Source organism: Gossypium arboreum, chromosome 2 (genome assembly GCF_025698485.1).
Source record: "Gossypium arboreum isolate Shixiya-1 chromosome 2, ASM2569848v2, whole genome shotgun sequence".
Lineage (NCBI taxonomy): Eukaryota > Viridiplantae > Streptophyta > Magnoliopsida > Malvales > Malvaceae > Gossypium > Gossypium arboreum.
In genome coordinates this window covers 68,347,872-68,419,960 of record NC_069071.1, presented here as the reverse complement: position 1 = coordinate 68,419,960, position 72,089 = coordinate 68,347,872, and positions in this window count along the sequence as shown.

Sequence of the window (72,089 nt, the reverse complement as noted above, 5' to 3'; positions counted from 1 at the left end):
GTCGAGAAGAGGCCAGAGCTGCGTTCTTTAACATGATGGACGAGTGGTTTGGGGATTATTTGAGAAATCGCCCCAACATACCACGACCTCCCCCACCCCCTAACCAACCTGATGAGGAATTGCCACGAGGTATGACACCTGTAAGAATTGGTAAAGCCCTTGTAGACAAGCTTAGAAAGTATGAGGCTGAGGAATTTAGAGCTAAGATTGATGATGATGTTGAACGAGTCGAGTTCTAGCTCGAGAATACTACACGAGTATTGGATGAATTATCGTGCACACCTGATGAGTGTATAAAGTGTGTTGTATCTCTTATAAAGGATACTTCATACCATTGGTGGAAAACTGTATCTTCAGTGGTACCAAAGGAAAACCTCACCTGGAAATTTTTTCAGGCAGAGTTTAAGAAAAAATACATCAGTCAAAGGTTCTTGGATTTGAAGAGGAAAGAGTTCCTGGAACTCAAACAAGGAAATAAGACGGTATCGGAATATGAAAGGGAATTCGTGAGACTAAGTCAGTATGCAACTGAATGGGTCCAAACAAAGTCAGAAATGTGTAAACGCTTTGAGGATAGTCTGAATGAGGAAATTAAGTTATTGATTGGGATCCTTGAGAACGAGAGTTCGCTGCATTAGCTGATCGGGCCAAGAAGGTCGATGAGCTCAATAATGAAAGGAAACAAGTAAAGATAGAAGTTCAGGTTTTGAGCAAGAGATCCAGCGATAAGACGCTCTCATTTCCCACAAAGAAATCAAAGAGTCAACATGAACGCTCCACTTCATCGGTAGGATATTCAGGTAGAGCGAGAAGCTCTAAATGACATAACCAAAAGTCTTCCTCCCCGATGGTAACTAGTGTAGGGAGTGTAGATGATCAAAATTCGAAGTGTAAAAGCTGCAACAAATTTCACTTCGGATAGTGCTAAATGAAGAGCGGTGCATGCTACATATGTGGTTCTTTTGACCACTTCCTCAGAGACTGCCCTGAGCGAACCGATAAAGAGGTGGAAGTAGCCCCAAAGTCGAGTGCTGTTATTCCACGAGGTAGACCTCTGAGGTATCCTGGAAGTGCTAGTGGTAGTCAAGTTGTGGCCAAAGACACTGTAAAATCAAAGGCTCGAGCCTCGGCAAGAACATATGCAATACGTGCTCGAGAGGGAGCCTTTGCTCCTGACGTCATCACAGATACTTTTTTCTCTTTTTAATACTTGTGTTGTTGCCTTAATTGATCAGGGGTTGACGCACTCATACATTTGCATGAGATTGATGTCTAGTATGAATATATTCATTGAACCTACAGAATTTATTATCAGAGTGTCGAACCCATTAGGCAAGTCAGTTCTAGTCAACAAAGTCTGTAAGAATTGCCTTTTGACGATTCAGGGTCATTGATTTCTGGCTAACCTAATGTTATTGCCATTTCATGAGTTTGATGTTATACTTGATATGGATTGGTTAGCCCTACATAATGCAATTCTAAACTGTGGTAGTAAGTATATTGTATTGAAGTGCCCAGATGGTGAGATTCTATGAGTTGATTCAAGAGAATTGGGTACACTGCCGGTTGTAATTACCTCAATGATGGCTCGGAGATATATGAGAAAAGGGTACAAGATTACCTTGCTTTTGTTCTAAACACTAAGGAAACTGAGTTGAAGGTTGAGTCCGTGCCAATAGTATGTGAATATCCAGACGTGTTCCCAGAGGAATTACCTAGATTACCTCCTAAAAGAGAGATAGAGTTTAGTATTGAGCTATGCCAGGAACAACTCTTATTTCTATTACTCCGTATAGGATAGCAACAACTGAACTGAAAGAGTTAAAAGCACAGTTACAAGAGCTGACAGATAAAGGTTTTGCAAGGCCAAGTTTTTTGCCTTGGGGTGCTCCAGTATTATTTGTAAAGAAGAAAGATGGTTTAGAGGCTATGTATAGATTATCGGCAACTGAATAAGGTAACTATCAAGAATAAGTATCCTTTCCCAAGGATTGATGATTTGTTCAACTAGTTGAGGGGAGCCACTATATTCTCTAAGATAGACTTGAGATCAGACTACTATCAGTTGCGAGTCAAGGAATCAGACATTCCTAAGACAACTTTCAGAACGAGGTATGGCCACTATGAATTTCTTGTCATGCCGTTTGGGTTAATGAATGCACCAGCCGTATTCATGGACCTAATGAATAGGATATTTCGGCCATACTTGGACAAGGTCGTCGTTGTGTTCATTGACGACATTTTGGTTTACTCCAAGGATGAGAAAGAGCATGCAAAGCATCTGAGAACTGTGTCGCAGACCTTACAGGAAAAGCAATTGTATGCTAAGTTTAGCAAAAGTGAGTTTTGGATCCGAGAGGTTGGGTTTTTGGGTCATATTGTTTCGGGTGAAGGCATCCATGTTGATCCAAGTAAGATCTCTACTATCATTGAATAGAAACCACCTAAATGTGTAACCGAGGTTAGAAGCTTTTTAGGCTTAGCTAGTTACTACCGAAGATTTTTGAAAGAATTCTCCATGATAGCGGCTCCAATAATGAGGTTGCTACAGAAAGACGTTAAGTTTGAATGGATAAAAAAGTGTCAGCAGAGTTTCGAGAAGTTGAAGACATTGCTGACTGAAGCCCCTGTTCAAGTATTGCCCGAATCGGGAAAAGAATTTGTGGTATACAGTGATACATCCTTAAATAGATTGGGTTGAGCACTTATGCAAGATGGCAAGGTGATAGCATATGCTTCACAGCAGTTGAAGGCACACGAGAAGAATTATCCGACGCATGACTTAGAGCTTGCAACCATTATTTTTGCCTTGAGAATCTGGAGGCATTACTTATATGGTGAGACTTGTCGTATATTCATAGACCATAAGAGTTTGAAGTATTTGCTGACTTAAAAAGAATTGAATCTGAGACAGCGGAGATGGTTAGAATTAATTAAAGACTATGAGCTGATCATCGATTACCACCCTGGAAAGGCAAATATGGTTGCCGACGCATTAAGCAGAAAATCCTTGTTTGCACTGATGGCCATGGGCACTCGATTGGCATTGTTTGATGATGGTTCTATCTTGGCAGAGCTAAGGGCTAGGCTGACAGGTCTTCAGGAAATTTATGATGCTCAGACTAATGATAATGATCTGCAAGGTAAAAGAACTCAATGTGAGTCGGGCATTGAATCAGACTTTTAGATTGGTCCTGATGCATGTTTAATGTTCAGAGACAGAGTTTGTGCACCGAGGAATAATGAAATTATTCAGAGAATTTTGCAAGAAACATATGATAGACTTTTGTCTATTCATCCGGGAAGTACCAAGATGTACAATGATTTGAAGAAAATGTACTGGTGGGATACATGAAAAGAGATATCTCTGAATTTGTATCGAAATGCTTAATATGTCAACAAGTCAAAGTTGAACATCAAGTATCTTCAGGTTTGTTACAACCAGTAATGGTCCCCGAATGCAAGTAGGACAGAGTTACTATGGACTTTGTGACAGGATTACCATTGACCCCGAAAAAGAAAGATGCTATATGGGTTGTGGTGCATAATTTGACAAAGTCAGCTCATTTTATTCCGGTAAGGACAGATTATTCACTTGATAAGTTGGTTGACTTGTATATATCTGAGATTGTGAGATTACACGGGGTACCGTTATCGATTATTTCAGACGGAGACCCGAGATTCACTTCGAGATTTTGGAAAAAGTTACAAGAAGCCTTGGGTACAAAGTTAAGCTTTAGTACCAATTTTCACCCCCAGACCGATGGCCAGTCTGAATGGATGATTCAGATTCTTGAGGATATGTTGTGATGTTGCATCCTTGAATTTTAGGGTAGCTGGGAAAAATACCTGCCATTGGTAGAATTTGCCTACAGCAACAGTTTTCAAACGAGTTTGAAGATGGTGCCTTATGAGGCCTTGTATGGAAGGAAGTGTCGAATTCCATTGTATTGAATAGAAGTCAAGGAGATTCAAATTCATGGAGTTGATCTAATTAAGGAAATTGAAGAAAAGGTTAAAGTGATACGTGATTGTCTAAAAGCGGCATCAGGTAGGTAAAAGTCATATGCTGATCTGAAAAGAAAAGAGATTGAGTTCCAAGTTAGAGATAGAGTATTCTTGAAAGCATCTCCATGGAAAAAGGTGTTGAGATTTGGCCGGAAGGGCAAACTAAGTTCGCGATTTATCGGACCGTATGAGATCACTGAAAGAGTTGGACCATTAGCCTATCGTTTGGCATTGCCACCTGAACTGGACAAGATTCACGACGTGTTTCATGTATCTATGTTAAGATGATATCGATCATACTCCTCTCATGTGATTTCACTGATAGAGATTGAAATTAGACAGGACATGACTTATGATGAAGAACCAGTCAAGAGTTTGGCTCGTGAGGTTACACAGTTGAAAAATAAAGATGTGACTTTGGTAAAAGTCTTATGGCATCGACATGGTGTGGAAAAGGCTACATGGGAGTTGGAAGAAACCGTGAGAAGCCAATATCCGAACCTGTTTACTGGTAAGACTTTCGAGGACGAAAGTCTCTAAAGGGGAGAAATGTAACATCCTGAAATAGGGTCTAGTCAGAACAGTGGTTTCGGGACTATAAACCTGACGTTGAAATATTTATTTTATGATTATTATGAGGTCTAGAATATGAGAATATACATGTGTTAAAGTTTCATGAAGAAATTTTATCAGTAAGGTGTCCAATTGGAAAATAAGGACCAAATAGAATAAATTGTAAAACATGGAGTCTAGGTATGAAATTGCTTTATATTATTAATTAGAAGGTCTTAAAGAGCAATTTTCCCAATTTCTAAGTTTTTGAACAAAAATGGGCATGTATGGATAAAATTTTAAAGAAAGGGCTTAAGGGCAGTTTGGTCATTTGGCTAATTAATGAAATAAAATGGGAAAATGAAGGCAAAAATCAGCCATTCTTCTCCCTCATCCAGCTGAAATTCTCAAGCCCTCCATAGCTAGGGTTTCAACATTTTCAAGTTCAAAAGTAAGTGCCCCCAAGCCCCGTTTTTAATGTTATTTGTATTTTTAAAATCTAGTAGCTTACTCTCTCAATTTCTACCCATATTTTAAGTTAGGGTTCATGTTTGCAAAGTGACCCATGTGTGACATGTTTATTCTTTGATGTTTTATGGAGGAATATGAAAGTTGGATGTGTGTTAAACATCTTTTTCTAGGTAATTTTCATGAAAAACCCCTAAAAGGACCTTTTTGCAAAATGTGTAAAATATGTGGTAGAAATGTGAAATAATGAAAAAATGTGGGCTGCCATAAGAGGAAAAAACATTCTTCTAGGCTTGGGTAAGGGGGAAATTGCATGCATTTCATTATACGAGCCTGGAGACTAAATCGTAAAAATGTGAAATATTAGGGGCAAAAGAGTCATTTTGTCCGGGGTGAAATTTAGACTCAAAAGGAATAATGTGAGATATTAATGATTCATTTTTATTATTATAGACCCCGAGGAATAAATTTCGAAGGTCAATCAAGGAAAACGAAAGGTTTCGAAATAACCGAAACGCGAAACTGAGACGAATACCAAGTTCGAATAACTTAAAGTAAACTCATAATATACCTAATTGCATGTTTTATGAATGTATGACTATTGTATTTGATGATGGCATGAAAATCCATAAAATGTGTTACTAATAATGACTTTATGATAAATGTCCCGATTGAGGTTAAAAAGGAAGTCTGATGGGTAAACCATGATTTACATGTGACTTGAGATCCTGCATGTGTTGCAGAAAGGATTTAGCCTGGACGGGTAATCCGTTGATCTCAAATATAGAAAGGATCTAGCCCGGACGGGTGTTCCTTGAGTGATCGAGGCTCCCGAAGAATATATGTGCGTTATGGATTTAGCCCGGACGGGTAATCCGATTAGGGTCTGAATTTAGCCTGGACTGGTAATTCAGATCCGAGCTCATTAAGGGTATTTGTCACTATAAGGGATTTAGCCTGGACTGGTAATCCCGACATCACCTTATGAGTTGATATTATGGGGGATTTAGCCTGGACTGGTAATCTCGCAATAAGATGCGAGGTTCGCAGGAGCACGTACATGAGATGATCGCTCTTATGACTTGAGGGTAAATGGGTAATCCATCGAGATTTCCAGGAAACTCAACGGGATTAACATGAGATATAAAAATGAAAACGTTGAATGATGAGCTCATCTTAGACAAGTTACATGGTGCATTGTTATGTGACTATCTTGTTGATTGAGTGCATGTGCTAGGGATACCATTCCGTGCTTGTTGGTCTTATTGCAAAATATGGTTGCACACTAATTAATCGGTAAGTTTACTTTCCAATTATTCGGGCTTACTAAGCATGTAAATGCTTACCCCTCTCTTTTCTCTATCTTACAGAGCTCGAGGACTCATAAAGATTGAAAATGGTCGGAGATTCAACACACTATCATCTTGTCCAGCTTTGGTATATAGATACATTTATTTTGATCAATGGCATGTATAGGGCTTTTGTTTATTTTGTTATATGTGTCATTTTGATTTGTCAATATGAAGGCTTGTAAAGGTATACATGTTCACTTGTATATGGCCATGGGAATTAGCTCATTTTAATGTAAGTTATGACCTACAAAGTTGTGCATGTTTATGTTCAATTGTGCTTGTGAGGATGAAATATGGCCTACCACATTTCCATACATGTAATGTGACCAAATCACATGGGATGACTAGGTCATAAGTGGTAATAAGTAATAATAATGAGTCAATCTTAAAAGTATTTTAAGGCACATAAATCCTTAATACAAAGGGAATAACCTAGCATGTGTAAAACCGATGAGATGAGGTTTACATGCAATGAGGTTTATCAAGGTCAATCAAGATGTATAATTAGGTTTTGTTATGTATTATGGGAACCTATAAGAGTATGGGGTTGATAGAAGATGACCAAAGGCTTGGAAAATAGCCTAACAAGGTCCACACGGGTAGACACACTGGCGTGTGTCTAGGCCATGTGTGACACACGGATCTCCCCATGGGCGTGCGGTATGGCTATGTGTCCCCTGCACCTAAAAATTTTAAGTCAGAAGGCATGGTAGTAAACACACGGGTAGAGACATGGCCTTGTTTCTCAACCGTGTGAAAACTCCTATAGGTTTGAAATGGAAAATAATTTTTAGAACTTCAACACGGGTGTAGGACATGGACATGTCCCAAAGCACACGGACATGGGCATTGCCTCCACACTGGCGTGTGAGGCTTATCCTAGAAAATTTTCTAAGAACTTTCTCAAGTTCTCGGTCTAGTCCCGGACCCTTTTCAATGTATGATTTGGGCCTTGTAGGCCCATAATAGGGACACTAAGATGTTGTTTGAATGGTTTCGAATTGGAACAAAATTTTTATAACCTATATTACCCGAAAATGTTTGAGTACATGTCTAGTAATGCCTCGTACTTGGTTCTGGTCTCAGGTACAGGTAAAGGGTGTTACATCAATTCAACTCATCATTTCATTCAAGGAATACGTAACCAATATACCTATCAAAGGTATCCCAACCACAACAATTCCTTAACACATTTCATTTATACTAACATAGAAACTATACCTCATTTTTATGTACTATATAAGTTGACCATTTACACAAAAGATCATCCATAATGTTTACATAAACCAAAACATTTACAATAATCATACATAAGCCAATACATGCCATATAATCTGAATTAAATGTTCTAACAACTACTGAAATGAGCTGGATAGTGTGACTTGAGTACCGATCCGATCGTCTAACCTTCCAAGTATCTACAATGACATTAAACAACACAAGTAAGCTTAATGAATCTTAGTAAGTTCAACGTATTAAATAATAAATCTTACCGACGTAAAATAAAACAGTTTAAACAATAATAATCAACCATGAAAATTTCTTGTCATCACAATCTCAACCAATGAATTCATCTATGTTCAGATCAATAACCAGTAATTAACAAATCTTTCAATTTTATTAAACAAATTACCTTACCAAGATTTTCCATTCGAAGAACAACATACGGATAAGAGTACATCGTTAGATCTACCGAACACACTAGACAGAAGCTCATAAGAGTTGATGCACCCGAAGCACACCAGACAGAAGCTCATAAGAGCTAATCCAACTGTAACATACCAAACAGAAGCTCATAAGAGGTAATTCACCCGAAGCACACCAGTCAGAAGCTCATAAGAGCTGATCCACCTGAAGCACACCAAATAGAAGCTTATAAGAGCTGATCCACCTGAAGGACACCAGACAAAAGCTCATAAGAGCTGATCCACCTGAAGCGCACTAGGCAAAAGCTCACAAGAGTTGATCCAATCGTAACACACCAAACAGAAGCTCATAAGAGCTGATCCAATCGAAACATGCCAAACAGAAGCTCATAAGAGTAAATCCAATCGAAGCACGCCAAACAGAAAGTATAACACGAGAGTTAGCAACAAATGCTGAACCTTGGTTTTACTTGGGTAATATATAGATATCTCCTTCCAATACCATCTCCACTTCAAACCCCCATAACACACCAAATCTCGATAGTACTCTATCCCGTGTTCAATCCAAACCGAGCATCAAATGTAATATTATATCTCAGATAATGATTCATATTCAATAGTGGAATATATATTATATCATGTAATACCAGCCATCAATTTATATAAATGTTAAAATTTTAACCATACAAACTTACTTGGACTGAATTGTAGTAGTTGCAGAAGTTTAGAGACTATTTCACTATTTTTTCCTTTTTCACGAGTATCTACGGGATCTTTATCTAAAATGTAAAAATCCTCATTTCTTAGCATAAAATTCATTTCCAATTTATTTTACAATTAATATCCTTTTATTTTTTAAATTTACACAATTACCCTAAACTTTTACAATTTTTTCAATTTAGTCCCTTAACCCAAAATTCATCAAATTAACCATTTTTCTCAAGTCAATATTTTATCCAAATATACTAAACCCTTAAACAGCCCCCAATGAACCTTAAATTCACTATCAAACCCTAAAATTTTGACATTTTCACAATTTAATCCTAAAATCAAGATCTAACAAAAATCACTTTACAAATTCATCAATAACATAATCAAAGCTACAAATACATGGTATTCATCAAAAAAAATTGATATTCATCAATGGAAACTTCTAATTTTTTAACAGAATAAAAAACAAAGGTACAGCCTAGCTAGACCTAGTTGCAACGATCTTAAAAACATAAAAATTACAAGAAACGGAATCAAATTGGACTTACATGCAAAGAAATAAGAAAACCAAAGCTCTTTCCTTCCCTAACTATGGCTTTTGGCCATTTTAAGAAGAAAATGAAATTGATTTTTGCTTTTTCATTCATTAATTTTGTTTAACTTTAATTAAACTTTCATTAATTTACAAATTTGCCATCCATTTCACATTATTTTATTATTTTCCATTAATATGCCGTCCAACACTAACCATTAGGGACTAATTATTATATTGGTCCCTCCTCACGTAATTCATAAGCTATTTAGTCATTTTATTAAACTAGTTACTAACTTTTGCACCTTTTTCAGTTTAGTTCTTTTTCCTAAATTAACTATCTAAGAGTTAAAATTTTCGAACCAAATTTTAATACGACTTTAATAACTCTATAAATATTCTAAAAATAATATTTATGAGTTGACACAAAGAAAATTTGTGGTCCCGAACCACTATTCTGTCACCACTAAAAATCGGGCTGATGCAACTATACCGTCACAAAACATGCCATTTGAGCCATTCACAACAAACAACATAAGGTACCTCAATGACATAAAATATCAAAGCATTAAAGGTACCAAATCAAGATAACATTCACAATTTATACTAGCCAATCCACCAACTAAAAATTCATCATAATGACATTACAATTCAACCTATACATGCCATTATAACATTGGCCAAAACATACAAAAACTAGCGATATTTATGCTGGATAGTGTGATAGATCTCCAACGAGCTTCCAAATCGATTGAACTTCCGATGATCTATAAAACATAAGAAAGAAACAAGGTAAGCACATAATGCTTAGTAAATTCATAGAACAGAAAACATAACTTACCATTTCATTTATATAACATTAAATGTGTAACACCCCTTACCCGTATCCGAGACCGGGATAGGATACGAGGTATTACCGAACACATACATAGTCATTCATGCAAAAATTGGGCCATAAAATTTTCATCCAAAATAAAAATTTTCAAGCACATGTATATTGTCCCTTATACGGGCCTTCGGGGCATAAAACATACATCGGGGTGGTTTGGGACTAAACCGAGAACTTTCGATAAACATTGGACAACTTAGCAAATTTCTTGCTTTTGAGAGTCACATGCCCGTGTGTGTTGAACCATGTGGTCACACACGCCCATGTGGCTTGGGACACGCCCGTATCCTCAGCCCGTGTAACTCTCTGTTTGTGACATCAGCAAAAAATTTTGAACCACACTTCTAGGCCACACACCCTTGTGCTAGGCTATGTCCTCCACACAGCTAAGACACATGGTCGTGTCTCTGCCCGTGTAGCTAACACTTAGGCTATTTTCCAAGCCTTCATGTTTTCCATAAACCCTTACAACCTTATACACATCAAACTCATAACTCATGGCATCATTTTAGTGATTAAGCACCCTTTATTAAGACACATTCAACATTAGCTCTTCATTATACATATGTTCCACCTGCTCATGATAAACTAGTCTAGCCACATTATTACACATTTATTTGACCTTGTTATCTCATTAATCACTTATACCATTAAACTATTGTTACTAACTTATACATCAAACATCCATGTTCAAGGCACTATCATCTCATTACCATATTACACGTTTAATTCATGGTCATGACCACCTCGATTGGTCATAAAATATGCATTCAACACACATGACATATTACCAACCATGCATGGCAAACAAACATATTCATATCATCACATCATATGCATTAAAACGTAACATGATTAGCTAGACTTACAAACCATAATCAATATGAGCCACCTCTCATGGCCATATACAATAGCTCGAAATAGGCCAATACATTTAGCCAAATCATAATAACACATGTCATAGAAATAGGTCCCTATACATGCCACTCACTTGATATTTCTAACATATGTATCAATACTCCAAAGGTATTGGCTTGATAGTGTGATGTTGCCTCCGACGATCTCCAACCCCAAGCCGACCTGACAACACTAAAAGAAATGGAAAGGAAGGAGTAAGCTTTGCGCTTAGTAAGCTCGCATGAAAAATAATAAGCAATGTATTAACATGCTATTTTTCAATTCCCCTCTATTTATTCAAAGTCTAGTTAAGCTATTTTCTCGAGTCACGATCACTAAATTATTTGTATCTGGAGCTACGGGACTCCAAATTGAGAACCGCTAATTTTCACAGAAACTAGACTCACATATATTCTTGCCATAAAATTTTTAGAAATTTTGGTCTAGCCAATAAGTACAGTTTATTCTTTAAAGTCACCCCTATTTTGCTATTTGACAGTTCCAACCCCTCTACACTAAAAATTAATTATCTCTTCGTACAAGATTTGGATAATGTTCCCGTTTGTTACGTTCAAAAATAGAATCATTAAGGATTTTAAGCATATGAATTATAACCCATATTTATTTTTAAAAATTTTTTAATGATTTTCCCAAATCAGAATAGGGGATTCTGATCTCATTCTGACTCTGTCTCACAAAAATTCAAATATCTCATAATATGAAATTATTTTTCTTTCACTGTTTCCTTTATATGAAGATAGACTCAATAAGCTTTTATTTTATATCTTATTCAACTTCTAATTTGATTTCCCCCATTTTTGGTGATTTTTCAAAGATACACAACTGCTGCTGTCCAAACCTATTTTATTACTAAATTTCACTCTTTCATGTATTCTTTGTAGTAACTTTCATTGTAACACTTACTCTATATCAATCTTACCAAAGTTCAATCACATATCGAACACGTTTCTCAGAAGTTCACACATACGAACCTTCACTTATTCATCACATAGTCAAATTCAATTGCACCTTATGACAGCCCTAATTTGACCCTAGTCGGAAAGTGGTTTCGGGACCACAAAACCGAGCTATAAAGATAATTATAAGTTATATTTCATGTTTATGAAGTGAGTAAATACAAGTGTGAAAGTTTCAAGCTTTGATTTGGTCATTTGCATGTGAATTTATTCAATAGGACTTATATGTGATACTTTTGAAATGTGATTGGTTAATTTTTAATGGTTTAATAATGCATGTGTTTAAAGGAATGGTTTTGCATGTTAATTTACCCATTTCTAGTTAGTGGCCGGCCATGTTACTATTATATTATAAAATATGATAATTTTATAAGCTTTATTTAGTTAAATGCCATATTATCATGAATGAATGTAATAAAATAAAGAAATAAAATAGTAGGTGGGTGAAAACAACAAAGTATTCACCTTGTTTCTTTCCAAAAACCGAAAGAGAAGAAGAGTTGGGGAGAAAGGAGCCATTCGGTCATTTAGGTCTTCATTGAGGTATGAAATTCATGTAAATTTTTGAAATGTTAGATAAATTTGAACTAATCACCAAGTTCTTTAGGTAACCCATGTTAGAAATTTCGGTATTGAGATGTCTAGAACTTTCGGCCATAGTAGCTATTGAGAAATAAGGTTTTTGTTTCTTGTTAAATTGGATGAATCTTGTTGTATGAGTGCTTGAACAAACTATGATCAAATAGATGCATAGATTCAAAGTGGGAAGAATTGGCTATTATGTTTGATGCTAATGCCGAATATGAAAATGTTGTACTTGAGTAATGTATGTGGTTTGAGTTAATAAAATGAAAAGAATGCTTAAATGTGTTATAATCGATTAGGTGTTAAATTAAAAAAATTGCTAAAAATTTCCATGGTTCTAGCCAAATATGCGTTTGATTAAGAAGAAATTGTTGAAAAATGTAGGTGAATGTGACAAGTGTATTCGACTTAGGGCATAAAGGATATGAAAATTTTGGTATTTATTTTTGATTGTGTGTGTGTATGACCATGGATAATTGGCCGCATAAATATTATAAATACATGATGTATATTATAATTATTAAGCTACAAAACATTGTACATGTTCGGCCAAGGTAAATTATTTGAGTAAAGTATATCTTGATGGTACATTTCAGCTAGTATAAAATGTATTAAAGCTATATGTATAATTGTTTAATGTGACTTACCAAATATACAAATTTGAAAATGAAATGATGAGAGACTTAAGTGGGCAATTAATTCAAGTGAATTGGTTCTAAAATGTATATGGATGCCGTATGACTATGTTTGATTTGGGAAGTAAATTGTTTGATTTAGCTCAAGAGCTTATAGGATCAAAGTTGGATAGGGGAAAGGAAAAAGTGATCGAATAGCCGTTGAAATCGTTCGACAACATCCGAGGTAAGTCTTTGAGTAATGGAACTTAGTTTATGATTTGATTAAATCACGACATATAAGCATAACAAATAAACGGTGATATAATGATTCTACTTGAATTATGTATCGAGGTAATTAGTTTATACTTATGACTGGTAGCCGAATGTGTATAGAGATCATGTTATAAAGAAAATCAAATCATGCTCTTTGTATGTGGCTATTGAGCGAAAATGGGAATGGTTGATAAGTGTCTTGTGCTTGAGTTCTAGTAATGAAAATGAAATACAGATGTGTTATGATATATTGATATATGTGCATGATTATTCAGATGATATCCAGACTAAGATCCGAAGGCATTTGTGCTAGTTACTATATCCGGACTAAGATCCGAAGGCAATTGTGCCAGTTATTATAACCGGGTTAAGTCCCGAAAGCATTCGTGCGGGTTATTATAACCGGGTTAAGTCCCGAAGGCATTCGTGCTGGTTGTTACATCCGAGCCAAATTCCGAAAGTAATTATGTTTGGAAAGGCGCGATTCTGTCGTAATAATTCCGATTAATGTGCTCATAATCCCTAATATGACCAGGTATGGATCGTATATACATTGGAAAAATGTGGTATAGTATAAGTTGTGATTATGTAATCGAATAATGCTCTCCCGGCCATTCCTTAGGGTTATATGAAGTCTATAGCTCACTCGAGTTACATGAAATAGATTCAAATGAAATTTAGTTAAGTTTGACTTCGAATGTGCAAACATTAATGATAGAAGTGTAAATTAAAATGAATATGTGATCTTGTGCATAGACAATTATTTATCCTTATGAATGCTATTTCTTTTATGTTTTTGTTTCAAATGATTTCCTTACTTATAAGCTTACTAAGCATCAAACGCTTACTCATTGCTTAAATTCTCGTATTATAGATTTTGTTCGTCACCTATCGTACTCGGAAGTGTCAAAGTCGAAGTCATCCACACTATCTAAGCCCCTTTTTGGTACTCTTTTAGTTGAACTTTGATAATGGCATGTATAGGACCGACCTTTGTTGTTAATTAAGTATCTTTTGGTAATGTATATATATTCGTATAGCCATGCGAAAATGGCATATATATTTTGAGTATAGCATTATAATCATTTTGTATATATGGTCTTATGATATGGTTATTGAGAGGTATGGAAATGCTTGGTAATGATTAGCCGTTGGAATGGCTAATCATGATCATATTTGGTGCTATGTATGTCAAATTGCTAGCTAATCCATGGAAACCATGAAATAGGTAAAATTTATCACAAAATAGATTCAGACAACAGTAGTGACATGAATTTGAAAAATCACTAAAAATAGTAGAAATGGAATTAAATAATGAATAAGTTATGGAATCAAAGCTTGATGAGTCTATTTTCATATGGAAGAAACAAAACAGGTATATGAGCTATATTTTATGAGATGTTTAAATTTTTTTGAAATAGGGCCAGAGCGATTTCTGGATCCCCTGTTATGAATTTGGAAATTCACCATAAATTTTAAAAAGATATTTAAAAGTCATGATTTATATGTACAGATTCATTGTTGAGTCTAGTTTTATTAGAGACAAACGACATAGTCATTGAAGCTTTATACAGGGAGATATCTGATTTGAAATACACAGAGGTCAGAGTAGTTAAACCCTGAAATGGGGGAGAATTTAACTAATAAACTGTACTAATTGGCCCAACCAAAAATTCTAGAAAAAAGTTAGTAGATAGATTTATGAGTCTAGTTTCAGGAAAAATTTACGGAATTGGATTTTGAGTTTTGGAACTCGAGATATGATTTTTAAAGCGACTGTGATGCAGTTAGCCAGCTTGTCTGGAAAATTTTAAAACGAATTGTATGAGCTGTTTAAGTAATGAATTAAGTCCGTTAACACCTCGTGTTCGATTCCGGCAACGGTCTCGGGTACGGGGTGTTACAAACCTAGTCATTTCCCATTGAACATATCGGAATAATAACGGATGCCCGATGGCCTACAATAGTACCACCCTTGTAGTCAACGCTAACTTCTTCACAAAGTAGCCTTCACATAGTACCACACTTGTGACCAAAGCTATCTTTTACACATAGTGGCTTGCACTTAGTGCCACACATGTGATCGAAGCTATCGGGTATGCATAGTAGCCTGCACTTAGTACTACACATGTGACCTAACCATCTGGTACACGTAGTAGCCTGCACATAGTACTACACATGTGTTCTCACAACGGATCATTCGTATCTTTTCTATTCCAAAGGTCCAACTGGGAAATTCCTCACTTTTCAACATTTTACCAATTCATCCATAATCAATTTCAATTCATAATTTACATCAAGTGATCATTCAATATGCAACCACATCTCATATAATAACAAGATATTGTAACATAAATAAAAACGATAAATTATTTACATACAAACTTACCTTCCTGTTCACTCTTTCACAAGCTATCCAACTTAATAAAATATCATGTTATATCAAATTCTCAATATGTTCAGCTATTATATAGCAAGCCATCAATGATTGAACCATCAAACATTTCTTGTGCTATTAGTCATAGATCATTATTCTCACAAATTTTATATACCATTCTTTCATCACTTTTCAATATGTTAAATCATGCCATTCGTGCAATAATAATATAGAATTTTCAATTCAAATATAGCATTTCAATATTATTGACACACAAACTTACCTCGGGACCAAAATAGCAAAAAGGAACCTAACCGTCTATTTTTAATTTTTCACCCGATCTAGGTCCAATTCTCATTTTCCTTGATATATAATATCAAATTTAGTCCAATTATTTGTCTCATTATTTAATGTGATCCAAAAATCACAATTTTAAAAAATTACATTTTTGCCCCTAAACTTTGTCAAAATTACACTTTTGCCCGTAGGCTCGTAAAGTGATTTTTATTCAGTTTTCTCACTCTATAGGCCTAGCCGAACCATTTTCATAACTATATAAAACTAAAATTCTCATCAAAACACCCTTTTATACCATTTTTACAACTTTTACAAAATGGTCTTTTTGGACGTTTTCATCTAAAATCACTTAGTAAAAGTCATTTATTTAACACCCAACAGTCATTTTCTACCATTAGACATCAAAATGTATGCATGTCACACATGGGTCAATTTTTAAACATGAACCCTAGCTCAAATTAATGGTAGAAATAGATAGATCTTGTTACGGGAATTGCAAAAACGTAAAAATCATTAAAAACGAGGCTAGAACGGACTTACAGTTAAGCTTGAAAGCTTGAAAAACCCTAGACATGGTTTCTCCATGCAAGTTTCAGCCAAGAGGTTGAAGCTAGACAAAAATTGGCTTTTAAATTTTTTTTTAATTCATTTTAATAACTAAATGACTTAAATACCCTTAATGAAAAACTTTGGAAACATGCCTAACCATATTCATTTTTGTCCACCAGCTTAAACAATGGTCTAATTACCATATAAGGACTTCCAATTTAAAATTTCATAACAATTGGACACCTCTAGCATGTAGAACTCAACTTTTGCACTTTTTACGATTTCGTCCTTTTGACTAAATTGAGTGCCCAAAAATCAAAATTTTCGAACGAAATTTTCATGAAATCATTCCGTGAAATTGTAGACCATAAAAATATAATAAAAACAAATTTTTTCTCATCAGATTTGTGGTCCCGAAACCACTTTTCCTACTAGGCCCAAAATTGGGATGTTACATTTCTCCCCCCTTTAGGGATTTTCGTCCCCGAAAATTTTACCAGAAAATTTTGGTTTTTCACTTATTTTCCTCAATCCTATAATCGATGTCAAAGAACTTTCACTCAAGCTGAGCTTTTACTACCTATCTCTTAAATTCCACATACAAGAATCATGAGTGGTTTTCGCTTTACATCACTTTCACTGAAACTTAATCTCTATCAGAAAGTTAATGCGCTCAAAATTCTGATACTATCATGTTACATATACATTCATACCTGAATCTTTTTCAAATTCGAATAGTGAAACTAGCCAGTTCATATTGACCTTATACTCTTTATAATTCCACACAGTCTGATTATTTGCCAATTCGACTCTCAGTTACCTTTCATTTCAAAGCCTCCTCTAGCTTTCCCAAGAAATCATGATATGAAACCCAGATCTCAATCCGATTACTGGAGACTAGAATCTCAAGATGTCCAACATTCATAAAGACACGAAATTCCTTGAACCTGATGAGCGAAAATTCAGTACATACCAGTATGATTTACATATCTCGTCAAATATTTAACAATAAGCTACATGACATTTTTCTCTTTCAAAGACAAGGATGATCCTGATAAGGCCTTGAGGATAATCCTTTCTCATTTTCTATCCTAATATCAATACTAGTAGAGATAACTCTGGTAGAACCTAATGCTCGACTTTAACGCTATTAACATTTCAAATATTCTTACACAAGGATCATACAATAACCATCTCATCATCTTTTAATACTCAAGTCATTTACACTATAGCAAACTCAGGTCTTTTTATGACATCGGATACTTTAAACTATCACTTGTCTTGATGTCTTAAAGCACATCACCATTCAAAAAATAATACATCATTGAAAATCAGAAAGTCTTTGCTCAACCCAGACTAGACCAGTTCAAAGGCTTCGGTTAACAATGTTCTCATCTGTCCAAGCTTTGCCAATCATGAATTAAGCCATTAATTTTACAAGACGAAAATTTTACCACTTAAGCCTTTGCCAATGTTAAATCCTTATACGAAAATTTAGAGACATCCAAATACTAAGATCACCAGATCACCATGATCAAATCAGAAGCATAATCATACTTGATATATATATATATATATATATATATATCGCAAGCTAAAAGTCATACTTTAACTATAAGCTATGTTAAACAAGTTGTGAGATAAAGAAGACCAAGAATTCAAGATAAGGAAATCCATAATAGAGAAATCCAGAATATAAAAATCCAACATAAAGAAATCCAAAACAAGAAAATCCAATCAGACTGATAATGCCTTTGTCTATCATTAAGATAAGGGAACATTTCCATATTACAAAAATTCATCAAAGAATATACAACCACTACAACAAATTTCCAGAAATAAATGGACTCCTAGAGTGCCTTGCGAGAGACAACCATCATCTACTCACTGTAATTACCATACCCAAACGTCTCACATTCGAACATTATTCCTTTAACTATTTTCTGCATCAAAATTTCCATATTATTCTTTTCACTAAAGGAGATCAGCTCATGAGGGAATTTCAATCAATACATTTCTTGACGTCATACTAGGATAGGTCATTTTTACCAAAATTAACCCTTTTCACTAACTGCAATGTTGCAAAAATTAAACAATCTTTCAGTCAATCCGATATCTTTCCAGCTTATATCTGTACTTATCAACCTATTCTCAATCTCTAATCATGTTTGAAACCACTCTATCACTAACCTATTTGGTTTCTCACCTGAGAACTCATTCAACACAAATCTCAGGAATTTCCATTATAAAACACCACTTTGGTAAGGGGGAGGGAGTCGTAGGGCCTCTGACTCGGCTCTCATATACATATACATGTAACACAATTTTCATCATCATAGCAACATCATCATAATCATGTCATTCATTTTGGGTAAACTAAATTTTATATTGATTTTACGCCCACTTTCTAGTTATCTCATTTTAACAAGTATACTTATGCATGTATTCCATGTTTTCTTGATAACTTTACTTATCTATTCATTTAATCATACAAGTCATGCACATGATATCATACAAGGGCCAACAAACATAGATAAGTTTATCACAATCTATACTTTTACCTCGTACATCATCATTTAGACATATCATTACAATCATATAAATCAGTCCAAGCAATTTAACACATTTACTCAAATTATAAGAGCTTGCTAATCATGATCATCCAAACAGATATACATGAATATTCATCCCATTAATATTTTTGATAAGTTATCTAAACACATGCATTTACTCGAGCAATTTAGTCACATATATCATGGAATTATCAGTCAATCATAAGTAAGTTCATTATGCCATATAATCCTTTATCTCATTTCAATAATTCATTTCAATCCATCAAATTTTAATATCCAAACAGGACAATGACATTTTATCCGTAATAAGATATTATAAATCTCATTTGTACCTTTCCAAGTTTTAACTCATCATGGCTGTACTTTAATCAAATACCTTATTACCACAATCAATATGGTTGGATATAGCTCGGTTGGAGGGTACCTTTGTCTAAACAAAGTGGCTATTATACGCGTCAGGAAACATCATACTATCTCAGATCGGAGACATGTATAGCTAGACTCTCATACATATGCTAGGTTAGTCTAAGAACCGACTAAACCATAGCTATGATACCACTAATGTAACACCCCTTACCCGCACCCGAGATCGGGATAGGATACGAGGCATTACCGAACACATACATAGTCATTCATGCAAAAACCGGGCCATAAATTTTTTGTCCAAATTAAAAATTCTCAAACACATGTATATCGTCCCTTATACTATCCTTCGAGGCCTAAAACATACATCGGGGTGGTTCGAGACTAAACCGAGAACTTTCGATAAACTTTGGAGTACTTAGCAAATTTCTTGCTTTGGAGAGTCACATGCCCGTGTGTGTTGAACCGTGTGGTCACACAACCCCATGTGGCTTGGGACACGCCCGTGTCCTCAGCCCTTGTAAGTCTCTGTTTGTGACATCAGCAAAACAATTTGAACCACATGGCCAGACCACACGCCCATGTGCTAAGCCATGTATCTCTGCCCATGTGGCTAACACTTAGGCTATTTTCCAAGCCTTCATGTTTCCCATAATTCCTTACAACCTTATACACATCAAACTCACAACTCATGGCATCATTTTAGTGATTAAACACCCTTTATTAAGACACATTCAATAGTAGCTCGTCATTAAACATATATTCCAGCTACTCATGATAAACTAGTCTAGCCACATTATTACACATTCATTTGACCTTGTCATCTCATTAATTACTTATACCATTAAACTATGGTTACTAACTTATACATTAAACATCCATTTTCAAGACTATCATTTTATTACCATATTACACATTTAATTCATGGTCATGACCACCTCGATTGGTCATAAAACATGCATTCAACACACATGACATATTACCAACCATGCATGGCAAACAAACATATTCATATCATCACATCATATACATTAAAACGTAACATCATTAGCTAGACTTACAAACCATAATCAATATGAGCAAGCTCTCATGGCCATATACAATAGCTCGATATAGGCCAATACATTTAGCCAAATCATAATAACACATGTCATAGAACTAGGTCCCTATACATGCCACTCACTTGATATTTCTAAAATATGTATCAATGCTCCAAAGGTATTGGCTTGATAGTGTGATGCTGCCTTCGACGATCTCCAACCCCAAGCCAACCTGACAACACTAAAAGAAATGGAAATGAGGGAGTAAGCTTTACGCTTAGTAAGCTCGCATGAAAAATAAAAATCAATGTATTAACATGCTGTTTTTCAATTCATCACTATTTATTTAAAGTCTAGTTAAGCTGTTTTCTCGAGTCACGGTCACTAAATTATTTATATCCAGAGCTATGGGACTCCAAATTGAGAACTTCTAATTTTCCCAGAAACGAGACTTACATATCTTCTTACCATAAAATTTTCAGAATTTTTTATACAGCAAATATGTACAGTTTATTCTTTAAAGTCACCCCTGTTTTGCTGTCCCACAGTTTCGACCCCTCTACACTAAAAATTAATTATCTCTTCGTACAAGATTTGGATAATGTTTCTGTTTGTTTCTTTCGAAAATAAACTCATTAAGGATTTTAAAAATATAAATTATAACCCATTATTTTTGTACAATTTTTAATGATTTTCCCAAATTAGAACAGGGGATTACGAAATCATTCTAACTCTGTCTCACAAAAATTCAAATATCTCATAATATGAAATTATTTTTCTTACACTGTTTCCTTTATATGAAAATAGACTAAATAAGCTTTTATTTCATATCTTATTCAACTTCTAGTTTGATTTTCACCATTTTTGGTGATTTTTCAAAGTCACACAACTACTGCTGTCCAAAACCATTTTAATACTAAATTCCACTCTTTCATGGTTTCTTTGTAATAACGTTCATTGTAACACTTACTCCATATCAATCTTACCAAAGTTCGATCACATATCGAGTACGTTGCTTATAAGTTTACACATAAGAACCTTCACTTATTCATCACATAGTCATATTCAATTACACCTAGTCATTTCTCGTTGAACACATCGAAATAATAACGGATGCCCGATGGCCTGCACATAGTACCACCCTTGTAGTCAAAGATACCTTCTTCACAAAGTGGCCATCACATAGTACCACACTTGTGACCAAAGCTATATTTTACACATAGTGGCTTGCACTTAGTACCACACATGTGATCGAAGCTATCGGGTATGCATAATAGCCTGCACTTAGTACTACACATGCGGCCTAACCATCTGGTACACGTAGTAGCTTGCACTTAGTACTACACACGTGACCTAAAACCATTTTAAACACATAGTAGCCTGCACATAGTACTACACATGTGTTCTCACAACGGATCATTCGTATCTTTTCTATTCCAAAGGTCCAACCGGGAAATTCCTCACTTTTTAACATTTTACCAATTCATCCATAATCTATTTCAATTAATAATTTACATCAAGTGATCATTCAATATGCAACCACATCTCATATAATAACAAGATATTGTAACATAAATAAAAACGATAAATTATTTACATACAAACTTACCTTCCTGTTCACTCTTTCACAAGTTATCCAACTTAATAAAATATCATGTTATATCAAATTCTCAATATGTTCAGCTATTATATAGCAAGCCATCAATGATTGAACCATCAAACATTTCTTGTGCTATTAGTCATAGATCATTGTTCTCACAAATTTTATATACCATTCTTTCATCACTTTTCAATATGTTAAATCATGCCATTCGTGCAATAATAATATAGAATTTTCAATTCAAATATAGCATTTCAATATTATTGACACACAAACTTACCTCGACACCAAATAGCAAAAAGGAACCTAACCGTCGATTTTCCATTTTTCACCCAATCTAGGTCCAATTCTCATTTTTCTTGATCTATAATATCACATTTAGTGCAATTATTAGTCATTTTATTTAATGTGATCCAAAAATAACATTTTAGAAAAATTATGTTTTTGCCCCTAAACTTTGTCAAAATTATATTTTAGCCCCTAGGCTCGTAAAGTGATTTTTATTCAATTTTATCAATCTATAGGCCTAGACGAACCATTTTTATAACTATATAAAACTAAAATTCTCATCAAAACACCCTTTTATACCATTTTTACAACTTTTACAAAATGGTCCTTTCGGACGTTTTCATCAAAAATCGCTTAGTAAAAGTCATTTATTTAACACCCAACACTCATTTTATACCATTAGACATCAAAATGCATGCATGTCACACATGGGTAAATTTTTAAACGTAATCCCTAACTCAAATTAATGGTAGAAATACATAGATCTTGTTACGGGGATTGCAAAAATGTAAAAATTATTAAAAACGGGGCTAGAACAAGCTTGGAAGCTTGAAAAACCCTATCCATGGTTTCTCCATGCAATTTTCAGCCAAGAGGTTAAATATGGACAAAATTGGCTTTTAAACTTGTTTTTAATTCATTTTAATAACTAAATGACCAAAATGTCCTTAACTTTAGAAACATGCCTAACCATGTCCATTTTTATCCACCAGCTTAACCAATGGTCTAATTACCATATAAGGACCTCCAATTTAAAATTTCATAACAATTGGACACCTCTAGCATGTAGAGCTCAACTTTTACACTTTTTTACGATTTAGTCCTTTTAACTAAATTGAGTGTCCAAACATCAAAATTTTCGAACGAAATTTTCATGAAATCATTCTGTGAAATTGTAGACCATAAAAATATAATAAAAATAAAATTTTTCTCATCGAATTTGTGGTCCCGAAACCATTGTTTCGACTTGGCCTAAAATTGGGATGTTACAAAGTGTAAGCATGATATAACCCAAACCACAATCTTGGCACAAACCTATGCATCATCATCAATACACAAGTTAGTGCCTTTATACAGAAGTCACTTAGAATAAACATATGATATGTCATTTCCATATAAACATACATCATTTGATTCATTCATTCATTCTTGAGCATATGCATAATTCCATTTGGAAACTTACCATTTCAATCCCTTTTCTTACCTGTTGAATCATCTAGAATATCATCGGATACTCAGGAAAGCTCACACGAAGTGTGCTTAAACATATAATTGTAACATTTCCTTTACAGCATTGCTCACATGAGTTGTAAAATGGGCCTGCTCATACGAGCTATGGAGTATCCACAACAAATGCAGGACCTCAGTCATTGGTAGGACATTCATTACCAACACCCGTAACATGAAATCCCTAATGACATGTCATTTGTATCCTACGAATTTCTAAAGCTCAACCGGGACTCAACAACCATCATTATATTGATTTATTTAAACATCGATCAGTTTACATGATAAATAACACATATTAACATACAATTTAAAATAGCATTAAAATGATAACTATTCACACGAACTTACCTCGACAACTAGGGGCGTGAAGGTTAAATCGAGCTATTTTGAAGCATTAGCTTTGCCTCGATCTAAGTTCGTACGTGGTCTATCTTAATCTAAATAGATAGTTTCAATCCATTTAATACTTATAATATTCAATTTAATCCCCATTTCATATTTATGCAAATTTATTATTTTGCCCCTAACATTTTAATTTTTTCACAATTTAGTCCTTAAACTGACAACTTAAAATCTAACCATTTTAATCAAAATCCATGTTAAATAAACATGCAAGGGACCTTGAAACAACCTATATTTGTCATCATTTCACAATAAAACCCTAGAATTCATACCTTTAACAAATTAGTCCCTAATTTCCAAAATTCATCAATAATCACTTTACAAAACTTTTTTATTTCTCAAAAAAGATTCATAATCTACCATTAAAGACAAAAAATAATTCAAGAACATTCATGGAAAATCCATCAACCTTTAACAGTTTTAAAAATTGACCCTCGGGCTAGCTAGATTAAGTTAAAACGATTATGAAAACATAAAAAATTATTAAAAATAGGCCTAAAAACACTTACATACACTAAAAGAAGCTTGGCCTAACCTAGCCCTATCTTCAATGGTGAAATTCGGTTGAGAGATGTGAAAACAAAGAAGATGAATGCATTTTCCTTCGGTTATTTTAGCTTTAATTACTCAATTACCTTTTGCCCTTTAAAAATTATCAAAATTTCACTAAAACCAAGTCCATGCACATCCAGTAATCCATTTATTGGGATAATTACCATCCAAGGCCCTTAGTTTAAAAATTCATAACTATGTGACTCTTTTAACTAAGAGAACTCTACTTTTACACTTTATACGATTTAGTCCTTTTTACTTAATTAATCATGCAAACATTAAAATTTATTAACAAAATTTTAATACGACTTTACTAACATCCTTAAGAAATTAAAATAAAAAAAATTACTCGTCAGATTTTTGGTCCTGAAACCACTATTTTGACATCACTGAAAACGGGCTATTTCACTAGCAATATGCATCGACCTTTGAAAACTGTTAGTCTCGATGGTTTGGAATGATGAGTATATTCAATGAATAGAATATGAAGCTCCACCAAATTTATGTTTCCTTAGTGGGAGATATGGTCATATGAAAGAATGTTACCCGGGTAAGGAAGGTTCTAATGTAGAGAATGAGAATATACCTTTCGAGAAAGATGGGGGATCGATGGTGGACAAGATGGTGGTCAATAAGGTTATTAATAGAGGAAAGGAAGATAATTTAGGAAATAAAGAGTGAACCATATTTCTCGTCAATAATGGATTTGAAATATTGCAAGAGGGATGGAAAAAGTGGGTAGGTGCCTGGTAGTATTGTTGGTCCAAGCAAGGGCCTGTCGCATATGTTTTTTTGCTAATTCTCACGGTCGAAAATGCCTGTTAAAGGAAAGGGTAAATATATTAGTGTTGGGCCTTTATCTAATAGGGTTGATAAGTGCACGGGCGAAGCAAGATTGCAAATGTCGCGCAGATTTGGCCTAGGGCTCTAGACAAATAAAGGAAAACTCAGAGTTTGACACAACTTAAACACAAACAAATCCAAGTCAGATTTAAGAATTAAAAAAGGCAACAATTAAAACAAGTAATAAAAGATAGAAAAAGAACTCTTTATCATTTGGCATCAGTTTCTTGGACATTTAGAATGTTCATTATATTTTTATAAACTGATTTCCAGTAAAACATCTCAAAGTAGTTTTTTACCCAGAAATTTTTTGGAAAATATATATTTTTTAGTAGGAAAATGTTTTTCGAATGATCTAAAATTTTACATATTGATTCTTAGTACTCTCTTAGAATATTAAAAATATTTTCCATAAAAAAGTGATTGATAAAGAGAAAAAAAGAAAAATATGAAAAAGAACAAAAAATTTAAAAAATCCATGGGTTGAATTTTGTGCCAAAACTTTCTAGATTAGATCTACATTATTTGAGAAGGCTCTATTATAAATTTCGTGATTTTTGGAAATCAGGAACACCTCAAACGAAGTTTGTCAAATTGCTCTACAGTTTTTAGGTTTTCAAGTTTCAACGATTTTCATTGACTCTTAGCTTAGGTTTTTGTGTTAGTATGTTAAAGCTCGTTGCACATTCCTTCCTCCGTGCAACACAATTTTTTGGTCTCTAGTTGATTTTGGACTCCTAGTGCCATTAGGTTTGATTTGCTAATTTGATTCTCACACATTCTTATTGGTTGATATAAACACTTTTAAAATACTCAGAAGATTAATTCTTACCTCATTGAGAAATTATTTTGATTTCTAAAAGCATAACGGTAATGTTTGTATTTCACAATTTGACATATGTCAAAGCATATGTTAAGTAAAGTTTGAAATCACAGAAGTAATCGCCAAGTTTTGAATCCACTAATTGGAGTAGACTGTTGACATTCTCGCCATGGAAGAAAAAGATATCTATGTTCATCAAGGATGAAGGTGGAAGTTTTTGGGTGTTTGGAAGGGTTTGAGTTTGAGGAAGTCTTTACCCATCTTCGCATATTTTATTTATTTAAAGTATGTACTTTTACATCCTATCAACTCTTTTTTTTTTGTGGGAAATCTTGTGTGTTACATGGTTATTAGTTAAAGAGAGTGGTGACTCTTCTAAAGCTAAGGGTAAAGGCAAAGTGGCGAAGACCTAGACAAGAAACTTTGTTGGTGTTCTTTCGTCAAGGTGGTACCCTCTAACTCTCCTATCGTTCTTGATAAGTTATAAATATGATGCTTGTGTGATAATGCATGCATGTTATATGTCTTTGGGTGGAAATCATGTTTGGATGATTTAAAATGAAGCTAAAAACTTAGTTGTGAAATCTACCATAAACAAATTATTACATGAATAGTAAGTTTAAAAAATCACTATAAATTATATAAAAATAATTAAAAAGTGATCTATACATTGTTGTAACTGTGAGCCAGCCTAGTTTCATTTAAAACAAACAAAGATCAAATTCAATTTGTATTTTAAAAGAAAGAATTTTTTAGTGTTGAAAGATCATAAAAATCTGGCTGCAGAATTTTTATAAAATAGATTTAGCAGTGACTGAAAATTCACGAAAATTTTCACAAGATAAAATAGGAAGTGAGCCTTATATCTCTATAACCGTACAAAAGTCTAGTTTTGTTTAAAACAAACGGTGCTCAATTTAGAATTATATATTAAGAGTTATTAATTTTTGAATGAGGAAAGGTCAGAATGTCAAGGTAGCAGACAGTCACATCTCATTAGTTAATATTTTAGCTGGAGAGTATGAGACTCGAATGTCATGGTTGTATTTTTGTGATTATATGTTTGATGCTTGGTTTACGCTCAGCCTTCGGGCTCTAACGTAACTAGCGGCCATGAGTGGCACGGGACTATTCAGATACCCAATTATTTGAGTAGTATGCACAATCTAACAAGTTTGATAAGTTTGATATGCAAGCAATTTGGTTATGTAGATTTAATGACTCATGATTTAATTATTTTATACTCATGTCATGTTTCTATGGATACATTTGATTTGCATACTTATATTTATGAATTGCTTGAAGTATGGTAGATTTGTTGTGTACCACTGAGCCTATAAATCTCAGCCTTCAAATTTGTCTTAATGTTCATATTTGTATACGTGTCCGAGGAACATCATCGACGAGAGACTCCTAGCATCACGTATTCAGACTACAGTACCTTATCTATTAGTGGGCATTGTATTCCTAAAGCCTTACTTGTATTTTTTTTTTGTAGGTCTGTAACTCATTTATTATTTTTTTTATTTTGACTGTTTTAATATACGATGATATTGGAGCTCCACATATTTTGTATAACTACTTTTATTACTATTTTCAATATAACTATGTATGGTATTTGCTCTTATATAAAATGTATTTCAATGTTTTAAAATTATTTAAAAATTTTGCTGGGTTACTCCGGTGACCTGATGTAGTGCCTTAGTATTCGAGTACTCAGTATTCAGGATTAGGGTGTTACAACGAAAGAGTACGTATCAATCAAGTGTGTGACCAAATCTGGGTAAGTGATTTTTGAGTAAAACACTGGCCATTTGTGATTCCTCTAGTAGGGCAGTTATAATGCTAATCAAACTGACAGATCACGACACGAAAATAAGTGCAAGACCATGTGTTTGAGACCTGTAACACCTCTTACCTATATTCGACGTCGGAACAGGGTACGAGGCATTACCAGATATAAACACAAGCAAACGTACATTTAACAAGCCATGAATTTTCGTCCAAATTAAAACTTTTTGCATTTAATCATAAAGTCCCTAATATGAGCCTACGAGGCCCAAAATATGCATAGGAAGTGTTTAGGACTAAACCAAGAACTTTAGAAAATTTTACAAAAACATAGAAAATTTTTCACTGAACAGGGGTCACACGCCCGTGTGGGCAGTGTAATAACCCGATTTAGGGCCTAGTCAGAACAGTGGTCTCGGGACCACAAATCCGAAGATATAAAAATTATTTTTATTATAATTATGATATTGTAGCATGATTATATTAGTGCATGAAAAATTTAGTGAGTTAATTTTAATGTTTTCAAGCCCGATTGCAATAAGGGACTAAATCGCATAAAAGGCAAAAGTTACCTTTTAGTACCCAAATGTGTTAAATAGCTAGAAAATCAAAATTTGGAGTATTTAAAGGGAAATTAGGCCCTTTTTAGAGTGCTTGGACGGCCATGGGAGACAAATTGGTCAAAAAGTCCAAGTTTGGTTGGGCTTGGTGGCTAATTTGACTAATATAGTAATAAAATAAGAAAAGATGATATCACCTTCTCATCTTCTTCTCTACCACCGAAAATATCAGCCAAAATGGGGGTTTGAAAGCTCAAAAATCTGTGGCAACTTAAAGCACTCATAAGTAAGTGATTTTAATAAGTTTTCTTCAAGATTTTTATATTTTTGAGACCTTTGAAGCATGAGCTTTCAAATGAGGGTGATATCTTTACAAAATAGTCAAGAGTTTAGGATTTTTCCAAGGATTTATTTGTGTTATATGCTGAGTTTTTATGGAAAATATGAGTCCTAGTTGTGCTATAAACAACTTTTGTGAAAGGTGCTAGCATGAAAACACCTAAAGGGGATAGTTTGCATAAGTTGCAAATTAAGTAATAAGTGTGTGATATAGTGAGAATTTGGGATTGCTCTAGTAGTAAAAAGAGTTTAACTAGGCTAAAAATACGAAGAAATTCGATAAAAATTGATTTTCAAGCATAGGGGTAAAATGGTCATTTTGCCAAGGCCTAAGGGCAAAATGGTCATTTTACCAAAGTTGTGAATTTATGAATGCTTAATTGTGTTTAGTGACTAAAAGGATGTATATTGTTAATATAGATCAAGATTTGCCAAGACCGAGCCTAGATCGAGGCAAAGCCAAGCAATCCAAGTAAGCCGTTTAGTTAAGCACTTTTTGTAATCCAAGGTAAGTTGTATGTAACTAGTACAACTACATTGTTAATACTCGTATTCATATTGTCACTAAATTGATATTGTACAAATTGTTAAGTTATAAACCGAGAATGCTTTGTAATATTTGAGATAGTAGAAATATCCCATTGAACCTTAGGATATGAATTGGATATTCGTGCTAAGAAATTGGGTGATTTGTGTGCCAGTATAAGACCATGTCTGGGACATGGCATCAGCATCCAGACGACAGCTAGTGTAAGACATGTCTAGGACATGCTTCAGCCATATTATGAGTGCCAGAGTAAGACATGTCTAGGACATGCATCGGCCTCGACAGAGATAGCTAGTGTAAGACGTGTCTGGGACATGCATCGGCACACATATATGAGATCCAGTATAAGACCATGTCTAGGACACGGCATCAGAAATTTATCCCATGTCGAAGGTTCATAGAATATCCAGTAATATCCCAAAACAGTTAAATGGTGAAAGTTGTAGTTCAATTTTGATAAAGAAAGGATGATCATGTTACGAGTGTTACACGTACCTATATTATAAGCATGAGAAACGAGTTTAATTTAGAAATTGATACTTGAGTGAGTTAAGTTATGTATACCTTTGAGCTATAAGCATGATGGCAAATGCTGAGAATGTTGTTGTATACTTATTAAATGCAACTTACTAAGCTTTATGCTTACTCTCTTTCTTTTCCCTTTTCTTTCAGTACTGCCAAGTTACTCAAGGATCCCTTGAAGTCAGAGATATCGATCACACTTTCATCCGTTATACTCGGTATAGTTGGATTCATACTTTTGATTGTGGCATGTATAAGGCTAGGCTAGTAAGTTGTATTATTGAGAAATTGTTAATGTATTTTGGTTTAAGATAAAAGCCCTTCATTTTATATTAGGCCTGGAATAATGGCTATTATTCATTTTGATAAATGCATATAATGTTCTTTCTTTGAATGAATTGGAGACTTTTGGGGTGAAAAATGTAAATCGACATGATCTTGTGTAGGTTGTACAAAATGGGTGACAAAATGGCTTGGAAAATAGCCTAGTTTATCCATACGGGTAAGACACACGGGCGTGTGTCTAGGCCCTGTGTGACACACGGCTCACACCCATGAGTGTGTGTTATGGCCGTGCGTTCCCTGTACTTAAAACTTTCAAGTCATTTTAGTACATGGGCAGGCCACACGGGCGTGTGCCCAGGCCGTGTCATAAAGTCAGTATGCATGCTTGTAGTACACGGACAAGAAACATGGTCGTGTGTCTCGATCATATGAAGGACAAGGTTATAGGAAACGAGTGTGTGCTTGGGCCGTGTAGATTTGGCAGAATGCCCAGGTTTTTAGACACGGGCTAGGGACATGGGCGTGTCCCTAGCACACGGTCGTGTGTTCTATACCCACACAGGCGTGTGGAGCCTTGATGCATGAAATTTCTTAAGCTTTTCATAAGGTCCCGGTTGGGTTTAAAATCACCCCGGATCTATGTTTTGGGCCTCATAAGCCCGTACACGAGATAGATTGCTTGTGAAATGAAAAGTTTTAAATTGATTGAAATTTACGGCCCAGTTTTTGTGAGATTGATTGAGTTTAAGTCAGGTAACACCTCGAACCCTGTCCTGATGTTGGGCATGGGCGAGGGGTGTTAAATTTAGTGGTATCAGAGTATGGTTTAGTCAATTCTAAGACTGAACTAGCTAGAGTGCGAGTCTAGCTATACATGCCACTTATATGCATATTGATAGTGTGACGATTCCTGATGATTATAAATTTTTTTTATTATAGTAATGGATCCTGATAGAACCACGACAGATGATGTGGAAAGTAATGCACTGGTTCCTACAGAAGGGACCGCGCCGATAGAGAGTGAGCCCGTAAGTATGGGCCAAGGCGGAGGGGCTAGGGAAGCCTACCTCCGAATGATGGATGCTTGGTATACAGAATTCATTCGTGCGAACCCGAACACTCCACCTTCCCCACCTCCTTTGATTCCTTAGTATGCGCCGGTGGCTCCACAAGGTGCGGATGTGTTCAAAAGAGAAAAGCCTCCAGTAGACAAGATCCGGAAGCAAGGGGCCAAGGAATTTCGGGCTAGTGTAGATAATGACCCAGAGAGAGCAGAGTTTTGACTAGAGAATACCGTGAAGGCATTTGATGAGCTATCATGCACACCCAATGAGTGCGTGAAGTGTGCCGTGTCGCTTCTACGAGACTCAGCTTATCAGTAGTGGAAGACTCTCGTGTCTGTAGTACCGAGATAAAGAGTAACTTGGGAATTCTTCCAAGGGGAGTTCCGAAAGAAGTACATTAGCCAAAGATTTATAGACCAAAAAAGGAAGGAATTCCTAGAGTTGAAGCAAGGTAGTAAGACTGTGACGGAGTATGAGCGGGAGTTTGTGAAACTTAGCAAGTATGCGCAAGAATGCATATCCACTGAAGATACCATATGTAAGAGGTTTGAGGATGGCCTCAACGAAGACATTCGAGTGTTTGTGGGTATCCTAGAGCTAAGAGAATTTGTGGAGCTCGTTGAGAGAGCATGTAAAGTAGAAGGGCTGGTGAAGGAGAAGAGGAAGGCGGCCATTAAGTCGCGAGATTTATAGAGAAGATAGATGGGGAAGACACATCAGTCCTCATCCAAGAGGTCAAAAGAGTTTACTACCCAATCGAATACTTCGGTTGGACATTCGAAGAGAAACAAAAATTGTCAGAATATAACATCTAAAGCCCAAACTACCTCAGTGGCAAGTGTTGGTAGTGCTCGGCCAAGTAGGCCGGAGTGTTCGCAATGTGGAAGACGTCACTTGGGCGAATGCTGAGTAAGCAAGAGGGGCTGTTTCAAGTGTGGGTCACTTAACCACTTTATTCGCGAGTGCCCTAAAACGGACGAGAGAGAGAGAAAACAAGAGGTGAAAGTAAGCAGTGCTCCTTTGAGGGGTAGGCCTCAAAGGAACCCCGGGAGTGGGAATAGTAGTAGAGGTGCACCAAGAGAGGTCATGATAAGGTCTGAAAGCAAAGCGCCAGCAAGGACTTATGCTATATGAGCCCGTGAAGAAGCAGAGTCTCTAGATGTGATCACGGGTACATTTTCTATTCACGATATAACTATTGTCGCTTTAATTGACCCGGGATCTACCCACTCTTACATATGTATGGAATTAGTACCTCATATAAACATGTTAGTAGAGTCCACTAAGTTTGTAATAAAAGTTTCTAACCCGTTAGGCAAGCATGTATTAGTGGACCAAGTATGTAGAAATTGTCATTTGATGATTAGAGGCCATTGTTTTCTGGCCAACTTGATGTTGTTGCCGTTTAATAAATTTGATGTAATTCTTAGGATGGACTGGTTGACCTCCCATGGCATTGTAGTAGACTGTGAGAGAAAAGTAATTCAGCTAAGATGTGAGGATGGAAATGTTCTTCGTGTTGGGCTAGATAAGTCAGATAATTTGTCTGTGGTAATATCGTCGTTGGCAGCCGAAAGATATTTGAGAAAAGGGTATGAAGCTTATCTAGCTTTTATGTTGATTACCCAAGTATCCGAGTCGAAGATTGAGTCTGTACCAGTAGTTTGTGAGTTTATAGACGTCTTTTCGAAGGAGTTACCAGGGTTACCCCCTGAGAGAGAGGTTGAGTTTGGTATCGAGTTAGCTCCTAGTACGATGCCAATCTCGATTACACCTTATAGGATGGCCCCCACCGAGTTAAAGGAGTTGAAAGTGCAGTTGCAAGAGTTAACAGATAAAGGTTTTGCAAGACCGAGATATTCACCATGGGGTGCTCCAGTACTTTTTGTGAAAAAGAAGGACGGATCGATGAGGTTATGTATCGACTACAGACAGCTTAACAAGGTGACAGTGAAGAACAAGTATCCCTTGCTGAGGATTGATGATCTCTTCAATCAATTGAGAGGGGCCACTGTGTTCTCTAAGATAGACCTAAGATCGGGCTATTACCAGTTAAGAGTCAAGGAACATGATGTACCGAAGACTGCTTTTCGGACAAGATATAGGCATTATGAGTTTCTTGTTATGCCTTTTGGATTAACAAATGCCCCGGCAGTATTTATGGACTTGATGAACCGTATCTTCCGGCCGTACTTGGATAAGTTCGTTGTCATTTTTATCGACGACATATTGATTTATTCACGTGATGAGAGTGAGCATGTGGAACATTTGAGAACTTTGTTACAGACTTTGAGGGATAAACAGCTCTATGCTAAGTTTAGTAAGAGCGAGTTTTGGCTTAAGGAAGTTGGATTCCTAGGACACATTGTGTCGGGAGACGGGATCAGAGTTGATCCGAATAAGATCTCAGCTATTGTAGAATGGAAACCGCCAAGGAATGTAACAAAGGCCTGCAGTTTTCTGGGGCTAGTAGGATACTATAAACGATTTGTAAACGGATTCTCCATGATAGCTACACCGATAACAAGGCTAATGCAGAAAGATGTCAAGTTTGAATAGACAGAAGAGTGCCAACAGAGCTTCGAGAGATTAAAGGCTTTGTTGACCGAAGCCCTAATTTTAGTGCAACCTGAGTCGAGCAAGGAATTTGTAGTTTTTAGTGACGCCTCCCTAAACGGTTTAGGATGTGTGCTTATGCAAGAAGGCAAGGTTATAGCCTATGCCTCAAGGCAGCTAAAACTTCATGAGAAGAATTATCCGACCCATGATTTAGAGCATGCAGCTGTGGTGTTCGCATTAAAGATTTGCCAACATCATTTATATGGTGAGAGATGCCGAGTATTTACCAATCACAAGAGTTTAAAGTATCTAATGACTCAGGAAGAGTTGAATTTGAGGCAACGACGATGGTTAGAGCTAATAAAAGATTATGAGTTGATTATCGACTATCATTCGGGAAAGGCGAATGTAGTCGCCGAAGCTTTGAGCAGAAAGTTGTTGTTTGCTTTGAGAGCTTTGAACGCTCAGTTGACCGTATCTAATGATGGTTTGATCCTAGCAGAGTTGAGAGCCAGATCAACTTTTCTTCATGAAATTTGTAAAGCTCAGAAAGATGACGAGAAACTACAAGTTAAGAGAACTCAGTGTGAATTAGAGATTGAGTCAGATTTTCATATTAGTACTGATGGGTGTATAATGTTCAAATATAGAATTTGTGTACCCAAAGATAGTGAGCTCATTCAGAAGATTTTGCGAGAGGCACACAGTGGTTGTTTGTCAGTTCACCCGGGTAGCGTGAAGATGTACAACGATCTTAAGAAAATGTATTGGTGGTCCGGTATGAAGAGAGACATTTCAGAGTTCGTTTCCAAGTGTCTGGTGCGTCAACAAGTAAAGGCTGAACATCAAGTGTCTTCTGGTTTACTTCAGCCTATTATGATTCCCAAGTGGAAATGGGATCGTATCACCATGGATTTCGTGACCAATTTACCTCTATCCCCGAGAAAGAAAGATGCAGTATGGGTTACTGTCGATAGACTCACTAAGTCAAAACACTTCATACCAGTGCGTGTCAACTATTCCCTTGAAAAATTGGCCGACTTGTATGATTCTGAGATTGTGAGGCTTCATGATGTGTTGTTATCAATTGTATCTGATCGAGACCCGAGGTTCACCTTGAGGTTTTGGAAAAAGTTACAAGAAGCTTTAGAAACCAAGTTGAGTTTCAGCACGGCATTTCATCCGCAAGCTGACGGACAGTCGGAAAGAGTAATATAGATCTTAGAAGACATGTTGAGGTGTTGTGTTCTTGAATTCCAAGGAAGTTGGGAAAAATACTTACCATTGGTTGAATTCGCCTACAACAACAGCTATCAATTGAGTCTAAAAATGACGCCTTATGAGGCTTTGTACGAGCGAAAGTGTCAAACGCCCTTATTCTGGACTGAGATGAAAGAGAGTCAGATTCACGGGGTTGATTTGATCAAAGAGGCTGAGGAAAAGGTTAAGGTGATTCGCGACTATTTGAAAACCACCTCGAATAGACAAAAATCCTACGCGGATTTGAAACGAAGGGAGATTGAGTTTGAAGTCGGGGATAAGGTATTTTTGAAAGTTTCCCCATGGAGGAAAATCCTCAGATTTGGTAGAAAAGGCAAGTTGAGTCCTCGAGGTTACCGAGAGAGTAGGGCCTGTTGCCTACCATTTGAATTTGCCACCAGAGTTAGAAAAGATTCACGACGTATTTCACTTATCCATGCTACACCGATACAGATCAGACCCTTCGAATATAATTGCACCAACAGAAGTTGAGATTCTCCCAGATATGACCTATAGTGAGGAACCAGTCAAGATATTAGCTCGAAAAGTCAAATAGTTAAGAAATAAGAGTATACCGCTTGTGAAGGTTTTGTGCCATAGACATGGGGTCGAGGAAGCCACATGGGAACCCAAGGAGTCTCTGAGAGAGCAATATCCAAACTTATTCACTGGTAAGATTTTCGAGGACGAAAATCTCTAGGGGGAGAAATGTAATAACCCGATTTAGGGCCTAGTCGGAACAGTGGTCTCGGGACCACAAATTCAAAGATAGAAAAATTATTTTTATTATAATTATGATATTATAGCATGATTATATCAGTGTATGAAAAATTTAATGAGTTAATTTTAATGTTTTCAAGCCCGATTGCAATAAGGGACTAAATCGCATAAAAGGCAAAAGTTACCTTTTAGTACCCAAATGTGTTAAATAGCTAGAGAATCAAAATTTGGAGTATTTAAAGGGAAATTAGGCCCTTTTTAGAGTGCTTGGCCGACCATGGGAAACAAATCGGTCAAAAAGTCCAAGTTTGGTTGGGTTTGGTGGCTAATTTGACTAATATAGTAATAAATAAGAAAAGATGATATCACCATCTCATCTTCTTCTCTACCACCGAAAATATCAGCTAAAATGGGGGTTTGAAAGCTCAAAAATCTGTGGTAACTTAAAGCACTCATAAGTAAGTGATTTTAATAAGTTTTTATGGAAAATATGAGTCCTAGTTGTGCTATAAACAACTTTTGTGAAAGGTGTTAGCATGGAAACATCGAAAGGGGATAGTTTGCATAAGTTGCAAATTAAGTAATAAGTGTGTGATATAATGAGAATTTGGGATTGCTCTAGTAGTAAAAAGAGTTTAACTAGGCTAAAAATACAAAGAAATTCGATAAAAATTAATTTTCAGACATAGGGGTAAAATGGTCATTTTGCCAAGGCCTAAGGGCAAAATGGTCATTTTACCAAAGTTGTGAATTTATGAATGCTTAATTGTGTTTAGTGACTAAAAGGATGTATATTGTTAATATAGATCAAGATTTTCCAAGACCGAGCCTAGATCGAGGCGAAGCCAAGCAATCCGAGTAAGCCGTTTAGTTAAGCACTTTTTGTAGTCCAAGGTAAGTTGAATGTAACTAGTATAGCTACATTGTTAATACTTGTATTCATATTGTCACTAAATTGATATTGTACGAATTGTTAAGTTATAAACCGAGAATGCTTTGTAATATTTGAGATAGTAGAAATATCTCGTTGAACCTTAGGATATGAATTGGATATTCGTGCTAAGAAATTGGGTGATTTGTGCGCCAGTATAAGACCATGTCTGGGACATGGCATCAGCATCCAGACGAGGGCTAGTGTAAGACATGTCTGGGACATGCTTCAACCATATTATGAGTGCCAAAGTAAGACATGTCTAGGACATGCATTGGCCTCGACAGAGATAGCCAGTGTAAGACATGTCTGGGACATGCATCGGCTAAGAGTTGTGATAGTATAAGACATGTCTGGGACATGCATCGGCACGCATATATGAGAGCCAGTATAAGACCATGTCTGGGACATAGAATCGGCAATTTATCCCATGTCAAAGGTTCATAGAATATCCAGTAATATCCCAAAGCGGTTCAATGGTGAAAGTTGTAGTTCAATTTTGATAAAGAAAGGATGATCATGTTACGAGTGTTACACGTACCTATATGATAAGCATGAGAAACGAGTTTAGTTTAGAATTGAGACTTGAGTAAGTTAAGTTATGTATACCTTTGAGCTATAAGCATGATGGAAAATGCTGAGAATGTTGTTGTATACTTATTATATGCAACTTACTAAGCTTTATTCTTACTCTCTTTCTTTTCCCTTTTCTTTCAGTACTTCCAAGTTACTCAAGGATCCCTTGAAGTCAGAGATATCGATCACACTATCATCTGTTATACTCAGTATAGTTGGATTCATACTTTTGATTGTGGCATGTATAAGGCTAGGCTAGTAAGTTGTATTATTGAGAAATTGTTCATGTATTTTGGTTTAAGATAAAAGCCCTTCATTTTATATTAGGCCTGGAATAATGGCTATTATTCATTTTGATGAATGCATATAATGTTCTTTCTTTGAATGAATTGGTGACTTTTGGGGTGAAAATTGTAAATCAACATGATCTTGTGTGGGTTGTACAAAATGGGTGACAAAATGGCTTGGGGAATAGCCTAGTTTATCCATACGGGTAAGACACACGGGCGTGTGCCTAGGCCGTATGTGACACACGGCTCACACCCATGAGTGTGTGTTATAGTCGTGCGTCCCCTGCACTTAAAACTTTTATTATTCTTGCTTGTAGCACATGGACAAGAGTCATGGCCGTGTGAAGGACACTGTTATAGGGCACGGGTGTGTGCTTGGGCCATGTAGATTTGGCAGAATGCCCAGGTTTTTAGACACAGGTTAGGGACATGGGCGTGTCCCTAGCACATGGTCGGGCGTTCTATTCCCACACGGGCGTGTGGAGCCTTGATGCATGAAATTTCTTAAGCTTTTCATAAGGTCTCGGTTGGGTTTTGAATCACCCCGGATATATGTTTTGGGCCTCATAAGCTCGTACACGAGATAGACTACTTGTGAAAAGAAAATTTTTAAATTGATTGAAATTTACGGCCAGGTTTTGTGAGATTGATTGAGTTTAAGTCAGGTAACACCTCGAACCCTGTCCCGGCGTTGGGCATGGGCGAGGGGTGTTACAGGCAGACCGTGTGTTCACACACGCCCATGTCCCAAACTCGTGTAACTCTCTGTTTGTCACCCAAGAACAAATTGAAGACACATGGCCAAGTCACACGCCCGTGTGCTAGGCCATGTGGTCGATTTAAAATTTATAATTTTTCACAAAATAAGTGCAAACTTCACACGCCCAGGACACATGCTCGTGACTGAGGCCGTGTCATCCACATGGCTAAGACACGCACTCGTGTCTCTGCCCTTGTGCTCAATTCTGAGCATTATGTTTTGCAAAAATTTAGGATGCAGGGGACACACGGCCTAAACACATGCCCATGGGGCAAGCCGTGTGTCACACATGTCCATGTGCCTACCCGTATGGGCAAAAATAAGGCTATTTACCAAGCCATTTTTCCACCCTTTGATGAGCACACCTACAAAACACAATATATCACCAATTCAAGCATTTACATATAACTAATTCAACCACAACTAAGACATAAACACATTATTCACATGCTACCATTTATCATTCACGAACGTCACATACTTATCAACTCAGATCAAGTGAAATCCCACATCCATGAAAGACATCATCATATAAATTGCTTATACCAATAGTAGCCAATTTCAAATGGCCTTATAAAAAATGAACTTTTAACCAATATAAGCCAACACAATAGGCCAAATCAATTATGACACATAATAAAATGACCAAGTCCCCTATACATGCCATAACTCAAAATGTTGAAATCATTGGTACCAAAATAATTTTTGATAGTGTGAGTGGATCTCTGACCATCTCTGATCCCCGAGCTAGCTTGGTGACACTATAAGACAAGGGAAAGGAAAGGGGAGTAATCTATAAAGCTTAGTAAGTTCCTATGCAAATAATAAGCTTTATAACCACACATTTACATACAATTAACATGATGAAAATTAGCATGAATGTTATTAAAATTTTATAGTCATAACTTACTCAATCACAACCTTACCAAGGTTTCATCACATATCGAGCTCAGTACATATGAGTTTTACGTACATACCTGTACCAACTCACAATATAATCATAGTCTTTCACAACTTTGACATTCCCGTTGAACACTCAGAATATTAACGGATACTCGAAAATTTTGCACATAAGTTCCATAGATGTAGCCAAAGCTACCTCACATCTCATAATACATATAGGCTAGTTTTCGAGCTACTCACGGGCCTACTCACACAAGCTGTCAGTCAGGACATAGATACACAGTGCTGCTCACACAAGCTGTCAGGTATCTGTAGTTCATGCCAGACTACCCAGACACAGGTAGGACGTACGAGACCAGCACCCAGATCACATAAACACATGGGTCCCTAGTGACATGTCACTCGTATCCTATTCTATTCCTAAGGCTCAACCGGGAATTCTCGCTTGTCAAAACTTCGTTGAATACTTCCAAAGAGTCAATCACAACTCATGCAATATTTAAGCATTTAAAACATAAATATAACAATGCATTATTTATATACGAACTTACCTTGGTGCAAAAATAGTAGAATTTGACCTAATAGTCAAACACTCTGTTTTTCTCCCGATCTAGGTCCGAACCTCATTTTTCTTGATATATAATAACAAATTTAACTTATTTAATACACACATTTTTTTATTCAGTCCAAAAATCATATTATGGAAAAATTATATTTTTTCCTCTAATGTTTCACATTTTTACAATTTAGTCCTTAGGCTCGTATAATGATTTTCATCCAATTTCTTCATTACCCAAGCCTAGCCAAACAATTTTCATACTTATACCAGCCCACATTTTCCTCTTAATCACACTTTTACTACTTATATTATAACTTTTACAAATAGGTCATTTTTTACATTTTTACTAAAAATCACTTAGCAAAAGTTGTTTTTCTAACAACAAACATGCATTTTCTACCATTAGCCATCAAAATACACACATTTATAACATGGTTCAAACCCTATACCTTAATCATACCTTAAATTAGTGCTAGAAATAGGTAGATCGATTTACAACGACTTCAAAAATGTAAAGAGCATTAAAAACGGGACAAGAACGGACTTACAATCGAGCTTGGAAGATGAACAAACCCTAGTTATGTCTTCCTTTATTCGGCAATGGGAGAGAAGATGGACGAAGATTTTGGCTTTACTTTTGCTTTTTAATTCATTTCATTACCAAATGACTAAAAATGCCCTTTTCTTAAAACATAAAATTTCTCTTACTCCATGTCCATTTTTGTCCACTAACTTAAGTAATAGTCTAATTACCATCTAAGGACCTCTAATTTAAAATTTCATTCCAATTAGACACCTCTAGCTTATAGAAATCAAATTTTGTACTTTTTGCAATTCAGTCCTTTTTGCTAAATTGAGTGCTCAAACGTCAAAATTTTCGAACAAAATTTTCACAAAATCATTCCATAAAACTGTAGACCATAAAAATATTAGAAAAATAAATTTTTTTGTGTCAAATTTGTGGTCCCAAAACCACTGTTCCTACTAGGCCCAAAATCCGGCTATTACAACTCTCTCCCTTTAGGGATTTTCGTCTCCGAAAATCTTATCAGAAAATAGGTTTGGGTACTATTTTCTCATAGCTTCCTCGGGTTCCCACGTAGTCTCTTCGACCCCATGTCGTTGTCATAAAACTTTTACTAAGGCTATACTTTTATTTCTCAACTGTTTAACTTCTCGAGCTAAAATCTTGATAGGTTCTTCACCATACGTCTTATCAGGTCGAATCTCAATCTCTGACGGAGAAATTACATGTGAAGGATCAGAATGATATCGTCACAACATCGACACATGAAATACATTATGAATCCTTTCTAACTCTGTCGGTAAAGCTAACTGATATGCCACTGGCCCTATTCTTTCAATAATCTCGTACGGCCCAATGAAATTTGGACTCAACTTGCCTCTATGGCCAAATCTCAGAATCTTCTTCCATGGAGATACTTTCAGAAATACTTTTTCACCGACTTGAAATTCAAATTCTTTCCTTTTCAAATCTGCTTGTCGATTCGAAGCAGCTTTCAAGCAATCACAGATTAGCTTTACTTTTTCTTCTGTTTCTCTAACCAGATCAACCCTGTGAATCTATCTCTCACTAAGCTCTGTCCAATTCAACAGAGTTTGACACTTGCAACCATATAATGCTTCATACAGTGCCATCTTTATACTCAACTGAAAACTGTAGTTATAAGCAAATTCGACCAACGGTAGATATTTATCCCAACTACCTTCGAATTCTAGAACACAACATCGGAGCATATCTTCAAGAATCTGGATTACTCTTTCGGATTGACCGTCAGTTTGTGGATGAAAAATAGTACTAAAATTTAACTTCGTACCTAAAGCTTCTTGTAATTTCTTCCAAAATCTCGAAGTAAACCATGGATCTCTATCTGAAATAAAAGAAGTAGGCACTCCGTGTAATCTCACAATCTCAGAAATGTACAATTCAACTAACTTATCAAGTGAGTAGTCGGTACGTATAGGAATAAAATGAGCCGATTTCGTCAATCTATCAACAACAACCCAGACGACATCTTTCTTTTTCGTGGTCAAAGGCACACCCGTCACGAAGTCCATTGTAATCCTATCTCATTTCCATTCGGGTACCATCACTAGCTAAAGTAAACCCGAAGGCACTTGGTGTTCGGCTTTTACTTGTTGACAAACCAAACATCTCAAAACAAACTCTGAAATATCTCGTTTCGTATCTGTCCACTAATACAATTTCTTCAAATCATTATACATCTTTGAACTACCAGGATGAACTGATAAACAACCACTATGTGCCTCATGTAGAATTTTTTGTATAAGTTCATCATTTTTCGGTACGCATACTCTATCCTGGAACATCAAACAATCATCTGAACCGATCCGAAAGTTTGTATCACTACCCGATTCACACTGAACTCTTTTGGCTTGCAATTCACTATCATTTTTTTTTAGCTTCACAAATTTGCTAAATGAATACTGGTCTAGCTCTCAACTCGGCTAAAATTGAGCCATCATTAGACAAAGTCAATCTCGTATTCATAGCTCTTAAAGCAAATAAGGACTTTCTGCTCAAAGCATCTACGACTACATTCACCTTTCCCGGATGATAGTCAATCACTAGTTCATAATCCTTCAGTAACTCGAACCATCTCCATTGTCGCAAGTTCAGATATTTCTAAGTCATCAAATATTTTAGACTTTTATGATCAGTAAAAATATGACATTTCTCACCGTACAAATGATATCGCCAAATTTTCAAAGCAAAAATAATGGCAACCAATTCCAAATCGTGCGTCGGATAATTCTTCTCATGCAGTTTCAACTGTCTCGAGGCATAAGCTACCACTTTTCCCTCTTGCATCAACACACAACCCAAACCATTCAATGAAGCATCGCTATAAATTACAAATTTTTTTCCTGATTCAGGTTGTACTAAAACTGGTGCCTCAGTCAATAATGCTTTCACTTTCTCAAAACTTTGCTGATATTTTTCGGACCTTTCAAATTTAACATGTTTTTGCAACAACTTGGTCATAAGAGTAGCAATAATCGAAAATCGTTTGACAAAACGTTGGTAATAACTAGCTAAACCCAAAAATTATGTAACTTCAGATACATTCCTCGGCGGTTTCCATTCAACAATTGTCGAATTCTTACTTGGATCAACCCGAATACCATCACCTGAGATGATATATCCCAAAAATTTGACTTCTCGGAGCCGAAACTCACTTTTACTAAATTTAGCAAACAACTGCTTATCTTTCAAAGTTTGTAATATAGTTCTCAAGTACCCAGCATGTTCAAACTCATCTCGTGAATAAATCAGAATATTATCGATGAACATAACCATAAAAACTTATCTAAATACGGTCGAAAAATTCTATTCATCAAGTCTATAAAAATGGTAGGTGCATTAGTTAATCCGAAAGGCATAACAAGAAATTCATAGTGTCCATAACTTGTCCTGAAAGCAGTTTTCAGCACATTTGACTCTTTAACCCTCAACTGATAGTACCCAGATCTCAAATCAATCTTCGAGAATACCATTACTCCTTTCAATTGATCAAACAAGTCATCAACTCTCAGCAAAGGATATCTATTATGTATAGTTACCTTGTTGAGCTGTCGGTAATCGATACATAACCTCATAGATCCGTCTTTCTTCTTTACAAATAACACTGGAGCACTCTAGGGAGAAAAACTCGATCTTTCAAAACCCTTATCTGTCAACTCTTGCAACTGAGCTTTCAATTCTTTCAATTCAGTCGAAGCCATCTTATAAGGAGCGATCGATATCGGTGAAGTCCCAGGTACTAAATCAATAGCAAACTCCACTTCTCTGACCAGTGGTAACCTTGGCAACTCTTCCGGGAACATATCCAGATATTCACAAATTATCTGTACTGACTCAATTTTCAATTCAGACATCTTTGTATTCAACACATAAGCAAGATAAGCTTCACAACCTTTCCTTACATACCTCTGAGCAGACATAAACGAAATCACAATAGGCAATTCACTTGATTCATTGGTTTCAACCTAAAGAACCTCACCATTTTCACATTTCAATTCAATAGTTTTCTGTCTACAATTTACTATGGCATCATGCAATGTCAACCATTCCATACCCAAAATAACATCGAATTCATCAAATGACAACAACATTAAGTCAGCCGAAAAACAGCGACCTCGAATCATTAAAGGACAATTCTTGCAAACTTTATCAACTAGCACATATTTGCCTAAAGGGTTTGACACTTCAATCACAAATTCTGTAGGCTCAACAGGCAAACTCTTACTAGATACCAAATTCACACAAACATAAAAACGAGTTGATCCAGGATAAATCAATGCAATAACATTAGTATCATAAAGAGAAAATGTACCAGTAATCACATCGGGAGATGACGCATCCTCACAAGCACTGTAACACGTCTAACCTGTATTTGTCGCCGGATTAGGGTTACGAGGCATTATCGGTCATATCACAGTTCATACAGATAATCATTACATTTCACAACTAGAAATTCAATCACATCAAAGCTCGTAACTTAATCAAATATCGAATCTTAAAATCATAACAATCATAACATTGCATAATTAAAATATATTTACCGAATCAATAATTCAATACTAACCATGAATTACAATTATTGTATACCTAAAACATGAACCAATCCAAACAATAAATTAAGCAAACATTTTTTTTAAATAATATGGCCATTAAATCCATGATATTCGAACACTTAAATTAAAACTATGTATGTTTCATTTTGTAAACTAAGCACATAAATAACCATACCAATCCGTATCACATGGTTATATAATCATTAACTTATAAAATCTTAACTAACTTTATAACATAATTCTATCTACATTTAACTTTCTTAAAATATGTGCAAGTTACCATAAAAACCATAGCTATAATAAACTCCAATGCAGAATTATCCATAATAACATTATAGGCTAATCATCATGTCAAAATTTATACACACTTAACAAATTCATTTCTTGCTTATTCGGCTATCAAGGCTAACCACATAGATAGTACAAATTATGCCATTCAATCATAAGCTAAAATATGCCATTTCCTAATCATAACAAAGTTGATCATTTCACAACCAATGACTTCATAGGCATAATTATTAATTAAACCTATTACTAGCCGAATATAAACATGCATTTAATTCACTTATTAACTAATCATATAACCAATACAACATGTTTATAAAATAATCATGAAATCAAACCAATTCATCCTAATTCATAAGTACAAATGCTGAATCAAACCATGTTTATTACACATATTATGCATTGTACCAAAATATCACACAAGACCAACTTGCTTCTTATCAATTCAGTTAGCAAAATTAACTTGAAACACTTTCCTCGATTGTTATTTAACAATCAAACCTATATAACCAATTCACATTCAATATATACTCATCATATCAACTCAGGCCAATCTACACTATAAAACCATACATAATACTTCACATTGTAGAAACAAATATCCATCCACCACACAGTTTATAGCATAAAACACACTTCCAAAATAATCTTAGACCATAGTTGAATACACACAAGCCATAATATTATAATCAAGCCATTTTCACATGGCTATTGATATACATACAAATTCAAGTTCAAACATATTAAGACTAGTTTATACATATATACACTTCAAAACCAACCAAAACAAATGCTAGACTATACATGCCATATGTTCATAGTTCAAGCTTTTAAAATACCAAAACAACGTTCAATAGTGTGATTGATTTCCTTGACGATCCCTGACCTTGTAACTAGCTTCCAAAATCTATAAAACAACGAACGAACAAACACACAGTAAGCTCAAATAGCCTAGTAAGTCATAAGTAAATAAATTATCAAATGAATATTAGCATTATAATTTCAACTTGGCCGAATACGAACAACCTCATGTACATATAAATCACTCTTTTAACATGCATAATTTATATCATCATCTCAAGTACTATACTTACCTTATTTTCATGAACATTTAACTTCGCACATACCTGAACCATTTAGCTCGATTTCACATTCGATCTTAACTCAACATTGCCTGTTGAACCATTCAAAATCAATAAGGATACTCGGATAGCTCGAAAAGCTCGTACAATGCCAACGTCCCAGACGATGTCTTACATTTAATCAAATATAGATGCCACTGTCCCAAACAAGGTCTTACACGAAATCATATACGAGGCCAATGTCCCAGACATGGTCTTACAATCAAATCTCAAATCGATGCCAACGTCCCAGACATGGTCTTACATGAAATCACGTACCGAACTCCTATGTCATGACATATGTATCCTAACTATTCCTATGGTTCGTACGGGGCTTTCGGACGCTATTATTCGATCGATTCATGCTCGTAACAAATCATTCCATGCTAAATTCAATTCGTCAATGTAGTTATACATACATACAATTCAATTCGGCTATGTACAAAATAAATACATTCAATTTAACATCATTTATTCACTTACGAACTTACCTCGTAGGAGACGAATGGACTGAGATGACTATTCGATAACTTTTAATTTTCCCCGATCTAAATCTGATTTCCTCTTTTATTGATCTAAATTAATAAAATTTAATTTGTTTATTCATATATTCATTCAAATTCATCCTAAAACATATAAATGGGCAAATTGCACTTTAGCCCCAAACATTTTACATTTTTTACAATTTAGTCCATATTTCAAAAAACACAAAATATTCAAAATTTCACCGCACCCAAGCATAGCCGAATTTCACTAAGGTCTCTAGCAGCCCATTTCTTTCATTTAATTCACATTTTGACCCTTCAATTTACATTTTTACCAAAAATCACTTAATTAAACTTAATAATCTAACAACAAAAATTTATTTTTCATCATCAAACAACAAAAATAACAAGCTCTCATCAATGGCAAATCACAAAATCCACAACCAATTCAAAAATTCAAGCATGGACTAGCTAGTATTCAAAACAACAATCTCATAAACGTAAAAATTATAAAAAAACGAACAAAGAACATACCTAATTTAAATCTTCAAAGTGCCGAACCTAAAACAACTAAAATGGCTTCTTTGTTCTTCAAGTTTTGGCAAATAAAGATGAATATGCGTATGTTTCTTTAATGATTTATTTTAGTTAATATATTGTAAAAGCCAATTTACCTTTTTAACCTTTATAAATAAACATAAAAATCATATAATTTAAGTCCATTACCGTCCATACTAATGTTCAATGGCTAAATTACAACATAAGGGCCCCACATAATAAAAGCCATAGCAATATAGCAATTTGACAATTAGCACGTCACTTTTGTATTTTACGCGATTAAATCCTTTTAGCAAATTGAGCATACAAACGATAAAATTTTCATACGAAACTTTCACACATATTAATTCACATACTGTAAACACCAAAAATAATATTAAAATAATTTTACAACTTCAGATTTGTGGTTCTGAAACCACTGTTTTGGTTTAGCTAAAACTGGGTTGTTACGAGCACAAATGGCATCAGCTCTAGCTGGTGCTCTGGCCTCAGATCTCAAGGCTGTATCTTTCGTTACACCTTTAGTGTTAGTTCCATTCCCAGTATTTCTAGATTTTCTACCCCTATTGGTAGTATTTCTCAGCCCCTTGCTTTCAAATCTTATCAACCGAAGGCTTATTCTGCCTTACCAAATCCACACCTTGGGGAACTACAGGAATCAGTTGAGGAAAAGGATGGGGTAGAGGATGTTGAGCATTCAAATTTGTTCGAACAAACACCAAATACCACTCATTCATCATGTGGAGGAAGGATTCTCAAGCCCCTCCTCCCTGACTAACCGTGGGAGGTCTATTTTCAGATAATGCTGCCCCATGAGTAGGAGCAGGCGCATTACTTTCTGCATCGTCAGCTACTGTAACAACCTAATTTAGGGCCTAATCGAAATAGTAGTCTCGAGACCATAAATCTAGAGTCAAATAAATTATTTTATAATTATTTAGATGTTATAGCATGTTTCTAAGAGTGCATGAAAAATTTGGTGAGTTAATTGTGACGTTTGTGAGCCCAATTGAGAAAAAGGACTAAATCGCATAAAATGCAAAAGTCCTATTTTGATAGCTAAAAGTGCCAAATAGATAGAGAACCTAAATTTGGGATCTTTAAAGGGAAATTAGACCCTTTAGGGAGGCATGGCCGGCCATAGGAGACAAACTTGGTCAAAAAGAACAAATTTGGTGGGTTTAGTGGCTAAATTGATTAAAATAGAAATAAAATAAGAGAAAGATGATATCACTTTCTCACCTTCTTCTCTACCACCGAAATTTTTAGCAAAGAAATGGGTTTTTAAGAGATTTAAATTTTAGCAACTTTAAGTCTTCACAAGTAAGTGATTTTAATGGCTTTTCTTGAATATTTTTGTACTTTTGAAACCCTTGAAGCATGAGCTTTCAACTGAAGGTACTATTTTGTAAAATAATCAAGAGTGTAGGGTTTTTCCATGGAAGGTTTTGTAATTTTTTCTGAGTTTTTATGGAAGAAAATAAGTCTTGGGTGTGTTATGAACAAATTTTGTAAAAGGTGTTAGCATGAAAACACCTAAAAGGACTATATTGTATAAGTTGTAAAATAGATGTTAAGTATGTACAATAGTGGGAATTTGGAGTTGCTATAGGATTAAAAAGGGTTTGTCTAGGCTTAAGATATGAATAAATTTGATAAAAATCAAGTTTCGGGCCTAGGGGTAAAATGGTCATTTTGTCAGAGTCTAGGGGCAAAATGGTCATTTTACCAAAGATATGAAATTTTTATTTCTTAATTTTATTTAGTGACCAAATAAGTGCATTTTGCGATTATAGATCAAGAGTTACAAAATCTAAACTTAAACCGGGGGAAAGCCAAGCAAATCGATTAAATCGACTAGTCGCTACATTTTGTAATTCAAGGTAAGTTGTATGTAAATAATACAACTAAAATGTTAATGTATATGTTGAATTGTACTTGAATTTAATATAGCATGAATTGCTTGATTTTGGAATTGGGAAAGCATGATGGTAATAGAGATAGTAGAGTTCCCGTTTGAACCTAGGAAATAAATCAGATATTCATGCCATAACTTATAGGTTATTGTGAGCTAGTGTAAGACATGTCTAGGACATGCATCGGCCACATCATGAGAGCCAGTGTAAGACCATGTCTGGGACATGGCTTTGGCATTGAGATGAGTGCTGGTGTAAGACATGTCTGGGACATACATTGGCCTCGAGACACAAGTCGGTGTAAGACCATGTCTGGGACATGCCATCGGCACCTTACGCCATGTTTGAGGCTTAATGAATATATAATAGTGTTCCAAATGGTTCAACCATGAAAGTTATGATTTCAAGTTAACGAGGAAAGTATAACTGTGTTGTGAGTGGTACAGGTACCTGTTTGGTATATATAGAATATGAGCCTACTTTTATGATATACGATGTGTACTGAATATTGATGAGTAAGTTTTACTTATGCCCAATTGTATATTATGACCTTGTTGATGAATGGTAAAGTTATGTTGTAAATTTATTTATGTGCAACTTACTAAGCCTAATGCTTACTCCCTCTCCTTTGCCATTTTTTTTATAATGCCGCCTATCTAGCTCGAGGATCAATGGAAGTTAGAGATATCGATCACACTATCAATCAAAGCATTCGGTATAGTTTGATTTTTATTTTTGAATATGGCATGTATAGGGAACTAGACTTGTGTTTTGTGTCGTTATCAAGTTGGCCAAATGTGTTGGCTTGGGATAAAACTCTCATTTTGTGTTAAGCCTCGAATGATGGTTAATATTCATTTTGATTTATATATACAAAGATGTTATCTTCATAGATGAGTAAAATACACACATGGAATGTTGTTTATTGTGGCTGATTTGGTTGCGTGAGATAGCCTTGTATTGGCTTTGGTTTCTAATGTGTAGGTTGTGTAAGTAAGGGTCGCAAACAGGCTCAGTAAATAGCCTTATATTGTCCACACGAGTAGACACACGGGCGTGTGTCTAGGCCGTATGCGACACACAGTCTGCCCTATGGGCGTGTGATCCGGCCGTGTGTCCCCTGTACGTGAAAATTTCAAGTCAGTATGTATGGTAGTAAACACACGGGTAGAGACACAGCCGTGTGTCTCAGCCGTGTGATAGATACGGCCTAACATATGAGCATGTACATTGGCCGTGTGACATTTTGAGGATGCTGACGTCGAAAACAAAATGTCTATGTTTTTGCACACGGGCTAATACACGGGCGTGTCATGGCCGTGTGAAGGACACGGGCGTGTGCCAGGCCCTGTGAAAACCACTGTAGGTGTGTATTTAAAAATATTTCCACACGATTGGAGGACACAAGCATGTCCTTGTATTGCATAGGTCGTTTGAGCCACACAGCCCATCACACGACCATGTCAAAATGGCCACACGGGCAGGTTGCCCTTCCATACGGGCATGTGCCTTGTTTCAAAGTCAAATTTTCTATAAATGGTTTAAGGACCCGGGTTAATCCCGAGTAGTTTTCAATGGTCGATTTGGGGCTCGTAGGCTCATAATAAGAAGTTTTAAAGTAGAAATTGAAAAAGTTTTAAATTGGATCGAGTCTTGGTGACTTGTGAACATTTGGGTGCATGAGATCAGTTAGGTAATGCCTCGTATTCCGCTTCGACGTGAGCTACAGGTATGGGGTGTTATAGGTACAGCTCGTTCGGGATCCATTTACTATATGAAAACACAGTCTAAAATTGTCAAGAGTCACCACCCTATAAGAATTCATATATGGCAGGTATAACTAGACTCTTACACACACTATGCTAGCCCGATAATCGACTAAGCTGTAGCTCTGATACTATTAAATGTAACACCCCTTACCCGTATTCGATGCCGGAACAGGGTACGAGGCATTACCAGGCTTAAACATAAGCAAACATACATTTAACGAGCAATGAATTTTCGTCCAAATTAAAACTTTTTGCATTTAATCATAAAGTCCCTAATATTAGCCTACGAGGGCGAAAACCTGCATATAAAGTGGTTCGGGGCTAAACCGAGAACTTTAGAAAAATTTACAAAAACTTAGACAATTTTTCACTAAACAGGGGTCACATGCCCGTGTGGACATGGGACACGCCCATCTGGGCAGACCGTGTGGTCACACACGCCTGTGTCTCGAACCCGTGTACCTCTCTTTTTGTCACCTAAGAACAAATTAAAGACACACGGCCAAGTCACTTGCCCGTGCGCTAGGCCTTATGGTTGGTTTAAAATTTATAATTTTTCACAAAATAGGTGCAGACTCCACACGCTCGGGACACACACCCGTCCCTGAAGCCGTGTCACCCACACGGCTGAGACACACGCTCGTGTCTCTGCCCATGTGCTCAATTCTGAGCATTCTGTTTTGCAAAAATTTAGGGTGCAGGGGACACACGGCCTAAACACATACCCGTGGGGCAAGCTGTGTGTCACATACAGCCTAGACACATGCCCGTATGCCTACCCTTATAAATAAAAATAAGGCTATTTACCAAGCCATTTTGCCACCCTTTAATGAACACACCTACACAACACAACATAGCACTAATTCAAGCATTTATATATAACTAATTCAGCCACAACTAAGACATCAACACATCATTCACATGCTACCATTTATCATTCACTAACATCACATACTTATCAACTCAGATCAAGTGAAATCCTATATCCATGAAAGGCATCATCATATAAATTGATTATACCAATATTAGCCAATTTCAAATGGCCTTATAAAAAATGAACTTTCAACCAATATAAGAAAACAATTGGCTAAATCAATTATGAAACATAACAAAATGACCATAACTCAAAATGTTGAAATCATTGGTACCAAAATAATTGTTGATAGTGTGAGTGGACCTCCGACGATCTCCGATCCCCGAGCTAGCTTGGTGACACTATAAGACAAGGGAAAGGAAAGGGGAGTAAGCTATAAAGCTTAGTAAGTTCCTATGCAAATAATAAGCATTATAACCACACATTTACATACAATTAACATGATGAAAATTAGCACGAATGTTATTAAAATCTTATAGTCATAACTTACTCAATCACAACCTTACCAAGGTTTCATCACATATCGAGCTCAGTACGTATGAGTTTTACGTACATGCATGTACCAACTCGCAATATAACCATAGTCTTTCACAACTTTGACATTCCCGTTGAACACTAAGAATATTAACGGATGCTCAAAAATTTTTCACATAAGTGCCATACATGTAGCCAAAGCTACCTTACATCTCATAATACATATAAGCTAGTTTTCGAGCTACTTACGAGCCTGCTCACACAAGCTGTTAGTCAGGACGTAGCTACACAGTGCTGCTCACACAAGCTGTCAGGTATCCGTAACTTATGAGGACTACCCAACCACTGGTAGGACATACGAGACCAGCACCCGGATCACATAAACACATAGGTCCCTAGTGACATGTCACTCATATTCTATTTTATTCCTAAAGCTCAACCGGGAATTCTCGCTTGTCGAAACTTCGTCGAATACTTCCAAAGAGTCAATCACAACTCATACAAGCATTTAAAACATAAATATAACAATTCATTATTTATATACGAACTTACCTTAGTACAAAAATAGTAGAATTTGACCAAATCGCCAAACACTTTATTTTTCTCCCGATCTAGGTCTGAACCTCGTTTTTCTTGATCTATAATAAAAAACTTAACTTATTTAATGCACACATTGTTCAAATCAGTCCAAAAATCATATTATGGAAAAATTACATTTTTACCCCTAATGTTTCACATTTTTACAATTTAGTCCCTAGGCTCATATAATGATTTTCATCCAACTTCTTCATTACCCAAGCCTAGACGAACCATTTTCATACTTATACCAGCCCAAATTTTCCTCTTATTCACACTTTTACTACTTATTTTATAACTTTTACAAACAGGTCCTTTTTGACATTTTTACCGAAAATCACTTAGAAAAAGTTATTTTTCTAACTCAAACATGCATTTTCTACCATTAGCCACCAAAATACACACATTTCTAACATGGTTCAAACCCTATACCTTAATTATACCTCAAATTAGGCTAGAAATAGGTAGATCGACTTACAACGACTTTAAAAATGTAAAGAGCATTAAAAACGGGGCAAGAATGGGCTTACAATTGAGCTTGGAAGATGAAAAAACCCTAGCTATGTATTCCTTAGGGATATTCGGCCATGGGAGAGAAGATGGAAAAAGATTTTGGCTTTATTTTTTCTTTTTAATTCATTTAATTACCAAATGACTAAAAATGTCCTTTTCTTAAAACATAAAATTTCTCTTACTCCATGTCCATTTTTGTTCACTAACTTAATTAGTAGCCTAATTACCATCTAAGGACCTCTAATTTAAAATTTCATAGCAATTAGACACCTATAGCTTATAGAAATGAAGTTTTGCACTTTTTGCAGTTCAGTCCTTCTTGCTAAATTGAGTGCTCAAACATCAAAATTTTTCAACAAAAATTTCATAGAACAATTCCATAAACTATAGACCATAAAAATATAAGAAAAAAAAATTTTCTGCGTCAGATTTGTTGTCCCAAAACCACTGTTTAGACTAGCCCCAAAATTGGGCTGTTACAACACCCATGGCATTGTGTGAGACGAAAACACTCATGGTGTAGCCTCCAGTAAGATGAAGACTAGACTAACAGGTCACAGCATGAGGACGTGTAAGTCCATATGGCTGAGACTAATTACATGATATGAGAGTAAGAATATTCATGGTGATGCCTTCGGTAATATGTAAACTGGACTGACAGATTAGGACATGAAAATACATATAAGTCCATGAGGGTGAAATCCATGGAACCTTCTGTGGAAGTCCGTAAGGACAGTAAAAATGTGATTTTGTATGTTGCCTTTCTGATGAATTCTAAAACATCTATGTGGCGTATCCTATATGGACTTTGTGGAAAATCCTGTAACATTTTATTGACGTATTCGGTGATGTCTGTGTGGTAGAATCTAGTTATTCTCCTTTGTGGCAAGTTCAAGGTAATTTCTGAGATTTTATTTGAAAGATAATTCAATGTTAAGAATCTGATACGTCTTAAGCTAATTTGTTTTGATTAGTCTTGTGATGAAATTGAATGAGTTCTAAGGGAAGTTTCTTAAAAGAAAGTATGTATCTGTATTTTTAAAAAGGGAATCCACCATAGTAGTTTGTCAGTAAAGGATATGGGCTTATTCATAATTACGTCAGGTATAAGTTTTCATTAGTTTGAGTTTGCCTATGCTACGTAAGGTTGAATTCAGAGTTATCTAGTATCCGACATATCTTAATAGTATCCTGTCTCATTCTGGGGTTATTTGGAATCTGGGCCAATTGTCAATTTGGGCATTCTTGTGTTCTATAACATAGACATTGGAATTCTTCTGAATGATCTGGAATTTTTCTTCATCAATACATCAATATGAATGTGTTTCAGGTTTGATTCAGGGTATGACCTGATGGGCAATCTGATAGTTATCGAACTCAGTATAGGAACCTGCCAAATGCAAGATCAGTTAGTAATTATCCGCCAAAGAATAGTACTAAATGATCAATCTGGGAAAAATGTTAAGTGTTTGTTTGAAGAGGAATCCATTGAAAGTAGGCTCTGAATAGATATTCTTCTAAGAAGCACCTATGTTTTATTAAGAAAGAATAAGATTTATATCGACTAGTAAGATTTGAAATTAGCAAAAGAGTGTAGTGAGAGATGATACGTTAAATATGGAAACTGACGTATAGGAAAATATCCAATATTATAAAAGCACTCTCCAAGGACAATGATATAATCTAAAATGTTTGAAGGGAGGAATTCAATTAGAAAGGCTTCAAAGTATTATGTATTAAAGCTTACTAAGTTTTATTGAACTTACAAGAGTTTGTTCATGTTTTAGGTGTTGTTGTATGAAAGAGTGTGCCAAGAGGGACAAGCCAAGAATGCACCATAGAAGCAGAAAGCTGGATTATTATGCATACAAGGAACATCTTAAAAGTAATGCATATAGTAAAACACGCCTTAAAGAGTCTACTTTTAACAAACCTTTGAGTTGTAATGTTTTACGCTAATTTTAAGAGTCTGTTGTATTCATTGAGTGTTCTCTTTATTTTTTTTCAAAAAATATTTCTTAAAATGATATAAAGTATGTACAAAAATAAATATTCACTAATTGTTGAAAATTTATTCTAAGTGTTTGTACGTCGTAACATCCAATATCCAGACTCGGTGATTCGAGTAGGGTAGAAGGTGTTACATTTCTAGTCTAGACGTTCGCACATCTGGCGATAGTCATCTCGACACCACATTTTCTGATACTACTAAAAATTGAGTTGTTACACAAAGCATCTTCCTAATTGGACTTGATAAATGGTATATTACTCTTTCAATCGGTTTGCTCGTTTCTAATTATACTAAAGACATGTTTAGATTATCTACTAATAAAAGTCATCCTTCTACATTACAATCAAACCACATAATATCACTTAGTATTAGTTAAACATTAGATAATTAGTGAGCCAATACTTGCTTCCATTTTTTTACGTGTAAAAACCATTGCGGACAATATACAAAGAATATTAATGTAGTTAATGGATATTTTATTAAACCAATCTATTTGAAAAATAAAGTATACATTGACGAAAATACGACACTAAGGGTACTAAATCCCAACACTCAATGAGTGAAAAATTTTCTTTGGCTGCTTACAAAAAGTAGAATTGTTACCAATGTCGAGAGATGTAGGAGAGGGATTGCAATAGATGATTCACGTCAAATTTGTGGTGTCATAATCGAAAATGCACTTCATGTGGTTTAAGATTGTCCCTCTACTAGGAAAGTGTGGAATGTTTAAGAATGTTACTGATTCAGGTTCATTTCTTTTCTTAGGATTTATTTGAGTGGTGTATTACCAATTTTAAGGAGAATAAGAAAGTTTTTGGTATGGCTACTCCTTAAACACGTTGTTCACATTTGTTTGTTGAAAAATTGGAAACAAGGAAACCTTGTAATTTTTCAAGATCAGCTTATCTCATCTGATGATGTTATTAGCCATAGTATTAGTGTAACACCCTACACCCGACCCGATCACCAAGCCTGAGTATCAGGATGTCATATTACTGTCACATATCACATGCAATCCAAAAGGTCTTTTTATTAAGCAAACATCTTCCAATTTAGCTTTTGAATAATTACAAGTCACACATATTCCAGTCACAATTAAAATATGCTCAACATTCATCAATCGAACTTAAAATGAGAACTAAACATGTTTTTGACCACCAAACAAAAATACAGAATTATTCACATAGGTATCGATACTAAATCAAAGGTATTGATATTTCCTTTAAATGGTATCGATACTACTTGGACAATCGATACTAAAACAACATTATGTTTCTTGCTTAAAATCAAAATCTATGAATTTATTAGTACCTTTCATAGAGTATCGATTATTCTACCCCGAGTATCGGTACTCGTGATATGATATCTGTAACAGCCCGAATTTGGGTCTAGTTAGAACAATGGTTTCAGGACCACAAATCTGATGCAAAAAAATTTATTTTTCTTATATTTTTTATGGTCTAAAGTTTTACGGAATGATTTTGTGAAAATTTCGTTCGAAAATTTTGACATTTGAGCACTCATTTTAGCAAAAAGGACTAAATTGCAAAAAAGTGCAAAAGTTGAGTTCTATATGCTAGAGGTGTCTAATTGCTATGAAATTTTAAATTAGAGGTACTTAGATGGAAATTAGACCATTACTTAAGTTAGTGGAAAAAATGGACATGAAGTAAGAGAAATTTTAGTGTTTAAAGAAAAAGGCATTTTGGTCATTTGGTAATTAAATGAATTAAAAAGCAAAAATCGAGCCAAAATCCTTGTCCATATTTCTCGACATAGCTTAATTTTATAAGGGGAAGCCATATCTAGGGTTCGGCCACTTCCAAGCTCGATTGTAAGTCCATTTTTGCCTCGTTTTTAATGCTTTTTACATTTTTTAAGTGTTGTAACTCGATCTACCTATTTCTAGCACTAATTTGAGGAATGATTAGGTCTATGGTATGACCCATGATAGATATTTGTGTATTTTGATATCTAATGGTAGAAAATGCATGTTTGGTGTTAGATAAACAACTTTTGCTATGTGATTTTTAATAAAATTGTCAAAAAGGACCTATTTGTAAAAATTATAAAATAAGTAGTAAAAGTGTCATTAAGTGGAAAATTTGGGCTACTATAAGCATGTATATGGTTTGGCTAGGCTTGGGTAATGAAGAAATTAGATGAAAATCATTTTACAAGCCTAGGGACTAAATTGTAAAAATGTGAACATTAGGGGCAAAAATGTAATTTTTCCATAATATGAGTTTTGGACTAAATTGAACAATGTGTGTATTAAATAAGTTAAAATTTTCATTATAGATCAAGAAAAACGAGGTTTGGACCTAGATCAGGGGAAAAACAAAGTGTTTGACGATTAGGTCAAATTCTACTATTTTTGTACCGAGGTAAGTTCGAATGTAAATAATGCATTGTTATATTTATGTTTTAAATGCTTTAATATTGTATGAATTTCGATTGACTCTCTGGACGTATTCGACAAAGTTTCAACAAGCGAGAATTCTCGGTTGAGCCTTAGGAATAGAATAGGATACGAATGACATGTCACTAGGAACCCATGTGTTTATGTGATCTGGGTGCTGGTCTCGTACGTCCTACCAGTGGCTGGGTAGTCCGGCATATGTTGCGAATACCTAACAGGTTGTGTGAGCATCACTGTATAGCTACGTCCTGACTGACAACTTATGTGAGCAGGCCCATGAGCAGCTCGAAAACGAGCCTATATGTATTATGAGATGTGAGGTAGCTTTGGATACATGTATGGCACTTATTTGCAAGATTTTCGAGTATCTGTTAATATTTCGAGTGTTCAGCAGGAATGTCAAAGCTGTGAAAGACTGGTTATGTTGTGAGTTGGTACAGGTATGTATGTAAAACTCATACGTAATGAGCTCGATATGTGATGAAACCTTGGTAATCTTGTGATTGAGTAAGTTATGACTATAAGATTTTAATAACATTCATGCTAACTTTCATTATGTTATTTGTATGTTAAATGGGTGGCTGTGATGCTTATTATTTTCATAGGAAATTAGTAAGCTTTATAGCTTATTCCTTTTCCTTTCGCTTGTCTTATAGTGTCACCAAGCTAGCTCGGGGATTGGAGACCATCGGAGATCCACTCACACTATTAACAAATATTTTGGTACCAATGAATTCAACATTTTGAGTTATGGCATGTATAGGGGACTTGGTCATTTTCTTATGTGTCATAATTGATTTGGCCAAATGTGTTGGCTTATATTGGTTGAAAGTTCATTTTGTATAAGGCCATTTGAAATTGGCTACTTTTGGTATAATCAATTTATATGATGATGTTTTTCATGGATGTGGGAATTTACTTAATTGAGTTGATAAGTATATGGTGTTTGTGCATGATAGATGGCAGCATGTGAATGATATGTTGATGTCTTGGTTGTAGCTGACTTGGTTGTATGTAAATGTTGGCCTGGTTCTATGTTGTGTTGTGTAGGTGTGTGCAAAAAAGGTTGGCAAAATGGCTTGGTAAATAGCCTTATTTTTATCTACATGGGTAGGCACACGGGCATGTGTATGTGTGACACACAGCTTGCCTCACGAGCATGTGCTTAGGCCGTGTGTCCCCCGAACTTTAATTCTGAGAAACATAATGCTCAGAATTGAGCACACGGGCAGAGACACAGGCATGTGTCTCAGCCGTGTGGTTGACACGGCCTTAAGCACAAGTGTGTGTCCTGGGCTTATGAAGTCTGCACCTATTTTATGAAATATTATAAATTTTAAATTGACCACAAGGCCTAGCATACGGGCGTGTGACTTGGCCGTGTGTCTTCAATTTGTTCTTGGGTGACAAACAAAGAGTTACCAAAGTTCGAGACACGGGCGTGTGTGACCACACAGCCTGCCCATACGAGCGTGTCCTAGATCCACACGAGCGTGTAACCTCTGTTTAATGAAAAATTTTCCTAAGTGTTGCAAAATTTTTTAAAGTTCTCGTTTTAGTCCCGAACCACTTCCAAAGCATGTTTTGAGCCTCGTAGGCTCATATTATGGACATTATGATTAAATGCAAAAAGTTTTAATTTGGACAAAAACTTATGGCTCGAAATATATGTTTAATTGTGTTTAAGTCTGGTAATGCCTCATACCCTGTTCCAGCGTCGAATATGGGTAAGGGGTGTTACAATATCAATACCAAATTACATATTGACTTCTTTCAATTTCAAAATCATGGAGGTATCATTTTTTAAAACATGAATATCAATACTTCTACTCCAGACCACAAAAATTCAATAATTTAAGGCATATAATCCATTCGAAATAATAACTTCTCAACATGCAACTTTTACCTTATCAAATAATCACCAAAACGACCAAAATAATGGTTCAATCATCGAAAACATGTCCGAGTAAGCAAATGATATAACAAGAAAAATATCCATAAATTCGAAGAACAAATAAGCTATGAAAGTAATCAAAACATTATGGCAAAGTTCATGCAACAATTCTACCACATTATTCAATGTCGATTTACCCTACATACAGTTCATGACACTTCAACATAGCAAATACTCAAACCAAAACAATACCAATGAAATAATTATAACATCCACCAAAAGTATTAGAAAACTAAACCTATAAAATATCATGATGATCACAATAATAATCGATCAAAGTCTAACCACATTACTTATCCCGATAGTTCAAAAAATAATATTAATACCACCTACGAAATATTAAAACCTAACTTGGATCACTTCCTTGTTATCCTCACACCGCTCACACCGCAAACGCTAAATATCTGCAATGGTTAGAGAGAGTGTGTGAGCTTAAATAAGTTCAGTGAATGTCGGAGTAACCAAAATATATTCACAACATCAAATGTTGAACAAGAGCATACTATAACACATTCACAACCATATTCTAACCAAGTCATAATAACATATTCATGCTTCATTAAATCATTAAACTAGCACATGCTCTTACGTATAATTACACTCAACTTATATACAAATAATTCATTCTACAATAATTCGTCAAGACTAACAATGTATACATGCTTTAATAACTCACAAGTTTAGCTTAAATATTCATATGCATTTATAAGTTTAATGAAAACGACCCAAACCAAAATTACATACAAATTTACTATGAAAACATACTAACATTTCCATGAAACTTAAATCAACTCATTAACATACTATTTACATGTTTATGCATCCATCTCACATCGTATTATCACAATAAATAGATCACATTTAAATGATAATTTGGCACTTGAGCCTATGAAACATAAAAGTGGGTTCTATAACCACACATCGGATTCACGGATCTCCAACACACCAAATGACTCATTGAGTCAAACATATCCCAAAAGTGAAACATAAAGCTAACACTATCCAACACACCAAACATGTCTCGTTGAATGGAGCTTAGCTCACATTCCTTTATCTCTCCAACCTGTCCCAAGGCCTTAAGGCCCAAAAACACATTACATATAGGTGGGTACTCACAATCCTATGGCATGCCAACTATATCCAATAGTTTCAAGAGATCACAAGGCCAAGGTATTCACAATTACACATTTTTAATTACTGATTTAATGCACATCATCTTTGTTCATATTCATCAATTTACATTACAACTTGTACACAATGCATGCTTATCAGATTCACATTTACTTACACTTTAAGTGCCACAATAATGCTCATTGATCCATCACATATCCGACCACATATGTGTTTATGAAAATCAGTACATCATATATCACATACAAGTATTTTCACATATTACCTGTCATAATAATATCACATTCCATAATTTCAACACATATGTACTTACCGGAATTCCGCTAGCATTCGCTACATATTTGCATTATTAGCATATCATTATCATTGTCATTTGGCATGTATATCATGCCCACAACACAACACAGTGCACAATAGTCATCACACATGTCTCATATCACAATATTGTATCATAATTATCAATCCACAATTATTCACATAATCACATAATTTGCCAAAATAAGGCAAGGGAAATAGAAAGCTTACACTCAAAAATTAGGATAGGGGTTTCGGTTATTCCTAAGCTCCCAATTAACACTATGAATCGTGTCTACAAGTAGCAATTCTAAAAACTCACAGATCACACTTTCACCTAATTGCCAAAAGCTTAAATTAGTTTTTCCTTACCTTTCGTCTTGCTCATAGAAGGCTCCAATGGTTCCGATGTTTCACATATAATAACCACACAATATACACAATCAATAATCAGCCAAAGACTCACTTCAAACAATCAAAACACAATGGTAAGCTAAATTCTCTTATAATCCAAACCTTCGACATAGTAAACTTGAATTTTAGTTATCTTGATCTATACTTAATCTTTTTGCCTAAAACTAATTTTTTTAATCTAGTTATTCACCTATGACTAATTCTTAACCTTTAAATTACTCAAAACTACCCAATTCATGCTATTAAAATTTTTGACATGTTTTTGGCCTCATGAAAATTCATTAAAATGTTGGAAATCTTCAATGAAACTCAAAGTAAGTTTAGGAACCTTCTAATAATGTCAAAACTAATTGAAAAACACTTTGAAACCATATTTTTACCCAAAATCCCAAAACCCACCATTAACGACCCAATTTTTTACTTTTATTTAAAACATGCGATTTAATGACTAAAAACTCAATTTAAAAGATCAAATAACATCAAAAACTAATAAGAAATAGAATCGTTACCTTGTTTAACGAAAAACTAAATGTTTGATTAAAAAACCGAAAAACCCAAAAATTCAACAATGGAGAAATCTATGGTGTTCTTGGATGTTTTTTTTTTTTTTTGAAATACTATGGAGATTTATGGCTTAGGGAATTATAGAAATCTAAATAATTAAGTTTGGGAATCAAAATTGAATGAGAGGAGCTTTGGAATGCAATGGACGGCAAAACAAAAATATGGAGAAGAGACTAACATGGGTTTTATAAAGATGAAGGGGAAAATAGGGTGAAAATTAAAATTTGGTTTAATTACCTTCTAAAAACTCATAATTTGGACCCTTTTACAAATCAATCCTTATTTCAAAATTGAAAGTCTTTTGAACATTATTTTCTAAAGTTGTTTTAATTTCCAAAATGTCATAGACAAAAACATTTATGAATACCATGCTAACGAAACTCCCAAGCTCGCTAGAACTAAAATCCTCATTTTACCATCGAAACTTCTAGGCCAATTTTGGGGTGTGATAATTAGTTAGGCTCAAAAATTGTAATGACAATAATGTCAGGAATATCACTGCTTCTAGGAAACAACGGCGGCAAATTGCTTGGGAGCCCTCAAGTCTCAGTTGGATAAAGGTTAATGCAAATGGAGCAATTAATCTCAGCTGTCAAATGGCATATGTTGTCTGCGTGTTTAGAGATGACAAGGGTCATTGGATTGTTAGTTACTGTAGGAAATTTGGGGGTTGTTCGTTGACTAGGGTGGAGCTTTAGGCGATTCATGATGGTTTGTGCATGGCTTGGAAGAAAGGGTTCAGACTAGACCTGTTCATAGGTCGAGCCACCCGAACCGGCCTGAAGGCCCACTCAAAATGTGAGAGGGTTTGGGCAAAAATATAGACTTGAAAAATAGGCTTGGACAAAAAAATAAGGCCCGTTTAAAAAATGAGATGGGCCTTGGGTAAGGCATTTTTGGCTAGGGCCTGACCCGGCCTGGCCCGAATTCACTAAATGACAAAAAATCTATTTTTTAATATTATTTTCTTTTTTTTTTCTCCCTATTTTGCTATCATTTTACTATTATGTTGCTACTATTTTATTTTTATTGTTTGGATATTCTATAAAACTTATATTATTAATTTTGTTATTATTTTAAAGACATTTGTTAATTTTGTTATTATTTTAGATGCATTTGCTTGTTAAGTTGTATCTATCTTAGTGTTATTTAAGTATACATAGTTTTTAAAATTTATTTTTAACTTGTTGAGAAATATTTATTTTGATATTTTTAGTATTTTTGATGTATTATATATATTTTAAAATTATATAAAAATAATATAAAATTAATATGGGCGGGCCAAGTTGGGCCTGGGTTTTAACATTTTTTATTCGGGTCAAGCTTGGGTAAAATATTAGGCCCATTTTTTGGGTCCGGGCCTAGCAAACAGGCCTAAATTTTTAGTTAAGCCCGGCCCAGCCCGACCCATGCACACCTTTAGTTCAAACGAGTTTTTCTAAAGTGTGATAGTAAATTGATTGTGGATCGCAACTGTGTGCTGATACTCTTTGCTACGACCCTTTTATTCCATGACTTAAGGAGCTGCGAACTAAAGATTGGATGATTCACATTAACCATATTTTTCGTGAAACTAATTATATTGCTGAAATGATTTTTTTTTTTGTAAAATTAAAGGGTCAAATAAGTCATGATACATTTTTCGAATGACAAAGTTCGATTCTTAAAATTCATTGTGTCATGGTTCAAACCTCATTCTAACAGAGTTTTTATTGATTTTGTATAAAAAAATATAAAAAAGAAAAAAATGCCCTCATAATAACATAATCTATTTTGTAGATAGAAAGGTATTTTAATGACTTTTCAATTGAATTAGTGCTTGATTAACTCTTGACACTAACTCAACCATAAGCTTAAATATGAGTATAGATTATGCCAAATGTAATTAAGGATAATTATTTCATTTACTATGAAAAAAATTACCCACTAAAGTTAAGGCAAATTTACCATTAAATTTCAAAAGTATTTTTCAATTCAAAAACAATGGTAAATAGATGGCTTTTCAACACAAACTAACTTTTCAAACTAGTTTTTCAAGATAAAATAAAAGCTAAATATCCTAACTTTACAATTTTCAACTGCCTATTTGGGTGTCAAATTACACACTCGCCCATATTTTTATTAACAAAAAATATGATTTATATATTCAAATAATTAAATTTTACAAACAATTTATATTAATTACTTAAAATTATACAAAATTTATATTTCATATATCATAATATTAACAATGAATTACTATAAATTATTTTATTTTTGTACTATGGTTTAAGTTGAATATTTGCTAATACAACAAGAACAACAACAACAAATATGCATGAAAATGAGAATATTTTATATTTAAGTAAATTATTTTTTCCTTTCAAAAATATTTATTGTTTTATGTTAGAGTTTGTTAAAACAATTAAGCAATTGTGACTGTTAGTAAGCTGTTAGAAACTGTTAGTAATAAGTTAGTAGCAGTTATCTACTGAGAGTTGTATAAATACATATATTAAGCTTCTAATGAAAACAAGGATAGATTCACAAAAAATTCAATATTAAGTTTGATTTCCTTTATTGTGATTGGCTCTTTGTTAGTATTCTATCATGGTATCAGTCGCTAGGTTCATGGGGTGATTATCCTTGGTCTCTAACATCGCATGCTCTCATTTTATCCACCAATAAAGTCAAATCTGCACCATCTGCCACTGGTCTTTATCCGCCCTCACAAGGTGTTGCTGACAGTGTTTTCTACTGTGTAGTCCAATCCTTTCCTCGCCACGACATTGTGAAGCTGAAAGAAGAAATGTTCCTTCAATGGCAACATCAAATGAAATTGATCATTGAATTGCATGACTTAACTGGTTTCATTCTTGGCACGGTCGCTGTTCCACCTCGATTTTTTCCTTATTCAGAAGGGAAGTCAGGTCCTAATCTTGATTTTACCTACTTTAAACAGAAAGATAAGCTACTTGCTTCTTGGATTGTATCCACAATTAGTAGATATCTACTCTCATCTTTTACAGGTCCATCAGCAGCACACGAGGTCTGGAGTAAGGCCTCTCAATTGTTTGTTGTTGCCTCTGATGCTAAGATCTTCAGAATTAAACACGAGTTGTATGCTTTAAAAAGGGGAAATCTTACCGTCACCAAATATCTGGCTAAGATTAAGCTTTTTTGTGATCTCCTTGTTGCTTCCGGCCACCCACTGGCTGATACTAAGCAGATTGATGTGGTTTTTACTGGACTGTCTATTGAATTTAACTCGGTTGTCATGATGGTCACGTTTGCGCTAGAGTCGATGCGCCTTGATCTGTTGGTGGAAGTCCTTCTGGATTGTGAAAACATCAAAAGTAACTTGCTCTTGACAGCCCAATTCAGGTCAACATGGTGAGCAATGCCAATACGGCTCGTGTTTTTTCCATGGTGACATCATCTCTGAGAGGTGGTCGCACCGTCTATGGTGGTCGTGGTTGGGTCAAAGAGGGCACGTTCAAGGTCAGATATATGGTCACTTTGGTCACTTAGCCCAACGGTGTTACTACTATTTTAATCAGATGTACAATGGTCCACTGACACCGGCATTGTCAAGGGTCTCTCAAGGTCGGGTGGTAGCCTTTAACGCAGCAGTTGGGTAAGAAATGCCTCCTAGCTTTCGACCTGATGCTACAACAAAAGGGTTTTTTAACCCTAATTCTGGTCCTCATTTGGGTTATAGCATTAGGCCATCGGTCAACCATTTGGCCCTTAATGGGCAAGTTCATTTGTAGGCTGGGTCTGCGTGTGTTTTGTAGGCTACAAATGCAAATAGGCCTACTGCTAGAGGAGAGGCTTCTTAGACCTTGTAACCTGACATGCGAAGACTGATTGGGCCTACTCCTATGACTGCGGCTACTGCTACGTTTAGGGAGTTAGGCCAAGGTGCTCCCATGGGCCCTCAGTCATGTGTTGGGCTTTCTCGGATCCCAGATTTTTGAGGGTCCAAATTTTCTAGTGAAAATACATCGAATGTTACTCCACCCGGGTTTGCTTGTGGGTCAAATTTTGAGAATCCAACTATAAATCATGTATATCCATAAGTCCCTTTACCCGTAAAAAATAATGCTTTGACATCATGGTACCCTGACTCGAGAGCTACCAATCACGTGTGTCAAGCAGCTTCGGTATTAAATACATCCACGCAATATTCAAGTGATATTCCGCTTTTAATGGGTGATGGGATGCATGCTACTATTGTAAATTTGGGTAATGCTATGTTTCCTACAAAAAAATAAGGTGTTGCATTTATCTAATGTTTTACATGTGCCAAGTATTTGTAAAAATTTATTGTCTGCTTCAAAATTTACTCGAGAGAATAATGTTTTCTTTGAGTTTTACCTTTTTTACTATGTGGTTAAGGATATTTAGACTCATGCAATATTGTTACGGGGCCACACTCATGATGGACTTTATTGGTTTTCCCCTATTTCCACTAAAAACTATGGAGATACTGATATGTCCACACATAGTACTAAATTGGGATCTAGCCACTCTAATTTTGATATGTTCGAATTGTGGCATCATTGTCTAGGTCTTTGGAACGTGTTGTTCAATCAGTATTAAAAACTTGCAATGTTGTTACAAATAAAAATAAGCTTGTTTATGTCTGTACTGCTTATCAAAAAAAAATCTCACAAGTTGCCTTTTACGGATTCTACTACTGCTTATGTCACAGGTTACGGTTGTATCAGACTTATGGGGACCTGCCGTTGTTAAATGTGGTAGTAATTGGTATTATGTCTCTTTTATTGATGTTTTTAGTCATTTTACATGGTTGTTTCTTATTTAACGCAAATTTCAAGCTGTTGATTGTTTCATTCAGTTCTAGAGAATGGTTAATACTCAATTTGGGAAAGACATTAAACAATTTCAAAGAGATTGGGGTGGCGAGTTTCGATCATTCATATTTGTGTTAACTCAGCATGGTATCATTCATTGTATCACATATCCACATACGTCTGAACAAAATGGTGTAGTAGAAAGAAAACATCGCCATATTGTTAAGGTAAGACTCACGTTACTTGCTCAAGCAAACTTACCAATGAAGTTTTGGGCTTATGTCATTTCATGTGTGGTTCATTTAATAAATCATTTACCCACCGCGGTCGTACATGATCATTCCTCGTACTTGGTTTTTTATGCTAAGTCCCCTACTTATGGTCATATTCAAATGTTCAGGTGTTGTTGTTTCCCATATCCACGCCCATTCAATAATCACAAGTTGGAGTTTCGATCTCAGCCTTGTACCTTTTTAGGTTACAGTTCCCAGCATAAAAGATATCAACACGTTACATCTTATGGGAAAATTGTTGTATCTCGGCATGTTATTTTTTTATGAAAGTCGATTATTTGTTGAGTACTCTTCATCTTCTACCTCAACAACTGACTTAGTTATCACATTTGTTCCTCTTGTCTAGTCTCAGTCACATTACTCTGTCTCTCCTAACGAAGATGCTGACATAAAAAGCCATGCGGCTTGTCTCGTGGTGCCATAGATTCACCGTTTTTTGGAAAATAATGTAGGTGCCTTGGCTCCTAGTAGTAGCACCTCTCCCCCCACACTTAGGTTGTCACCTTTGGAAAATGATGTAAGTGCCTTGGATCACAGTAGCAGCACTTCTTCCCCCACATCGGTGTTGTCTACAACTTCGATAGATCCTCCATTGCCACTAGAAAATACACATCATATGATCACCCGATCCACAACGAGCATCTTCAAACCTAAAGCTCTAGAAGTTGGGCTACTTGATTGTGAGGCACGTACGATTGATGAAGCATTTTCATATAAAGAGTGGCAAGTGGCAGCTCAAGATGATTATGATGCTCTTGTTCAATATCATACTTGGGAGTTAGTTCCTTTGCCACCAGGATGGAAGGTAATTGGTTACAAATGGCTGCTTAAAATAAAAAGAAATCTCGATGGTACTGTGGCTCGATGGAAAGGTCAGTTAGTGGCTAAAGGGTGTTCTCAAGTGCCAGGGTGTGATTTTCAGGAAATATTTAGTACAGTTGTTAAACCCGCTACCATTTGAACCATTTTATCTATTGTCATATCCAAACAGTAGACGATCCACCAAGTTGATATGAATAATGCATTTCTCAATGGTGAGCTCACTAAAAAAGTTTACATACACCAACCCCCTGGGTATGTTCAACATGATACGAATGGGAAACCTCTTGTTTGTTAATTGAAAAAAACATTGCATGGATTGCAACAAGCTCTGAGAGCGTGGTTTGATAAGTTAAAAAAATTTCTGGGATCCTTAGGTTTTGTTCTTTCAAAATTTGATGCATCTTTGTTCATTCATGTCATTAATGATTCTTGTATGTATGTGTTAGTTTATGTGGATCTCTTTATTATTTCTTGGGGGTTGAAGCCATTCGTTCGACCACTGGGAGTCTTCATTTATGTCAACGTAAGTATATTCTTGACTACTTGATCGGTGTCATATGACTTGTGCTAATGGTGTTCATACACCCATGGTTAGCTCTTCTTTGTTATCTAAGAATGAGGGCATTTTGGTTGAAGATCCTATTGAGCATAGAAGTATTGCTAGAGCATTGCAAAATATTTTCTCAGTGGACCTGACATTGCATATGCAGTCAATCGTATATGTCAGTTTATACATGCTCGGACGAATGTTTATTTTGTGACACTAAAACGTCTTTTGCAATACTTGTGTGGTACTATCTACTATGGTTTGATCATTCAACCCTTTGAGAGGCTCTCCTTAGTTGGTTACGCTGATGCTAACTGAGGATTGGATTTTGATGATCGACGATCCACCTCAAGACATTGTGTTTACTTTGGGGGAAATCCTGTCTCCTGATGTTCCAAAAAGTAGCAGGTTGTGTCTCGCTCCACAGCTGAGGCTAAATATAGAGGGTTGGTAGCTGTGGCTGTTGATGTTACTTGGTTGGTTTCGTTGTTGCAAGAATTAAACTTTGATTCTGCTGATGTCCCTACCATATGGTGTGACAACTCAAGTACAATAGTGATAGTGGCTAATCTGGTTCTACATTCAAAGTTCAAACATGTCGAGCTTGATTTGTTTTTTGTTCGTGAAAAGGTTGCTGATGGTTCTCTTATTGTAGGAGAGGTTCCTACCTGTGATCAGGTTATGGATATTCTTACAAAACCCTTGTCGGCATCACAATTTTTTCGTCTTCAACATCTTCTTCGAGTCTCGAAGGTTAAGAAGTTAGGTGAATGTTAGAGTTTGTTAAAACAATTAAGCAGTTGTGGCTGTTAGTAAGTTATTAGTAATTGTTAGTAGTCAGTTAGTAGCAGTTATCTATAGAGAGTTGTATAAATACATATATTGAGCTTCTAATGAAAACAAGGATAGATTCACACAAAATTCAGTATAAAGTTTGATTTCCTTTGTTGTGATTAGTTCTTTGTTAGTATTCTATCATTTTAAAAAATAATTTTTAATTGAAATGGTGTTTGATTAACTCATAGTACCAACTCAATTAAGCTCTTAGAAGTATAGATATCGATTGGGTCAATGTAATGTTTTTCCTCTAAATGTTCCAACTAGGTCCATTTTAATACTTGAAAGTCTTTTAGTCTACATGGATTCTAGAATTTTTATTCTTTGAATTTGGTTTCTAAACTTTGATTTTGTTAAGTTAAATTATGTCTCACTACGAGATTGCATCATATCATCACCTGAAACTTAAGATATATAAGATAAACTATATAGTTGGCCACTCAACTTTCTTAAAATTTCATTTTGGGAACTGAAAATAAAAAGTTTGCAATATAAGAATTGTTGCTACATACTTTTATCATTTTAGTCACTATTGTTTCATATTTTTATCGTTTTAGTCATCGGTTGTTAATTTACCATTACATACACTCATTTTAGTCACTCAACTTCTTAGGAAGTTTTCATTTTTATCAATCATTTTATTTTTTTAGAATTAATATTGTTTTTTCAAAAGATCCGACTTTTTACAAGGAATTGAGTTATTCGATTGCTGATATGAAACTCAAGTTTTTCATCTATAACTCAATTCCTCAGAAAATCTTAGGGTTTTCTTAAAATAAAGAAAAATAAAAAGATAAAATAATTTTTACATGTATAAATCCAAGTTTTCCTATAAAAATTCAAGTAATTTATTGTAAAACCTTAAATTCTTTTATTTTACTGAAAATCAAAATTAATTCTAAAAAGGAAATGAAAAGAAAAATTAATTTTTCTATAAAAATTCAATTTTTCCTATAAAACCTAAGTGATGAGAAAAAATAAAGGTAATTAAATTAGATAAAAATGGTTTGTTAACTCAGATTTTCTCGATAAAATTCTATGTTTCTTCTCTTAATGATAAAAACTAAAATGAATTTTAAAAAAAAATCATGTGACTAAAATGAGTGCATGTAATGACAAATTAACAGTGAGTGACTAAAATGATAAAAGTATATTACAACAATGTGGCTTTTTTACCTGTATATTATAAAATTAAAAAAATACTTAAATGGTATCCTAAACAAATTATATACCGAAATGGTACATCTAAGCAAGTGGAGGGTGGTTCATAGGCGGCACTAGAGGTGATCATGGGCCGGGCCGGGCCGGGTTCGGGACGGGCCCAAATAAAATTTTAGGCCCTTCTACTAGGCTCGGCCCACCCACCCAAAATATGGGTCTAAAATTTTGCCCAAGCCCGACCGAAATAAAATTACTAAGCTTAGAGCCAGCCCGCCCATATTAATTTTTTTTTCTTATTTCATTAAATAAAAAATTTAAAAATATAATAAATCAAATATATTTAAAAACATAAAAATAAATATTAAAACAAATAAAAATAATACTAAAACAATTCTTAAAACAATACACAAATTAACAATATAATAAAAATAGTTATATTAAAAATTTAAAATAATTAAAATAAAATAAAATATATATTAATATATAATTGGTAGGGCCGGCAAAAACTCTTACCGAGGCCTGCCCATTTTTTAAACAGGCCTCGTTTTTTGCCCAAGCCCATTTTTCGGCCTATATTTTACCCAAACCCTCCCATTTTTAGGCGGGCCTTGGGCCAGTAGGTCACCAAACCATGATCACTCTAGGCGGCACCACCTAAAAATCTAACATGTTTGATCAAAAAATATATATATATATATATATATATATATACATCTAAATAAGCAGCACCAAAAGGAATACGGGTCAATTACGACCCATATATGTCAAAACCTGACCCACTCGGACCACTGCCAACTCGCTGTCATTGATGGGATAGGACAACTGGTGAAGCCTAAGAGAAAGGCGATACACCCACTAGTCATGCCCATTTGATAGGTGGCACCGGGTTGGTGATGCCAACCTCATAGGCGGCACACCTCTGACTCCTGCACTAGTGACAACAATGGGACGGGACTATGCCCGTGACTTGTATTTTGGGGACCATTATAAGGTCCCCAATGTCTCATTTTGGCCGGAAGGGAAAAGAAATTTGAAGAAGAGAAGAAGAAGAAAAAGAAGAGAACGGGAAGGGGAAGGGGAAAAAGAAAGGAAAAAAAAAGAGAAGCGGAATAGAGAGAATGGAGGAAGAGAAGGAAAAAAAAATAGAAAAGGAAAGGAGAAAGGGAAAGAGAAATTATGTTTAGGGTTTAGAAAGATTTGGTGTTAAAAAAATCATAAAAGATAATTTATTTTATTTAGTAATTTTTTGTTATAAATAAATGTTAGTTTGTTTTTGTTGCTATTGTTGATTTATTTTGGATTTAATTTTTAATTTTATTTTTGTAAGGTATTATTTGGTTAAAAAAGCTACTAAGTTATGTTTGTTTTATTTTATATTTTCATTCATTCATAAGTTTTTTTAATATTTATTGAAGTAAAAAGCCTATTTATGTTATGTATAAAGAATGTTTTATTTTTTATGTAATTTATTTGTTATGTGTGTTTTAGGTTTATTAGATTTATTTTTATGTAATTTATTTGGCATGTTATTTTATTATT